Source organism: Dermacentor andersoni, unplaced genomic scaffold (assembly GCF_023375885.2).
Source record: "Dermacentor andersoni unplaced genomic scaffold, qqDerAnde1_hic_scaffold ctg00000039.1, whole genome shotgun sequence".
Classification (NCBI taxonomy): domain Eukaryota; kingdom Metazoa; phylum Arthropoda; class Arachnida; order Ixodida; family Ixodidae; genus Dermacentor; species Dermacentor andersoni.
This window is the reverse complement of record NW_027314752.1, coordinates 20,540,577-20,612,665: the sequence shown is the minus strand read 5'-3', so window position 1 is coordinate 20,612,665 and position 72,089 is coordinate 20,540,577.

The window sequence follows — 72,089 nt, the reverse complement described above, 5'->3', positions numbered from 1 at the left end:
GATGCAGTATGTTGGGTAGCCTGTATAGCCTATTCCAAAACGAACACTCCGAGGTCCCTAAATTCAATATATGCTCAATTTCTCTTCAATGAATGCACCACTGCGTTTCTCTTATGGCCAAATTTGAGTTGTCATATCACACGTCCTAAGAATAAACTTTTGTAGATGTTCAGGGCAGAGGTGTTGCTCAAATTGCGTTAAAGGAAATGCCGTGTAGCAAATTGGCTAGATGCAGTATGTTGGGAACCCTGCATAACCTATTGCAATGCGAAACCTGCGAGCTCCTTAATTTAAAATTATGCTCAATTTCTTTTCAATGAAAGCGCCACTGCGTTTCTCTTACGGCAAAATTTGAGTTGTCATATCGCACGTCCTAACAATAAACTTGTGTAGATGCTCAGGGCAGAGGTGTTGCTCAAATTAGGTTAAAGGAAATGCCGTCTAGCAAGTTGATTGGATGCAGTATAATAGATAGCCTGTTTAACCTATACTAAAGCGAACCCTTCGAGATTCCTAATTTAAAGTTATCCTCAATTTCTCCTCAATGAAAGCGCCACTGTGTTTCTCTTACGGCAAAATTTGTGTTGTCATATCGCACGTCTTAACAATAAATTTTAGTAGATGCTCAGGGCAGACGTGTTGCTCAAATTACGTTAAAGGAAATGCCGTGTAGAAATTGGCTAGATGCAGTACATAGGGTAGCCTGTATAACCTATTCAAAAGCGAACCCTCCGAGCTCCTTATATTAAATTGGGCTCAATTTCTCTTCAACGAAAGCGCCACTGCGTGTCTCTTAGGGCGAAATTTGAGTTGTCATATCGCACGTCATAACAATAAACTGCTGTAGATGCTCAGGGCAGAGGGGTTGCTTTGAATACGTTAAAGCAAATGCCGTCTAGCAAATTGGCAAGATGCAGTATGTTGGGTAGCCTGTATAACACATTCCAAAGCGAACCCTCCGAGGTTCCTTATTTAAATATTTTCTCAATTTCTCTTCAATGAAAGCGCCACTGCGTTTCTCTTACGGCAAAATTTGAGTTGTCATATCGCACGACTTAACAATAAACTGGTGTAGATGCTCCGGGCAGAGGGGTTGCTTTAAATACGTTAAAGGAAATGCCGTCTAGCAAATTGGCAAGATGCAGTATGTTGGGTAGCCTGTATAGCCTATACCAAAGCGAACCCTCCGAGCACCTTATTGAAATATATGCTCAACTTCTTTTCAATGAAAGCGCCACTGCGTGTCTCTTACGGCGAAATTTGAGTTGTAATATCGCACGCCTTAACGATAAACTTGTGTAGATGCTCAGGCCAGAGGTGTTGCTCAAATTACGTTCAAGGAAATGCCGTCTAGCAAATTGGCTAGATGCAGTATATTGAATAGCCTGTATAACCTATGCCAAAGCGAACCCTCCGAGCTCCCTATTTAAATTATGCTCAATTTCTCTTCAATGAAAGCACCACAGCTTTTCTCTTGCGGGAAAATTTAAATCGTCATATTGCAAGTCTTAACAATAAGCTTGTGTAGATGCTCTGGGCAGAGGTGTTCCTCAAATTACGGTAAAGGAAATGCCGTCTAGATAACTGGCTAGATGCAGTATGTTGGGTACCCTGTGTAACCTATCCCAAAGTGAACCCTTCGAGGCCCCTAATTTAATGTTATGCTCAATTTCTCTTCAATAAAAGCGCTGCTGCGTTTCTGTTACGCGAAAATTTGAGTTGTCATATCGAACGTCTTAACAATAAACTTGTGTAGATGCTCAGGGCAGAGGTGTTGCTCGAATTAGGTTAAAGGAAATGCCGTCTAGCAATTTGACTAGATGCAGTATATTAGGTAGCCTGTTTAACCTATACTAAAGCGAACCCTTCGAGCTCCTAATTTAAAGTTATGCTCAATTTCCATTCAGTGAAAGCGCCACTGGTTTCTCTTATGGCAAAATTTGAGTTGTGATATCGCACGTCTTAGCAATTAACTTGTCTAGATGCTCAGGGCAGAGATGTTGCTCAAATTACGTTCAAGGAAATGCCGTCTAGCAAATTGACTAGATGCAGTATATTAAATAGCCCGTATAACCTATTCCAAAGCGAACCCTCCGAGCTCTTAATTTAAATTATGCTCATTTTCTCTTCAATGAAAGCGCCTCAGCTTTTCTCTTACGGAAAAATTTGAGTTGTCATATCGGAACTGTTAACAATAAACTTGTGTAGATGCTCAAGGCAGAGGTGTTTCACAAATTATCTGAAAGGAAATGCCGTCTAGCAAATTCGTAGATCCAGTATATTGGGTAGCCTGCATAACCAGTTCCAAAGTGAACTCTCCGAGCTCCGTAATTTAAAAAGATGCTCAATCTCTCTTCAATGAAAGCACCACTGCGTTTCTCTTACGGCTAAATTTGAGTTGTCATATCGCACGTCTTAACAATAAACTTGTGTAGATGCTCAAGGCAGAGGTGTTTCTGAAATTATCTGAAAGGAAATGCCGTCTAGCAAATTCGTAGATCCAGTATATTGGGTAGCCTGCATAACCGATTCCTAGGCGAACCCTCCGAGCTCCCTAATTTAAAGTTATGCTCAATTTCTCTTCAATGAAAGCGCCACGGCGTTTCTCTTATGGCAAAATTTGAGTTGTCATATCGCACGTCATAACAATAACTTGTGTAGATGCTCAGGGCGGAGGTGTTGTTCAAATTACGTTCAAGGAAATGCCGTCTAGCAAATAGGCTAGATGCAGCATATTGGGTAGCTGGTATATCCTATTCCAAAGCGAACCCTCCAAGGTCCCTAATTTAAGATTATGCTATATTTCTCTTCAATGAAAGCGCCACTCCGTTTCTCTAACGGCAAAATTTGAGTTGTCATATCGCACGTCTTAACAATCACTTGTGTAGATGCTCAGGGCAGAGGTGTTGCTTTAAATACGTTAAAGGAAATGCCGTCTAGCAAATTGGCAAGATGCTGTATGTTGGGTTGCATGCACAACCTATTCCAAAGCGAAACCTACGAGCTCCTTAATATAAAATTATTCTCTATTTCTCTTCAATCCACTGCGTTTTTCTTACGGCAAAATTTGAGTTGTCATATCGCACGTCTTAACAATAAACTTGTGTAGATGCTCAGGGCAGAGGTGTTGCTCAAATTACGTTAAAAGAAATGCCGTCTAGCAAATTCACTAGATGCAGTATATTAGGTAGCCTGTTTACCCTATACTAAAGCGAAACCTTCAAGCTGCAGAATATAAAGTTATGGTCAATTTCTCTTCAATGAAAGCGCCAGTGTGTTTCTCTTACGGCAAAATTTGTGTTGTCATATCACACGTCTTAACAATAAATTTTAGTAGATTCTCATCGTAGACGTGTTGCTGAAATTACGTTAAAGCAAATGTCGTCTAGACCTTGGCTAGATGCAGTATATTGGGTAGCCTGTAAAACCTATTCCAAAGCGAACCCTCCGAGCTCCTTATATTATATTGGGCTCAATTTCTCTTCAATGAAAGCGCCACTGCGTTTCACTTACGGCCAAATTTGAGTTGTCATTTCGCAGGTCTTAACAATAAACATGTGTAGATGCTCAGGGCAGAGGTGTTACTGAAATTACGTTCAAGGAAATGCCGTTTAGCAAATTGGCTAGATGCAGTATATTGGTTTGCCTGTATAACCTATTCCAAAGGGAAACCTCCGAGGTCCCTAATTTAAATATATGCACAATTTCTCTTCAATGAAAGCGCCACTGCGTTTCTCTTACGGCAAAATTTGAGTTGTCATATCGCACGTCTTAACAATAAACTTGTGTGGATGCTCAGGGTAGAGGTGTTGCTCAAATCACATTCAAAGAAATGCCGTCTAGCAATTTGGCTAGATGCAGTATATTGTGTAGCCTGTATAACCTATCCCAAAACGAACCCTCCGAGGTCCCCAATTTGAAATTATGCTCAATGATGTTTCAATGAAAGCGCCACTGCGTTTCTCTTACGGCAAAATTTGAGTTGTCATATCGCACGTCTTAACAATAAACTGGTGTAGATGCTCAGGGCAGAGGGGTAGCTTTAAATACGTTAAAGGAAATGCCGTCTAGCAAATTGGCTAGATGCAGTATATTGGGTAGCCTGTATAACCACTTCCAAAGCGAACCCTCCGAGGTCCCTAAATTAAATATATGCTCAATTTCTCTTCAATGAAAGCGCCACTGTGTTTCTCTTACGGCAAAATTTGTGTTGTCATATCACACGTCTTAACAATAAATTTGAGTAGATGCTCAGGGCAGACGTGTTGCTGAAATTACGTTAAAGGAAATGCCGACTAGACATTGGCTAGATGCAGTATATTTGGTAGCCTGTATAACCTATTCCAAAGCGAACCCTCCGAGCTCCTTATATTATATTGGGCTCAATTTCTCTTCAATGAAAGCGCCAAGGCGTTTCACTTACGGCCAAATTTGAGTTGTCATATCGCACGTCTTAACAATAAACTTGTCTAGATGCTCAGATCAGAGGTGTTACTAAAATTACGTTAAAGGAAATGCCGTCTAGCAATTTCGCTAGATGCAGTATATTGGGTAGCCAGTATAACCTATCCCAAAGCGAACCCTCCGAGGTCCCTAATTTAAATATATGCTCAAATTCTCTTCAAAGAAAGCACCACTGCGTTTCTCTTACGGCAATATTTGAGTTGTAATATCGCACGTCTTAACTATAGACTAGTATAGATGCTCAGGGCCGAGGTGTTGCTCAAATTACGTTAAAGAAATGCCGTCTAGCAAATTGGCAAGATGCAGTATGTTGGGTTGCATGCATAACCTATTCAAAAGCGAACTCTCCGAGCTCCTTATATTAAATTGGGCTCAATTTCTCTTCAATGAAAGCGCCACTGCGTTTCTCTTAAGGCAAAATTTGAGTTGTCATATCCCACGTCTTAACAATATACTTGTGTAGATGTTCAGGGCAGAGGTGTTGCTCAAATTACGTTCAAGGAAATGCCGTCTAGCATATTGGCGAGATGCAGTGTACTGAGTAGCCTCTATAACCTATTCCAAAGCGAACCCTCCGAGGTCCGTAATTTAAATATATGCTCAATTTCTCTTCAAAGAAAGCACCACTGCGTTTCTCTTACGGCAAAATTTGAGTTGTCATATCGCACGTCTTAACTATAGACTTGTGTAGATGCTCAGGGCAGAGGTGTTGCTCAAATTACGTTAAAGGAAATGCCGTCTAGCAAATTGGCAAGATGCAGTATGTTGGGTTGCATGCATAACCTATTCCAAAGCGAACCCTCCGAGCACCTTAGTTTAAAATTATGCTCAACTTCTATTCAATGATAGCACCACTGCAATTCTCTTACGGCAAAATTTGAGTTGTAATATCGCACGTCTTAACAATAAACTTGTGTAGATGCCCAGGCAGAGGTGTTGCTCAAGTTGCGTTAAAAGAAATGCCGTCTAGCAAATTGGCTAGATGCAGTATAATGCCTAGCCTGCATAACCTATTGCAAAGCGAACCTTCTGAGCTCCCTAATTTAAAATTATGCTCAAGTTCTCTACGATGAAAGCGCCACGGCGTTTCTCTTAGGGCTAAATTTGAGTTGTCATATCGCACGTCTTAACAATTAACTTGTCTAGATTTTCAGGGCAGAGGTGTTGCTCATAATACGTTAATGGAAAAGACGTCTAGCAAATTGGCTAGACGCAGTATATTAAGTAGCCTGTTTACCCTATACTAAAGCGAACCGTTCGAGCTCTTAATTTAAAGATATGCCCAATTTCTCTTCAATGCTCAGGGCAGAGGTGTTGCTGAAATTACGTTCAAAGAAATGCCGTCTAGCAATTTGGCTAGATGCAGTATATAGGGTTGCTGGTATATCCTGTTCCAAAGCGAACCCTCCGAGGTCCCTAATTTAAGATTATGCTATATTTCTCTTCAATGAAAGCGCCACTGCGTTTCTCTAACGGCAAAATTTGAGTTCTCATATCGCACGTCTTAACAATCACTTGTGTAGATGCTCAGGGCAGAGGTGTTGCTTTAAATACGTTAAAGGAAATGCCGTCTAGCAAATTGGCAAGATGCTGTACGTTGGGTTGCATGCATAATCTATTCCAAAGCGAAACCTACGAGCTCCCTAATATAAAATTATTGTCTATTTCTCTTCAATCCACTGCGTTTTTCTTACGGCAAAATTTGAGTTGTCATATCGCACGTCTTAACAATAACTGGACAATTCGCTCACCGATCACTGCGTTCAGCAGAACTTGCGTGCGTGATTGGCCAGTCGAACAACCCTCTAAGAACATCTTTTTTTTAGTACAGTTCACAGTGTAGAATCCTCACCCGAAATACACAATATACAACAACAAAGGGGTGAGGGTCATGCCAGCTGTACACATAGCAAGTTCCGAGCAGCGGCTCATGAGCACAGCCGGCGCAACAAGCACTGATCAACAAAATACATTCACAAAACCCAAAAGCCTGGGGACGTCGGGACCATGTTTTCAGTGCTCGAACACGTGCGCGACGCGACCGGATTACAAGACACCGCAGGCCATGCGGTGCCATAAACGAGCGATTGTTTGCAAGTCAAACTGTCACAGAGGAGCATGGGATAATTGTCCACCCGCCACGGTCGGCCTTGTGTCCGGGCCGTGAGCCGAAGAAGACGTTCCCACGGCGCCTCGGCACCGAGGCAAAACCGCAGGCTCTTTTGCGGCTCAAAGAATCCCTACGCCGGTCAGCGCGCGATGCAAAGCCATAAAAAGTAATGAGGCTGGCGCGCCTGCTTGCGGCCGCGCGATCTCCGTTGCCCGCGGCCAGACCCGAGCCAAGCACTCTTCAAGGGCACCCATCAGTGCACCGCGGAAGTCAGACGCGCCCGCCCGTTACGGCGTTTGACGCCCAGTCGGGGAGACCCCAGCTGGGAAGGAGTTCACCCCCGCCAGCCGGCCGCGCGCAAGGAAAACGCCTGCGGGGATTCCCAGGAAGCGCAATGCGACGGGCGTCCGAAGCTCCCTTTGTACTTTTATGCACGACCGCTACTGTGGCGCTGGTGGTCCTCTCTGCTCCCCGAACTGTGCGGCAGCCGTGGGCGCCGACAGCGTGGTTACTCTGCTTGCTTGCAAGGCCCCGCTCTGTGTCAACCGTTGACAGCCATTACTCAGAGTGTGCAAACAATCTCGTCGAGACGCATGCCCCCTGCCCAGATGGCCCGCGCCGTCCTTTTGGGTTTGTTTTGGCGCCGCTCGTAGCGGGGCTTACACCCCCCACCCAAGACGAGACAACAACTCGCTTACAGTTTTGTCGAAGCAGAAACCAAAACAAAAACAGGCTGCGTGTAAACTTATACATACGCCGCATCTGGACATGACAAATAAAATTACCAGCCAAGCTTAGGCAGCGCGTTTTAACGATGGTCCGAGTTCGCATACGTAGTAAATGCGTGAGCCGCGCCTTGCTCATGACAGTAAGCAACGAAGAAGAATGTACAGCGCTGGCTCGCTTACTGAAACAACACAACTAAATGCCAGCGCTTTATGATGGGCGCTGTATGTGGCACATTCCGTAGAGAGTGTTAACACATGGATAAATTTCACCGTAATATAGGTACAACCAAGACGCATACAAAGCAAATACACAAACGAAACAAATGGTAAGGCTTCCCTGATGCAACAGGGCTCGCTTCATGAAACTCAAATATGCAGTATCGTACAAATATGAGCCGGAAGGACACTATCAGCCTCTATTTTGGGAGGAAAACATTCAAACATACATCATTGAGCTTAGACGACAGCACTCGCCAAAACAAACACACTAAAAGAACAAGGTACACACAGAAATGCGGAAGCATGAGTTCATCGTCCAAGGTTGTCTGTGTGCTTACCGCAGTCATATCACATCACACCACACTTGTTCCCTCGCCTCCACTGTCCGTCACTGCGGGTTCCCTATCTTTTACGTCATTTTCCCAGCAATGGTTTGTCAGACGCGAAAGTGCGTCGGCATTAGTATGTATGATTCCCCTTCTGTGTCGCACCACTATATCATAGGGCTGCATCGCTAAAGCCCAGCGTGTCAATTTTGCTTTCTGAGGCGTAGACTGAGTGATGTACGTCACAGGATTATGGTCGGATACCAATATTTTCATGCCCAAGACCCACATGTCGAACTTTTTGATAGCCGAAATGACGCCAAACGCCTCGCGTTCAATCGTAGACCACAGCATCTGCGTGGGCGTGAAGCGGTGGCTGGCAAAAGCAATGTGGCACTCTTTGCCATTGTCGGTCATCTGAGCTAGACATGCGCCCCCAGCAATTGCAGAGGAATCGGTGAATAGCCAAAACGGCTTGGTTGAGTCTGGAGTCGCTAGCTCGACGGCACTGCACAGAGCACTCTCGAGACCTTCAAATGCCTCGCTGGCCTCAGGAGACGACGGAATGCGATTGGGGTGGCAACGCTTTGGCGCGGCTCCTTCCATCAGTTCTATGCGGTGTTCGCTCACTCGCGCTATCCCCCTTTCGGTGGTAAACAAGGCGGCATGTGTCCCGAATACCTCGTTCACTAACGCTCCCTCCGGTTGTTCGAAGTGTGATATACTCTCTGCGGGCGGGAGGGCCCTACTGCCGAGAACCCTGCTGATCGTCGCGTCACTTTTTTGTTCCTCCCCTAACATCCCGGCATCACCCCTTACTTTATCGGAGCCACTGTGGGATTCTTCCTCTGCACTTTCCTCGTTCGTATGCAGCGCATCGCCCCTGCTCGCACCGGTAACCGGCTGTTCGGGACTAACCCGTTCCCTATCTAGTCCTACGGCTGTCATCAGCTCTGCGCTGCTGCTCGGCGGGAGTTTGTTAGGGGACAGCTCGCAAGCCTCGTCCCGACCCTTCTGGAGCAGGCTCCAATCTTCCGCTGAGAGCAGGCAGTCCGCGCTCACGCTCAGCCTATCAGTGAGTGCGCACAACACTGGTGTCGCCTCCTTCACTTTCGAAAACGCGGGTTGGCCTTGTTTTAGCGTCAGCGGTAGCGCTACGAGTTTGGCTTCGACCCGTTCACCAAATGCTGCACGGAGGTTTACGCTACCGTGCGACTGAGCAAATTCCAGTGGTACAGCGCTTTCGCGAACTACAGTTATTTCTGCGCCCGTATCCACTATTGCCTTCATTGTTCGGCCCCTACAATTGAGAGCTACACACAACAAGCGGTCACCCGCGGACGGTTTCTCTAGCGAGACCCGAGCGGCGAGCCTCTCTGGCTGTTCCTGTTGGGCGGCCGTCTGGGCCAGCCTTTCACGGATGTGCGGACAATTTGGCCTAATGTGCCCGGCCGACCCACACTCAAAGCAAATTGTTGGCCTCTGCAGTCCTTCGGGTGGATACGGGGATTTTGGTTTTGTCCTCTGTCCCTGGTGCGAAACCAAACCACTGCTGCTGCGGTTCTCAGCTGTAATTTCTGGGCGCTTACTGCTGGCGCCTCGAGGTTGCCCCTTGGGTATGTCTACGCGGCCGTGACCGTCCTCAAAAGTTTGCAAAAGTCTAGCAATTTCCGAGGCCTTGTACCACCCTGCACCCTCTCGCAGCCTGACGTACCTGAGCGCCTCTTCCGACAACACTGTCTTCAGCTGGTCAGCCACCAAGAGTTCAAGCAGCTCCGCAAAATCTGACACGTCCCTAGATGCCACATAAAAATTTAAGTAGCTGGCAAGACGAGTCGTGAAACTCTTCCACGTCTCGGTCTTCCGCTTCCGTACCCCAAAGAACCTTTTTTGATATTCAAGTGGAGACAACCGCAGCTCATCAAGGACGACTTCTTTTAAAGCTTCATAATCACGGTGTTGTGCAGGAGTCAAACGCGTTGACAGGTACTCAATGCGCTCCGCTAGGAGCGGAAAAACTATCTGACCCCAACAGCTTGGCGGCACCTCGAAGGCCTCCAAGGTGTGCTCTACAGATTCGAACCATATGGGGACCTCGGCGTCTGTGGGAAATTTGGGGAAAGCGCCAACTAATAATTTTGAATATTTCCGCCATTCCGTGTTTCTGTCGTTCTCAAGTGCTCTGCCATTGCCGTCCCGACCGCTCGACGGTGACGCTATACGTACCCTGGCGAGCTCCAGTTCAAGGGCAAGACTTTGGCGACGTTCCTGCGCCATCTTTAGTCTAAAGTCCATCACCCGCTCAGACAGAAAGGGCTCGCTTTCACCATCGCTGCTACCCCTCTCCCTCTGACCATCCTCATCGTCCCTGTTGTTCTGCATCATGATTAGCTTCAAAGCCCCGCAGTGACTGAACAGTACGAGGAAAGGAAACTCACGTTTCAGACGAGGATCACTGGTGGACGAGGGTGGAGGTTTTCCTGCGTCGCTCTCGCTCGGGCTGCTTCCTTGCTGGGGTTCAGTCGGCGCCTCGACGTCTTACTCGCTGAGGTGTGTCGCCTAGCGATGTCTCGCTGTTGGGCTTCCTCCTCCAAGGCTTGAGCCAATTGCAGACACCGGAGGTGCTGCTTGCTCTTGGGATGCCACTCTGGCAGATGTACCGCTGTCTTGATAGCGTTTAGCTTGTCTTCCGAACCTATCCTGTCGGCTGCGCCAGTAAGAGTTCGATGCCAAACGATCGATCGATTGGTTCGTTGAAATTCACCCCCACCGTCGGCGTCCGAGACGCACCGTCAGAGACGGTCTGCACAGGTGGCTCAATGGGTGACTTAGGCTCGAAGGACAAGTACGCTGAAGTAACAAACGCACAAAAACTTGTATTTACAGATAAGATTACAAAGGTCGGTTACAAGATTGCATAGTTTCAACAGTACATCGGTTACAAATAGTTACACTGGTTTGGACCACATAGGGCGACCCTATTTCGGCAGAGCCGATGGTGCTTAACACCGAAGCCAGGTCCAGAACTGCCCATCGGAGTGCTGCGGCCGCGTTTTGTAGACGCAACGCTCCGCCCACAATCTTTGCTGGCGAATTACCGCCGGGTTGCGTCTCAACTGGACAATTCGCTCACCGATCACTGCGTTCAGCAGAACTTGCGTGCGTGATTGGCCAGTCGAACAACCCTCTAAGAACATCTTTTTTTTAGTACAGTTCACAGTGTAGAATCCTCACCCGAAATACACAATATACAACAACAAAGGGGTGAGGGTCATGCCAGCTGTACACATAGCAAGTTCCGAGCAGCGGCTCATGAGCACAGCCGGCGCAACAAGCACTGATCAACAAAATACATTCACAAAACCCAAAAGCCTGGGGACGTCGGGACCATGTTTTCAGTGCTCGAACACGTGCGCGACGCGACCGGATTACAAGACACCGCAGGCCATGCGGTGCCATAAACGAGCGATTGTTTGCAAGTCAAACTGTCACAGAGGAGCATGGGATAATTGTCCACCCGCCACGGTCGGCCTTGTGTCCGGGCCGTGAGCCGAAGAAGACGTTCCCACGGCGCCTCGGCACCGAGGCAAAACCGCAGGCTCTTTTGCGGCTCAAAGAATCCCTACGCCGGTCAGCGCGCGATGCAAAGCCATAAAAAGTAATGAGGCTGGCGCGCCTGCTTGCGGCCGCGCGATCTCCGTTGCCCGCGGCCAGACCCGAGCCAAGCACTCTTCAAGGGCACCCATCAGTGCACCGCGGAAGTCAGACGCGCCCGCCCGTTACGGCGTTTGACGCCCAGTCGGGGAGACCCCAGCTGGGAAGGAGTTCACCCCCGCCAGCCGGCCGCGCGCAAGGAAAACGCCTGCGGGGATTCCCAGGAAGCGCAATGCGACGGGCGTCCGAAGCTCCCTTTGTACTTTTATGCACGACCGCTACTGTGGCGCTGGTGGTCCTCTCTGCTCCCCGAACTGTGCGGCAGCCGTGGGCGCCGACAGCGTGGTTACTCTGCTTGCTTGCAAGGCCCCGCTCTGTGTCAACCGTTGACAGCCATTACTCAAGTGTGCAAACCATCTCGTCGAGACGCATGCCCCCTGCCCAGATGGCCCGCGCCGTCCTTTTGGGTTTGTTTTGGCGCCGCTCGTAGCGGGGCTTACACTGTACGTTGGGTTGCATGCATAATCTATTCCAAAGCGAAACCTACGAGCTCCCTAATATAAAATTATTGTCTATTTCTCTTCAATCCACTGCGTTTTTCTTACGGCAAAATTTGAGTTGTCATATCGCACGTCTTAACAATAAACTTGTGTAGATGCTCAGGGCAGAGGTGTTGCTCAAATTACGTTAAAGGAAATGCCGTCTAGCAAATTCACTAGATGCAGTATATTAGGTAGCCTGTTTACCCTATGCAAAAGCGAAACCTTCAAGCTCCAGAATTTAAAGTTATCGTCAATTTCTCTTCAATGAAAGCGCCACTGTGTTTCTCTTACGGCAAAATTTGTGTTGTCATATCACACGTCTTAACAATAAATTTTAGTAGATTCTCAGGGCAGACGTGTTGCTCAAATTACGTTAAACCAAATGCCGTCTAGACCTTGGCTAGATGCAGTATATTGGGTAGCCTGTAAAACCTATTCCAAAGCGAACCCTCCGAGCTCCTTATATTATATTGGGCTCAATTTCTCTTCAATGAAAGCGCCACTGCGTTTCACTTACGGCCAAAATTGAGTTGTCGTTTCGCAGGTCTTAACAATAAACTTGTGTAGATGCTCAGGGCAGAGGTGTTACTGAAATTACGTTCAAGGAAATGCCGTTTAGCAAATTGGCTAGATGCAGTATATTGGGTAGCCTGTATAACCAATTCCAAAGCGAACCCTCCGAGGTCCCTAATTTAAATATATGCTGAATTTCTCTTCAATGAAAGCGCCACTGCGTTTCTCTTACGGCAAAGTCTGAGTTGTCATATCGCACGTCTTAACAATAAACTTGTCTAGATGCTCAGGGCAGAGGGGCTTATTTGAATACGTTAAAGGAAATGCCTCTAGCAAATTGGCAAGATGCAGTATGTTGGGTAGCCTGTATAACCTATTCCAAAGGGATACCCCCGAGGTCCCTAATCTAAAGTTATGCTCAATTTCTCTTCAATGAAACCGCCACTGCGTTTCTCTTATGGCAAAATTTGAGTTGTCATATCGCACGTCCTAACAATAACTTGTGTAGATGCTCAGGGCAGAGGTGTTGTTCAAATTACGTTCAAGGAAATGCCATCTAGCAAATTGGCTAGATGCAGTATATAGGGTTGCTGGTATATCCTGTTCCAAAGCGAACCCTCCGAGGTCCCTAATTTAAGATTATGCTATATTTCTCTTCAATGAAAGCGCCACTGCGTTTCTCTAACGGCAAAATTTGAGTTCTCATATCGCACGTCTTAACAATCACTTGTGTAGATGCTCAGGGCAGAGGTGTTGCTTTAATTACGTTAAAGGAAATGCCGTCTAGCAAATTGGCAAGATGCTGTACGTTGGGTTGCATGCATAATCTATTCCAAAGCGAAACCTACGAGCTCCCTAATATAAAATTATTGTCTTTTTCTCTTCAATCCACTGCGTTTTTCTTACGGCAAAATTTGAGTTGTCATATCGCACGTCTTAACAATAAACTTGTGTAGATGCTCAGGGCAGAGGTGTTGCTCAAATTACGTTAAAGGAAATGCCGTCTAGCAAATTCACTAGATGCAGTATATTAGGTAGCCTGTTTACCCTATACAAAAGCGAAACCTTCAAGCTCCAGAATTTAAAGTTATGGTCAATTTCTCTTCAATGAAATCGCCACTGTGTTTCTCTTACGGCAAAATTTGTGTTGTCATATCACACGACTTAACAATAAATTTTAGTAGATTCTCAGGGCAGACGTGTTGCTCAAATTACGTTAAAGCAAATGCCGTCTAGACCTTGGCTAGATGCAGTATATTGGGTAGCCTGTAAAACCTATTCCAAAGCGAACCCTCCGAGCTCCTTATATTATATTGGGCTCCATTTCTCTTCAATGAAAGCGCCACTGCGTTTCACTTACGGCCAAATTTGAGTTGTCATTTCGCAGGTCTTAACAATAAACTTGTGTAGATGCTCAGGGCAGAGGTGTTACTGAAATTACGTTCAAGGAAATGCTGTTTAGCAAATTGGCTAGATGCAGTATATTGGGTAGCCTGTATAACCAATTCCAAAGCGAACCCTCCGAGGTCCCTAATTTAAATATATGCTGAATTTCTCTTCAATGAATGCACCACTGCGTTTCTCTTACGGCAAAATGTGAGTTGTCATATCGCACATCTTAACAATAAACTTGTGTAGATGCTCAGGGCAGAGGTTTTGCTGAAATTACGTTAAAGCAAATGCCGTCTAGCAGTTTGGCTAGATGCAGTAAATTGGGTAGCCTGTAAAACCTATTTCAAAGCGAACCCTCCGAGCTCCTTATAATATATTGGGCTCCATTTCTCTTCAATGAAAGCGCCACTGCGTTTCACTTACGGCCAAATTTGAGTTGTCATTTCGCAGGTCTTAACAATAAACTTGTGTAGATGCTCAGGGCAGAGGTGTTACTAAAATTACGTTCAAGGAAATGCCGTTTAGCAAATTGGCTAGATGCAGTATATTGGGTAGCCTGTATAACCTATTCCAAAGCGAACCCTCCGAGGTCCCTAATTTAAATATATGCTGAATTTCTCTTCAATGAAAGCACTACTGCGTTTCTCGTACGGCCAAATTTGAGTTGTAATATCGCACGTCTTAACAATAAACTTGTGTAGATGCTCAGGGCAGAGGTGTTGCTCAAATTACGTTCAAGGAAATGCCGTCTTGCAAATTGGCTAGATGCAGTATATTGGGTAGCTGGTATATCCTATTCCAAGGCGAACCCTCTGAGGTCCTTAATTTAAGATTATGCTATATTTCTCTTCAATGAAAGCGCCACTCCGTTTCTCTAACGGCAAAATTTGAGTTGTCATATCGCACGTCTTAACAATAAACTTGTGTAGATGCTCAGGGCAGAGGTGTTGCTCAAATTACGTTAAAGGAAATGCCGTCTAGCAAATTCACTAGATGCAGTATATTAGGTAGCCTGTTTACCCTATACTAAAGCGAAACCTTCAAGCTCCAGAATATAAAGTTATGGTCAATTTCTCTTCAATGAAATCGCCAGTGTGTTTCTCTTACGGCAAAATTTGTGTTGTCATATCACGCGTCTTAACAATAAATTTTAGTAGATTCTCAGGGCAGACGTGTTGCTGAAATTACGTTAAAGCAAATGCCACCTAGACCTTGGCTAGATGCAGTATATTGGGTAGCCTGTAAAACCTATTCCAAAGCGAACCCTCCGAGCTCCTTATATTATATTGGGCTCAATTTCTCTTCAATGAAAGCGCCACTGCGTTTCACTTACGGCCAAAATTGAGTTGTCGTTTCGCAGGTCTTAACAATAAACTTGTGTAGATGCTCAGGGCAGAGGTGTTACTGAAATTACGTTCAAGGAAATGCCGTTTAGCAAATTGGCTAGATGCAGTATATTGGGTAGCCTGTATAACCAATTCCAAAGCGAACCCTCCGAGGTCCCTAATTTAAATATATGCTGAATTTCTCTTCAATGAATGCACCACTGCGTTTCTCTTACGGCAAAATGTGAGTTGTCATATCGCACATCTTAACAATAAACTTGTGTAGATGCTCAGGGAAGAGGTGTTGCTCAAATTACGTTAAAGGAAATGCCGTCTAGCAGTTTGGCTAGATGCAGTATATTGGGTGGCCAGTATAACTTATTCCAAGGCGAACCCTCCGAGGTCCCTAATTTAAATATATGCTGAATTTCTCTTCAATGAAAGCGCCACTGCGTTTCTCTTACGGCAAAGTCTGAGTTGTCATATCGCACGTCTTAACAATAAACTTGTCTAGGTGCTCAGGGCAGAGGGGTTTATTTGAATACGTTAAAGGAAATGCCGTCTAGCAAATTGGCAAGATGCAGTATGTTGGGTAGCCTGTATAACCTATTCCAAAGCGATATCCCCGAGGTCCCTAATCTAATGTTATGCTCAATTTCTCTTCAATGAAACCACCACTGCGTTTCTCTTATGGCAAAATTTGAGTTGTCATATCGCACGTCCTAACAATAACTTGTGTAGATGCTCAGGGCAGAGGTGTTGTTCAAATTACGTTAAAGGAAATGCCGTCTAGCAAATTGGCTAGATGCAGTATATTGGGTTGCTGGTATATCCTGTTCCAAAGCGAACCCTCCGAGGTCCCTAATTTAAGATTATGCTATATTTCTCTTCAATGAAAGCGCCACTGCGTTTCTCTAACGGCAAAATTTGAGTTCTCATATCGCACGTCTTAACAATCACTTGTGTAGATGCTCAGGGCAGAGGTGTTGTTTTAAATACGTTAAAGGAAATGCCGTCTAGCTAATTGGCAAGATGCTGTATGTTGGGTTGCATGCATAACCTATTCCAAAGCGAAACCTACGAGCTCCCTAATATAAAATTATTGTCTATTTCTCTTCAATCCACTGCGTTTTTCTTACGGCACAATTTGAGTTGTCATATCGCACGTCTTAACAATAAACTTGTGTAGATGCTCAGGGCAGAGGTGTTGCTCAAATTACGTTAAAGGAAATGCCGTCTAGCAAATTCACTAGATGCAGTATATTAGGTAGCCTGTTTACCCTATACTAAAGCGAAACCTTCAAGCTCCAGAATTTAAAGTTATGGTCAATTTCTCTTCAATGAAAGCGCCACTGTGTTTCTCTTACGGCAAAATTGTGTTGTCATATCACACGTCTTAACAATAAATTTTAGTAGATTCTCAGGGCAGACGTGTTGCTCAAATTACGTTAAAGCAAATGCCGTCTAGACCTTGGCTAGATGCAGTATATTGGGTAGCTGGTAAAACCTATTCCAAAGCGAACCCTCCGAGCTCCTTATATTATATTGGGCTCCATTTCTCTTCAATGAAAGCGCCAGTGCGTTTCACTTACGGCCAAATTTGAGTTGTCATATCGCACGTCTTAAGAATAAACTTCTGTAGATGCTCAGGGCAGAGGGGTTGCTTTATATACGTTAAAGGAAATGCCGTCTAGCAAATTGGCTAGATGCAGTATGTTGGGTAGCCTGTATAACCTATTCCAAAGCGAACCCTCCTAGGTCCCTTATTTAAAATTATGCTCAATTTCTCTTCAATGAAAGCGCCACTGCGTTTCTCTTACAGCAAAATTTGAGGTGTCATATCGCACGTCTTAACAATAAACTTGTGTAGATACTCTGGGAAGAGGGGTTGCTTTAAATACGTCAAAGGAAATGCCGTCTAGCAAATTGGCAAGATGCAGTATGTTGGGTAGCCTGTATAACCTATTCCAAAGCGAACCCTCCTAGGTCCCTTATTTAAAATTACGCTCAATTTCTCTTCAATGAAAGCGCCACTGCGTTTCTCTTACAGCAAAATTTGAGTTGTCATATCGCACGTCTTAACAATAAACTTCTGTAGATGCTCAGGGCAGAGGGGTTGCTTTAAATACGTCAAAGGAAATGCCGTCTAGCAAATTGGCAAGATGCAGTATGTTGGGTAGCCTGTATAACCTATTCCAAAGCGAACCCACCGAGGTCCCTAAATTAAATATATGCTCAATTTCTCTTCAATGAAAGCACTACTGCGTTTCTCGTACGGCCAAATTTGAGTTGTAATATCGCACGTCTTAACAATAAACTTGCGTAGATGCTCAGGGCAGAGGTGTTGCTCAAATTACGTTCAAGGTAATGCCGTCTTGCAAATTGGCTAGATGCAGTATATGGGGTAGCCTGTATACCCTATTCCAAAGCGAACCCTCCGAGGTCTCTAATTTAATAATATGCTCCATTTCTCTTCAATGAAAGCACCACTGCGTTTCCCTTACGGAAAAATTTGAGATGTGATATCGCACGTCTTAACGATTAACTTGTCTAGATGCTCAGGGCAAAGCTGTTGCTCAAATTACGTTCAAGGAAATGCCGTCTAGCAAATTGGCTAGAGGCAGTATATTGCGTAGCCTGTATAACCTATTCCAAAGCGAATCCTCCGAGGTCCCTAATTTATATATATGCTCAATTTCTCTTCAATGAAAGCACCACTGCGTTTCTCTTACGGCAAAATGTGAGTTGTCATATCGCACATCTTAACAATAAACTTGTGTAGATGCTCAGGGCAGAGGTGTTGCTCAAATTACGTTAAAGGAAATGCCGTCTAGCAGTTTGGCTAGATGCAGTATATTGGGTAGCCTGTAAAACCTATTCCAAAGAGAACCCTCCGAGCTCCTTATATTATATTGGGCTCAATTTCTCTTCAATGAAAGCGCCACTGCGTTTCCCTTACGGCCAAATTTGAGTTGTCATTTCGCAGGTCTTAACAATAAACTTGTGTAGATGCTCAGGGCAGAGGTGTTACTGAAATTACGTTCAAGGAAATGCGGTTTAGCAAATTGGCTAGATGCAGTATATTGGGTAGACTGTATAACCAATTCCAAAGCGAACCCTCCGAGGTCCCTAATTTAAATATATGCTGAATTTCTCTTCAATGAATGCACCACTGCGTTTCTCTTACGGCAAAATGTGAGTTGTCATATCGCACATCTTAACAATAAACTTGTGTAGATGCTCAGGGCAGAGGTGTTGCTCAAATTACGTTAAAGGAAATGCCGTCTAGCAGTTTGGCTAGATGCAGTATATTGGGTGGCCAGTATAACTTATTCCAAAGCGAACCCTCCGAGGTCCCTAATTTAAACATATGCTGAATTTCTCTTCAATGAAAGCGCCACTGCGTTTCTCTAACCGCAAATTTCGGGTTCTCATATCGCACGTCTTAACAATCACTTGTGTAGATGCTCAGGGCAGAGGTGTTGTTTTAAATACGTTAAAGGAAATGCCGTCTAGCTAATTGGCAAGATGCTGTATGTTGGGTTGCATGCATAACCTATTCCAAAGCGAAACCTACGAGCTCCCTAATATAAAATTATTGTCTATTTCTCTTCAATCCACTGCGTTTTTCTTACGGCAAAATTTGAGTTGTCATATCGCACGTCTTAACAATAAACTTGTGTCGATGCTCAGGGCAGAGGTGTTGCTCAAATTACGTTAAAGGAAATGCCGTCTAGCAAATTCACTAGATGCAGTATATTAGGTAGCCTGTTTACCCTATACTAAAGCGAAACCTTCAAGCTCCAGAATTTAAAGTTATGGTCAATTTCTCTTCAATGAAAGCGCCACTGTGTTTCTCTTACGGCAAAATTTGTGTTGTCATATCACACGTCTTAACAATAAATTTTAGTAGATCCTCAGGGCAGACGTGTTGCTCAAATTACGTTAAAGCAAATGCCGTCTGGACCTTGGCTAGATGCAGTATATTGGGTAGCTGGTAAAACCTATTCCAAAGCGAACCCTCCGAGCTCCTTATATTATATTGGGCTCCATTTCTCTTCAATGAAAGCGCCAGTGCGTTTCACTTACGGCCAAATTTGAGTTGTCATATCGCACGTCTTAACAATAAACTTCTGTAGATGCTCAGGGCAGAGGGGTTGCTTTATATACGTTAAAGGAAATGCCGTCTAGCAAATTGGCTAGATGCAGTATGTTGGGTAGCCTGTATAACCTATTCCAAAGCGAACCCTCCGAGGTCCCTAAATAAAATATATGCTCAATTTCTCTTGAATGAAAGCACTACTGCGTTTCTCGTACGGCCAAATTTGAGTTGTAATATCGCACGTCTTAGCAATAAACTTGCGTAGATGCTCAGGGCAGAGGTGTTGCTCAAATTACGTTCAAGGAAATGCCGTCTTGCAAATTGGCTAGATGCTGTATATGGGGTAGCCTGTATAAGCTATTCCAAAGCGAACCCTCCGAGGTCTCTAATTTAATAATATGCTCAATTTCTCTTCAATGAAAGCACCACTGTGTTTCCCTTACGGAAAAATTTCAGATGTCATATCCCACGTCTTAAAAATAAACTTGTGTAGATGCTCAGGGCACAGGTGTTGCTCAAATTACGTTAAAGGAAATGCCGTCTAGCAAATTGGCTAGATGCAGTAATTTGGGTAGCCTGTATAACCTATTCCAAAGCGAACCCTCCTAGGTCCCTTATTTAAAATTACGCTCAATTTCTCTTCAATGAAAGCACTACTGCGTTTCTCGTACGGCCAAATTTGAGTTGTAATATCGCACGTCTTAACAATAAACTTGCGTAGATGCTCAGGGCAGAGGTGTTGCTCAAATTACGTTCAAGGTAATGCCGTCTTGCAAATTGGCTAGATGCAGTATATGGGGTAGCCTGTATAACCTATTCCAAAGCGAACCCTCCGAGGTCTCTAATTTAATAATATGCTCCATTTCTCTTCAATGAAAGCACCACTGCGTTTCCCTTACGGAAAAATTTGAGATGTGATATCGCACGTCTTAACGATTAACTTGTCTAGATGCTCAGGGCAAAGCTGTTGCTCAAATTACGTTCAAGGAAATGCCGTCTAGCAAATTGGCTAGAGGCAGTATATTGCGTAGCCTGTATAACCTATTCCAAAGCGAATCCTCCGAGGTCCCTAATTTATATATATGCTCAATTTCTCTTCAATGAAAGCACCACTGCGTTTCTCTTACGGCAAAATGTGAGTTGTCATATCGCACATCTTAACAATAAACTTGTGTAGATGCTCAGGGCAGAGGCGTTGCTCAAATTACGTTAAAGGAAATGCCGTCTAGCAGTTTGGCTAGATGCAGTGTATTGGGTGGCTTGTATAACTTATTCCAAAGCGAACCCTCCGAGGTCCCTAATTTAATTATATGCTGAATTTCTCTTCAATGAAAGCGCCACTGCGTTTCTCTTACGGCAAAGTCTGAGTTGTCATATCGCACGTCTTAACAATAAACTTGTCTAAATGCTCAGGGCAGAGGGGTTTCTTTGAATACGTTAAAGGAAATGCCGTCAAGCAAATTGGCAAGATGCAGTATGTTGGGTAGCCTGTATAACCTATTCCAAAGCGATACCCCCGAGGTCCCTAATCTAAAGTTATGCTCAATTTCTCTTCAATGAAAGCGCCACTGCGTTTCTCTTATGGCCAAATTTGAGTTGTCATATCGCACGTCCTAACAATAACTTGTGTAGATGCTCAGGGCAGAGGTGTTGTTCAAATAACGTTCAAGGAAATGCCGTCTAGCAAATTGGCTAGATGCAGTATATTGGGTAGCTGGTATATCCTATTCCAAAGCGAACCCTCCGAGGTCCCTAATTTAAGATTATGCTATATTTCTCTTCAATGAATGCGCCACTGCGTTTCTCTAACGGCAAAATTTGAGTTCTCATATCGCACGTCTTAACAATCACTTGTGTAGATGCTCAGGGCAGAGGTGTTGCTTTAAATACGTTAAAGGAAATGCCGTCTAGCAAATTGGCAAGATGCTGTATGTTGGGTTGCATGCATAACCTATTCCAAAGCGAAACCTACGAGCTCCCTAATATAAAATTATTGTCTATTTCTCTTCAATCCACTGCGTTTTTCTTACGGCAAAATTTGAGTTGTCATATCGCACATCTTAACAATAAACTTGTGTAGGTGCTCAGGGCAGAGTTGTTGCTCAAATTACGTTAAAAGAAATGCCGTCTAGCAAATTCACTAGATGCAGTATATTAGGTAGCCTGTTTACCCTATACTAAAGCGAAACCTTCAAGCTCCAAAATTTAAAGTTATGGTCAATTTCTCTTCAATGAAAGCGCCACTGTATTTCTCTTACGGCAAAATTTGTGTTGTCATATCACACGTCTTAACAATAAATTTTACTAGATTCTTAGGGCAGACGTGTTGCTCAAATTACGTTAAAGCAAATGCCATCTAGACCTTGGCTACATGCAGTATATTGGGTAGCCTGTAAAACCTATTCCAAAGCGAACCCTCCGAGCTCCTTATATTATATTGGGCTCCATTTCTCTTCAATGAAAGCGCCACTGCGTTTCACTTACGGCCAAATTTGAGTTGTCATTTCGCAGGTCTTAACAATAAACTTGTGTAGATGCTCAGGGCAGAGGTGTTACTGAAATTACGTTCAAGGAAATGCCGTTTAGCAAATTGGCTAGATGCAGCATATTGGGTAGCCTGTATAACCTATTCCAAAGCGAACCCTCCTAGCTCCCTTATTTAAAATTATGCTCAATTTCTCTTCAATGAAAGCGTCACTGCGTTTCTCTTACAGCAAAATTTGAGTTGTCATATCGCACGTCTTAACAATAAACTTGTGTAGATGCTCTGGGAAGAGGGGCTGCTTTAAATACGTTAAAGGAAATGCCATTTAGCAAATTGGCAAGATGCAGTATATTGGGTTGCATGCCTAACCTATTCCAGAGCGAACCCTGCGAGCACCTTAATTTAAAATTATGCTCAACTTCTCTTCAATGAAAGCGGCAATGCGTTTCTCCTACGGGAAAATTTGAGTTGTCATATGGCACGTCTTAACAATAAGTTTGTGTAGATGCTCGGGGCAGAGGTGTTGCTCAAATTACGTTAAAGGAAATGCCGTCTAGCATATTGACTTGATGCAGTATATTAGGTAGCCTGTTTACCCTATACTAAACCGAACCCTTCGAGTTCCTAATTTAAAGTTATGCTCGATTTCTCTTCAATGAATGCGCCACTGCGTTTCTCTTACGGCAAAATTTGAGTTGTCATATCGCACGTCTTAACAACAAAATTGTGTAGATGCCCAGGGCAGAGGTGTTGCTCAAGTTACGTTAAAAGAAATGCTCTCTAGCAAATTGGCTAGATGCAGTATGTTGGGTAGCCTGCACAACCTATTCCAAAGCGAACCCTCCGAGCTCCTTAATTTAAAATTATACTCAATTTCTCTACGAAGAAAGCGCCACTGCGTTTCTCTTAAGGCAGCTGAAATTTTGCTCTAATAATGGTAAATAAATGCGGCCCAGCAATTCGGTTAGATGCAATATATTATGTAGCATGTGTAACGTATTCCACAGCGACGCCTCATAGCTGCGTGATTTGAAATTCTGAGCATTTTCTCTTCAAAGGAAGCGCCTCTGCGTTTCTCTCACGACAACCTTTCAGGTGTCATGTCGCACGTCTGAATCAATAACCTTCCTTAGATCATCAGGGCGGATGTTTTGCTCTAATAATGGTAAAGAAAATGCGGGCCAGCAAATCGGTTAGATGCAACACATTAAATAGCATGTGTAATGAGTTTTTGAGCGACGCCTGATTGCTGCGTGATTTAAAATTCTGAACATTTTTTTCTTCAAAGAAAGCGCCACTGCGTTTCTCTCAAGACAAACTTTCAGGTGTCATGTCGCACGTCTGAATTAATAACCTTCCTTAGATCATCAGGGCGGATGTTTTCCTCTAATATCGTTAAAGAAAATCCGGGCTAGCAAATTCGTTAAATGCAATAGATCATGTAGTATGTGAAACGTATTCCACAGCGACGCGTCATAGCTGCGTGATTTAGAATTGTGAACATTTTCACTTCAAAGGAAGCGAAACTGCGTTTCTCTCAAGACAACCTTTCAGGTGTCATGTCGCACGTCTTAATCAATAACATCCCTTTGCTCATCAAGGCGAAAGTTTTCCTCTAATATCGTTAAAGAAAATCCGGGCCAGTAAATTGGTTAGCTGCTGTATAATATGCAGTATGTGTAACGTATTCCACAGCGACGCGTCATAGCTGCGGGATTTAGAATTGTGAACATTTTCTCTTCAAAGGAAGCGAAACTGCGTTTCTCTCAAGACAACATTTCAGGTGTCTTGTCGCACGTCTTAATCAATAACCTTCCTTTCTTCATCAAGGCGGACGTTTTCCTCTAATATCGTTAAAGAAAATCCGGGCCAGCAAATTGGTTAGATGCAATATATTAGGTAGCATGTGTAACGTATTCCACAGCGACGCCTCATAGCTGCGTGATTCAAAATTCTGAATATTTTTTCTTCAGAGGAAGCGAAACTGCGTTTCATTCAAGGTAACCATTCAGGTGTCATATCGCACGTCTTAATCAATAACCTTCCTTTGTTCATCAAGGCAGAAGTTTTCCTCTAATACCGTTAAAGAAAATCCGGGCCAGCAAATTCGTTAAATGCAATATTTCATGTATTATGTGAAACGTATTCCACAGCGACGCCTCATAGTTCTGTGATTTAAAATTCAGAACATTTTCTCTTCAAAGGCAGTGCCACTGCGTTTCTCTCAAGAAAACCTTTCAGGTGTCATGTCGCACGTCTTAATCAATAACCCTCCTTTGTTCATCAAGGCGGAAGTTTTCCTCTAATATCGTCAAAGAAAATCCGGGCCAGCAAATTGGTTAGATGCAATATTTCATGTATTATGTGAAACGTATTCCACAGCGACGCCTCATAGTTCTGTGATTTAAAATTCAGAACATTTTCTCTTCAAAGGCAGTGCCACTGCGTTTCTCTCAAGAGAACCTTTCAGGTGTCATATCGCACGTCTTAATCAATAACCTTCCTTTGTTCATCAAGGCAGAAGTTTTCCTCTAATACCGTTAAAGAAAATCCGGGCCAGCAAATTCGTTAAATGCAATATTTCATGTATTATGGGAAACGTATTCCACAGCGACACCTCATAGTTCTGTGATTTAAAATTCAGAACATTTTCTCTTCAAAGGCAGTGCCACTGCGTTTCTCTCAAGAGAACCTTTCAGGTGTCATATCGCACGTCTTAATCAATAACCTTCCTTTGTTCATCAAGGCAGAAGTTTTCCTCTAATACCGTTAAAGAAAATCCGGGCCAGCAAATTCGTTAAATGCAATATTTCATGTATTATGTGAAGCGTATTCCACAGCGATACCTCATAGCGGCGTGATCCAAAATTGTGAACATTTTCTCTTCAAAGGAAGCGAAACTGCGTTTCTCTCAAGACAACCTTTCAGGTGTCATGTCCCACGTCTTAATCAATAACCTTCCTTTGTTCATCAAGGCGGAAGTTTTCCTCTGATATCGCGAAAGAAAATCCGGGCCAGCAAATTCGTTAAATGCACTATATCATGCAGTATGTGAAACGTATACCACAGCGACTCCTCATAGCTGCGTGATTTAAAATTCAGAACATTTCCTCCTTAAAGGAAGCGCCACTGCGTTTCTCACAAGATAACCATTCATGTGTCCTATCGCACGTCTTAATAACATTGCTTTGCTCATTAAGGCGAAAGTTTTCCTCTAATATCGTTAAAGAAAATCCTGGCCAGTAAATTGGTTAGCTGCTATATAATATGCAGTATGTGTAACGTATTCCACAGCGACGCGTCATAGCTGCGTGATTTAGAATTGTGAACATTTTCTCTTCAAAGGAAGCGAAACTGCGTTTCTCTCAAGACAACCTTTCAGGTGTCATGTCGCACGTCTTAATCAATAACCTTCCTTTGTTAATCAAGGCGGACGTTTTCCTCTAATATCTTTAAAGAAAATCCGGCTCAGCAAACTGGTTAGATGCAATATAATATGTAGCATGTGTAACGTATTCCATAGCGACGCCTCATAGCTGCATGATTTAAAATTTAGAACATTTTCTCTTCAAAGGAAGCGCCATTGCGTTTCTCTCAAGAAAACCTTTCAGGTGTCATGTCGCACGTCTTAATCAATAACCTTCCTTTGTTCATAAAGGCGGAAGTTTTTCTCTAATATCGTTAAAGAAAATCAGGGCTAGCAATTTCGTTAAATGCAATAGATCATGTAGTATGTGAAACGTATTACACAGCGACGCGTCATAGCTGCGTGATTTAGAATTGTGAACATTTTTCTTCAAAGGAAGCGAAACTGCGTTTCTCTCAAGACAACCTTTCAGGTGTCATGTCGCACGTCTTAATCAATAACTTTGTTCATCAAGGCGGAAGTTTTCCTCTAATACCGTTAAAGAAAATACGGGTCAGCAAACTGGTTAAAAGCAATATATTAGGTAGCATGTGTAACGTATTCCCTAGCGATGCCTCATAGCTGCGTGATTTAAAATTCAGAACATTTTCTCTTCAAAGGAAGCGCCACCACGATTCTCTCAAGACTACGTTTCAGGTGTCACGTCACACGTCCTAATCAATAACCTTCCTTTGTTCATCAAGGCGGAAGTTTTCCTCTAATATCTTTAAAGTAAACTCGGGCCAGCAAAGTGGTTAGATGAAATATATTATGTTGCAAGTGTAACGTATTCCACAGCGACGCCTCAAAGCTGCGTGATTAAAAATTCTGAACATTTTCTCTTCAAAGGAAGCGCCACTGCGTTTCCCTCAAGACAACCTTTCAGGTGTCATGTCGCAGGTACTAATCAATAACCTTCCTTTGTTCTTAAAGGCGGACGTTTTACTCTAATATCGCGAAAAAAAATCCGGGCTAGCAAATTCGTTAAATGCACTATATCATGCAGTATGCGAAACGTATACCACAGCGACGCCTCATAGCTGCGTGATTTAAAATTCAGAACATTTGCTCCTTAAAGGAAGCGCCACTGCGTTTCTCTCAAGACAACCTTTCAGGTGTCAAGTCGCACGTCTTAATCAATAACCTTCCTTTGTTCATCAAGGCGAAAGTTTTCCTCTAATACCGGTAAAGAAAATCCGGGTCAGTGAACCGGTTAGATGCAATATATTATGTATCATGTGTAAGGTATTCCACAGCGACGCCTCATAGCTGCGTGATTTAAAATTCAGAACAATTTCCCTTCATAGGAAGCGCCATTGCGTTTATCTCAAGACAACCTTTCAGGTGTCATGTCGCACGTCTTAATCAATCACCTTCCTTTGTTCTTCAAGGTGGTCGTTTTTCTCCAATATCGTTAAAGAAATTTCGGGGCAGCGAATTGGTTAGATGCAAAATATTATGTTGCATGTGTAACGTATTCCACAGCGACGCCTCATAGCTGTGTGATTTAAAATTCAGAATATTTTCTCTTTAAAGGAAGCGCCATTGCGTTTATCTCAAGACAACCTTTCAGGTGTCGTGTCGCACGTCTTAATCAATAACCTTCCTTTGTTCATCAAGGCGGAAATTTTCCTTTAATATCGCGAAAGAAAATCCGGGCCAGCCAATTCGTTAAATGCAATATTTCATGTAGTATGTGAAACGTATTCCACAGCGACGCCTCATAGCTGCGTTATTTTAAATTCTGAAAATTTTCTCTTCAAAGGAAGCGAAACTGCGTTTCTGTCAAGACAACCTTTCTGTTGTCATGTCGCACGTCTTAATCAATAACCTTCCTTTGTTCATCAAGGCGGAAATTTTCCTGCAATATCGGTAAAGAAAATCCGGGCCAGCAAATTGGTTAGATGCAATATATTAGGTAGCATGTGTAACGTATTCCATAGCGACGCCTCATAGTTCTGTGATTTAAAATTCAGAACATTTTCTCTTCAAAGGAAGCACCACTGCGTTTCTCTCAAGACAACCTTTCAGGTGTCATGCCGCACGTCTTAATCAATAACCTTCCTTCGTTCATCAAGGCGGAAATTTTCCTCTAATATCTTTAAAGTAAACCTGGGTCAGCAAACTGCTTATATGCAATATATTAGGTAGCATGTGTAACGAATTCCACAGCGACGCCTCAGAGATGCGTGATCCAAAATCCTGAACATTTTCTCTTCAAAGGAAGCGCCACTCCGTTTACCTCAAGATAACGTTTCAGGTGTCGTGTCGCACGTCTTAATCAATAACCTTCCTTTGTTCATCAAGGCGGAAGTTTTCCTCTAATATCTTTAAAGAAACTTCGGAGCAGCAAATTGGTTAGATGAAATAAATTATGTTGCAAGTGTAACGTATTCCACAGCGACGCCTCATAGCTGCGTGATTTAAAATTCAGAACAATTTCCCTTCAAAGGAAGCGCCATTGCGTTTATCTCAAGACAACCTTTCAGGTGTCATGTCGCACGTCTTAATCAATCACCTTCCTTTGTTCTTCAAGGTGGTCGTTTTTCTCCAATATCGTTAAAACAACTTCGGGGCAGCAAATTGGTTAGATGCAAAATATTATGTTGCATGTGTAACGTATTCCACAGCGATGCCTCATAGCTGCGTGATTTAAAATTCAGAATATTTTCTCTTCAAAGGCAGCGCCATTGCGTTTATCTCAAGACAACCTTTCAGGTGTCGTGTCGCACGTCTTAATCAATAACCTTCCTTTGTTCATCAAGGCGGGAAATTTCCTTTATTATCGCAAATGAAAATCCGGGTCAGCAAACTGCTTAGATGCAATATAATAGGTAGCATGTGTAACGTTTTCCATAGCGACGCCTCATATTTCTGTGATTTAAAATTCCGAACTTTTTCTCTTAAAAGGAAGCGCCACTGCGTTTCTCCCAAGACAACCTTTCAGGTGTCATGTCGCATGTTCTAATCAATAACCTTCCTTCGTCCATCAAGGCGGAAGTTTTCCACTAATATCATTAAAGTAAACCCGGGCCAGCAAATTGGTTAGATGCAATATATTAGGTAGTATGTGAAACGTATTCCACAGCGACGCTTCATAGCTGCGTGATTTAAAATTCTGAACATTTTCTCTTCAAAGGAAGCGAAACTGCGTTTCTCTCAAGACAACCTTTCAGGTGTCATGCCGCACGTCTTAATCAATAACCTTCCTTTGTTCATGAAGGCGGAAGTTTTCCTGTAATATCGTTAACGAAAACCTGGGCCAGCAAATTGGTTAGCTGCAATTTAATATGTAGTATGTGTAACGTATTCCACAGCGACGCCTCATAGCTGCGTGATTTAAAATTCAGAACAATTCTCTTCAACGGAAGTGCCACTGCGTTTCTCTCAAGACAAGCTTTCAGGTGTCATGTCGCACGTCTTAATCAATAACCTTCCTTTGTTCATCAAGGCGGAAGTTTTCCTCAAATGTTGCGAAAGAAAATCCGGGCAAGCAAATTCGTTAAATGCTATATTTCATGTAGTATGTGAAAGGTATTCCACAGCGACGCCTCATAGCTGCGTGATTTAAAATTCTGAACATTTTCTCTTCAAAGGAAGCGAAACTGCGTTTCTCTCAAGACAACCTTTCAGGTGTCATGTGGCACGTCTTAATCAATAACCTTCCTTCGTTCATCAAGGCGGAAATTTTCCTCTAATATCTTTAAACTAAACCCGGGCCAGCAAATTGGTTATATGCAATATATTAGGTAGCATGTGTAACGTATTCCATAGCGACGCCTCATTGTTCTGTGATTTAAAATTCAGAACATTGTCTCTTTAAAGGAAGCGCCATTGCGTTTCTCTCAAGACAACCTTTCAGGTGTCATGTCCCACGTCTTAATCAATAACCTTCCTTTGTTAATAAAGGCGGAAATTTTCCTCTAATATCGTTAAAGAAATCCGGGTCAGCAAACTGGTTAGATGCAATATATTAGGTAGCATGTGTAACGCATTCCACAGCGACTCCTCATAGCTCCGTGATTTAAAATTCAGAACATTTTCTCTTCAAAGGAAGCGCCACTGCGATTCTCTCAAGACAACGTTTCAGGTGTCATATCGCACGTCTTAATAACCTTCCTTTGTTTATTAAGGCAGAAGTTTTCCTCTAATATCTCTAAAGTAAACCCGGGCCAGCAAATTGGTTAGATGCAATATATTATGTAGCATGTGTAACGCATTCCACAGCGACGCCTCATAGCTGCGTGATTAAAAATTCTGAACATTTTCTCTTCAAAGGAAGCGCCACTGCGTTTCTCTCAAGACAACCTTTCAGGTGTCATGTCGCACGTAGTAATCAATAACCTTTCTTTGTTCATCAGGGCGGACGTTTTCCTCTAATATTTTTAAAGTAAATTCGGGCCAACAAATTGGTTAGATGCGATATATAAGGTAGCATGTGTAACGTATTCCATAGCGACGCCTCATAGCTGCGTGATTTAAAATTCAGAACATTTTCTCTTCAAAGGAAGCACCACTGCATTTCTCTCAAGACAACCTTTCAGGTGTCATGTCCCACGTCTTAATCAATAACCTTCCTTCGTTCATCAAGGCGGAAATTTTCCTCTAATGTTGCGAAAGAAAATCCGGGCAAGCAAATTCGGTAAATGTATTATCTCATGTAGTATGTGTAACGCATTCCACAGCGACGCCTCTTAGCTGCGTGATTTAAAATTCTGAACATTTTCTCTTCAAAGGAAGCCAAACTGCGTTTCTCTCAAGACAACGTTTCAGGCGTCATGTCGCACGTGTTAATCAATAACCTTCCTTTGTTTATCAAGGCAGAAGTTTTCCTCTGATATCTTTAAAGTAAATCCGGGCCAGCAAATTGGTTAGATGCGATACATAAGGTAGCATGTGTAACGTATTCCAGAGCGACGCCTCATAGTTCTGTGATTAAAAATTCAGGACATTTTCTCTTAAAGGGAAGCCCCACTGCGTTTCTCTCAAGACAACCTTTCAGGTGTCATGTCGCACAACTTAATCAATAACCTTCCTTTGTTTATGAAGGCGGAAGTTTTCCTCTAATATCGTTAACGAAAACCTGGGCCAGCAAATTGGTTAGCTGCAATTTAATATGTAGTATGTGTAACGTATTCCACAGCGACGCCTCAGAGCTGCGTGATTTAAAATTCAGAACAATTCTCTTCAAAGGGAGCGCCACTGCGATTCTCTCAAGACAACCTTTCAGGTGTCATGTGGCACGTCTTAATCAATAACATTCTTTTGTTCATCAAGGCGGAAATTTTCCTCTATTGTCTTTACTGAAAATCCGGGTCAGCAAACTGGTTAGATGCAATTTATTAGGTAGCATGTGTAACGCATTCCACAGCGACGCCTCATAGCTGCGTGATTTAAAATTCTGAACATTTTCTCTTCAAAGGAAGCGCCACTGCGATTCTCTCAAGACAACGTTTCAGGTGTCATGTCGCACGTCTTAATCAATAACCCTCCTTTGTTTATCAAGGCGGAAGTTTTATCTAATGTTGCGAAAGAAAATCCGGGCAACCAAATTCGTTAAATGCAATATTTCATGTAGTATGTGAAACGTATTCCACAGCAACGCCTCAAAGCTGCGTGATTTAAAATTCTGAACATTTTCTCTTGAAAGGAAGGGAAACTGCGTTTCTCTCAAGACAACCTTTCAGGTGTTATGTCGCACGACTTAATCACTAACCTTCCTTTGTTCATGAAGGCGGAAGTTTTGCTGTAATATCGTTAACAAAAACCTGGGCCAGCAAATTGGTTAGCTGCAATTTATTATGTAGTATGTGTAACGTATTCCACAGCCACGCTTCATAGCTGCGTGATTTAAAATTCAGAACAATTCTCTTCAACGGAAGTGCCACTGCGTTTCTCTCAAGACAACCTTTAAGGTGTCATGTCGCACGTCTTATTCAATAACCTTCCTTTGTTCATCAAGGCGGAAGTTTTCCTCTAATGTTGCGAAAGAAAATCCGGGTCAGCAAATTGGTAAGATGCTATATATTAGGTAGCATGTGTAACGTATTCCATAGCGACGCCTCATAGCTGCGTGATTTAAAATTCAGAACATTTTCTCTTCAAAGGAAGCACCACTGCATTTCTCTCAAGACAACCTTTCAGGTGTCATGTCCCACGTCTTAATCAATAACCTTCCTTCGTTCATCAAGGCGGAAATTTTCCTCTAATGTTGCGAAAGAAAATCCGGGCAAGCAAATTCGGTAAATGTATTATCTCATGTAGTATGTGTAACGCATTCCACAGCGACGCCTCTTAGCTGCGTGATTTAAAATTCTGAACATTTTCTCTTCAAAGGAAGCCAAACTGCGTTTCTCTCAAGACAACCTTTCAGGTGTCATGCCGCACGTCTTAATCAATAACCTTCCTTCGTTCATCAAGGCGGAAATTTTCCTCTTATATCGTTAAAAAAAATCCGGATCAGCAAACTGGTTAGATGCAATATATTAGGTAGCATGTGTAACGCATTCCACAGCGACGCCTCATAGCTCCGTGATTTAAAATTCAGAACATTTTCTCTTCAAAGGAAACGCCACAGCGATTCTCTCAAGACAACGTTTCAGGCGTCATGTCGCACGTGTTAATCAATAACCTTCCTTTGTTTATCAAGGCAGAAATTTTCCTCTGATATCTTTAAAGTAAATCCGGGCCAGCAAATTGGTTAGATGCGATACATAAGGTAGCATGTGTAACGTATTCCAGAGCGACGCCTCATAGTTCTGTGATTTAAAATTCAGAACATTTTCTCTTAAAGGGAAGCCCCACTGCGTTTCTCTCAAGACAACCTTTCAGGTGTCATGTCGCACGACTTAATCAATAACCTTCCTTTGTTTATGAAGGCGGAAGTTTTCCTGTAATATCGTTAACGAAAACCTGGGCCAGCAAATTGGTTAGCTGCAATTTAATATGTAGTATGTGTAACGTATTCCACAGCGACGCCTCATAGCTGCACGATTTAAAATTCAGAACAATTCTCTTCAAAGGGAGCGCCACTGCGATTCTCTCAAACAACCATTCAGGTGTCATGTGGCACGTCTTAATCAATAACCTTCCTTTGTTCATCAAGGCGGAAATTTTCCTCTATTGTCTTTACTGAAAATCCGGGTCAGCAAACTGGTTAGATGCAATTTATAAGCTAGCATGTGTAACGCATTCCACAGCGACGCCTCATAGCTGCGTGATTTAAAATTCAGAACATTTTCTCTTCAAAGGAAGCGCCACTGCGAATTTCTCAAGACAACGTTTCAGGTGTCATGTCGCACGTCTTAATCAATAACCTTCCTTTGTTTATCAAGGCGGAAGTTTTATCTAATGTTGCGAAAGAAAATCCGGGCAACCAAATTCGTTAAATGCAATATTTCATGTAGTATGTGAAACGTACTACAGCGACGCCTCATAGTTGCGTGATTTTTTATTCTGAACATTTTCTCTTCAAAGGAAGCCAAACTGCGTTTCTCTCAAGACAACCTTTCAGGTGTCATGCCGCAAGTCTTAATCAATAACCTTCCTTCGTTCATCAAGGCGGAAATTTTCCTCTATTGTCTTTACTGAAAATCCGGGCCAGCAAATTGGTTAGATGCGATATATTAGGTAGCATGTGTAACATATTCCACAGCGACGCCTCATAGCTGCGTGATTTAAAATTCAGAACAATTCTCTTCAACGGAAGTGCAACTGCGTTTCTCTCAAGACAACCTTTCAGGTGTCATGTCGCACGTCTTAATCAATAACCTTCCTTTGTTCATCAAGGCGGAAGTTTTCCTCTAATGTTGCGCAAGAAAATCCGGGCAAGAAAATTCGTTAAATGCTATATTTCATGTAGTATGTGAAACGTATTCCACAGCAACGCCTCAAAGCTGCGTGATTTAAAATTCTGAACATTTTCTCTTCAAAGGAAGCGAAACTGCGTTTCTCTCAAGACAACCTTTCAGGTGTCATGTCGCACGTCTTAATCAATAACCTTCCTCTGTTTGTCAAGGCAGAATTTTTCCTCTAATATCTTTAAAGTAAACCCGGGCCAGCAAATTGGTAAGATGCAATATATTAGGTAGCATGTGTAACGTATTCCATAGCGACGCCTCACAGTTCTGTGATTTAAAATTCAGAACATTTTCTCTGCAAAGGAAGCGCCACTGCGTTTCTCTCAAGACAACCTTTCAGGTGTCATGTCCCACGTCTTAATCAATAACCTTCCTTGGTTCATCAAGGCAGAAATTTTCCTCTAATATCGCTAAAGAAAATCCGGGTCAGCAAACTGGTTAGATGCTATATATTAGGTAGCATGTGTAACGCATTCCACAGCGACGCGTCATAGCTGCGTGATTAAAAATTCTGAACATTTTCTCTTCAAAGGAAGCGAAACTGCGATTCGCTCAAGACAACGTTTCAGGTGTCATGTCACACGTCCTAATCAAACACCTTCCTTTGTTTATCAAGGCGGAAGTTTTCCTCTAATATCTTTAAAGTAAACCCGGGCCAGCAAATTGGTTAGATGCAATATATTAGGTAGCATGTGTAACGTATTCCATAGCGACGCCTCATAGTTCTGGGATTTAAAATTCAGAACATTTTCTCTTCAAAGGAAGCGCCACAGCGTTTCTCTCAAGACAACCTTTCAGGTGTCATGTCGCACGTCTTAATCAATAACCTTCCTTTGTTCATCAAGGCGGAAATTTTCCTCTAATATCGCTAAAGAAAATCCGGGTCAGCAAACCGGTTAGATGCAATATATTAGGTAGCATGTGTAACGTATTCCATAACGACGCCTCATAGTTCTGTGATTTAAAATTCATAACATTTTCTCTTCAAAGGAAGCGCCACTGCGAATTTCTCAAGACAACGTTTCAGGTGTCATGTCACACGTCTTAATCAATAACCTTCCTTTGTTCATCAAGGCGGAAATTTTCCCCTAATATCGCTAAAGAAAATCTGGGCCAGCAAATTGGTTAGAAGCAATATATTAGGTAGCATGTGTAACGTATTCCATAGCGACGCCTCATAGTTCTGTGATTTAAAATTCAGAATATTTTCTCTTCAAAGGAAGCACCACTGCGTTTCTCTCAAGACAACATTTCAGGTGTCATGTCCCACGTCTTAATCAATAACCTTCCTTCGTTCATCAAGGCGGAAATTTTCCTCTAATGTTGCGAAAGAAAATCCGGGCAAGCAAATTCGGTAAATGCAATATTTCATGTAGTATGTGAAACGTATTCCACAGCGACGTCTCAAAGCTGCGTGATTTAGCATTCTGAACATTTTCTCTTCAAAGGAAGCGAAACTGCGTTTCTCTCAAGACAACCTTTCAGGTGTCATGTGGCACGTCTTAATGAATAACCTTCCTTTGTTCATCAAGGCGGAAATTTTCCTCTAATGTCTTTAAAGAAAATCCGGGTCAGCAAACTGGTTAGATGCAACATATTAGGTAGCATGTGTAACGCATTCCACAGCGACGCCTCATAGCAGCGTGATTTAAAATTCTGAACATTTTCTCTTCAAAGGAAGCGCCACTGCGATTCTCTCAAGACAACGTTTCAGGTGTCATGTCGCACGTCTTAATCAATAACCTTCCTGTGTTTATCAAGGCGGAAGTTTTCCTCTAATATCGTTAAAGAAAATCCGGGTCAGCAAACTGGTTAGATGCAATATATTAGGTAGCATGTGTAACGCATTCCACAGCGACGCCTCAGAGATGCGTGATTAAATATTCTGAAAATTTTCTCTTCAAAGAAAGCGCCACTGCGTTTCCTGAAGACAACCTTTCAGGTGTCATGTCGCACGTACTAATCAATAACCTTCCTTTGTTCATCAGGGCGGACGTTTTCCTCTTATATCTCTAAAGTAAATCCGGGCCAGCAAATTGGTTAGATGCGATATATTAGGTAGCATGTGTAACGTATTCCACAGCGACGCCTCATAGCTGCTTGATTTAAAAATCAGAACAATTCTCTTCAACGGAAGTGCAACTGCGTTTCTCTCAAGACAACCTTTCAGGTGTCATGTCGCACGTCTTAATCAATAACCTTCCTTTGTTCATCAAGGCGGAAGTTTTCCTCTAATGTTGCGAAAGAAAATCCGGGCAAGCAAATTCATTAAATGCTATATTTCATGTAGTATGTGAAACGCATTCTACAGCGACGCCTCATAGCTCCGTGATTTAAAATTCAGAACATTTTCTCTTCAAAGGAAGCGCCACTGCGATTCTCTCAAGACAACCTTTCAGGTGTCATGTCCCACGTCTTAATCAATAACGATCCTTTGTTCATCAAGGCAGAAATTTTCCTCTAATATCGCTAAAGAAAATCCGGGTCAGCAAACTGGTTAGATGCAATATATTAGGTAGCATGTGTAACGCATTCCACAGCGACGCCTCATAGCTGCGTGAATAAAAATTCTGAACATTTTCTCTTCAAAGGAAGCGCCACTGCTATTCTCTCAAGACAACGTTTCAGGTGTCATGTCACACGTCTTAATCAATAACCTTCCTTTGTTTATCAAGGCGGAAGTTTTCCTCTAATATCTTTAAAGTACACCCGGGTCAGCAAATTGGTTAGATGCAATATATTAGGTAGCATGTGTAACGTATTCCATAGCGACGCCTTATAGTTCTGGGATTTCAAATTCAGAACATTTTCTCTTCAAAGGAAGCGCCACAGCGTTTCTCTCAAGACAACCTTTCAGGTGTCATGTCCCACGTCTTAATCAATAACCTTCCTTTGTTCATCAAGGCGGAAATCTTCCTCTAATATCGCTAAAGAAAATCCGGGTCAGCAAACTGGTTAGGTGCAATATATTAGGTAGCATGTGTAACGTATTCCATAGCGACGCCTCATAGTTCTGTAATTTAAAATTCAGAACATTTTCTCTTCAAAGGAAGCGCCACTGCGATTTTCTCAAGACAACGTTTCAGGTGTCATGTCACACGTCTTAATCAATAACCTTCCTTTGTTCATCAAGGCGGAAATCTTCCTCTAATATCGCTAAAGAAAATCCGGGTCAGCAAACTGGTTAGATGCAATATATTAGGTAGCGTGTGTAACGCATTCCACAGCGACGCCTCATAGCTGCGTGATTTAAAATTCAGAACATTTTCTCTTCAAAGGATGCGACACTGCGCTTCTCTCAAGACAACCTTTCAGGTGTCATGTCCCACGTCTTAATCAATAACCTTCCTTCGTTCATCAAGGCGGAAATTTTCCTCTAATGTTGCGAAAGAAAATCCGGGCAAGCAAATTCGGTAAATGCAATATTTCATGTAGTATGTGAAACGTATTTCACAGCGACGCCTCATAGCTGCGTGATTTAAAATTCGGAACATTTTCTCTTCAAAGGTAGCGAAACTGCGTTTCACTCAAGAAAACCTTTCAGGTGTCATGTGGCACGTCTTAATGAATAACCTTCCTTTGTTCATCTAGGCGGAAATTTTCCTCTAATGTCTTTAAAGAAAATCCGGGTCAGCAAACTGGTTAGATGCAATATATTAGGTAGCATGTGTAACGCATTCCACAGCAACGCCTCATAGCTGCGTGATTTAAAATTCAGAACATTTTCTCTTCAAAGGAAGTGCCACTGCGATTCTCTCAAGACAACCTTTCACGTGTCATGTCGCACGTCTTAATCAATAACCTTCCTTTGTTCATCAAGGTGGAATTTTTCCTCTATTATCGTTAAAGAAAATCCGGGCCAGCAAATTGGTTAGATGCAATACATTATGTAGCATGTGTAACGTATTCCACAGCAACGCCTCATAGCTGCGTGACTTAAAATTCAGAACATTTTCTCTTCAAAGGAAGCGCCACTGCGTTTCTCTCAAGGCCACCTTTCAGGTGTCATGTCGCAAGTCATAATCAATAAGCTTCCTTTGTTCTTCAAGTTGGACGTTTTCCTCTAATATCGTGAAAGAAACTTCGGGGCAGCATATTGGTTAGATGAAATATAACATGTTGCATTTGTAACATATTCCACAGCGACGCGTCATAGCTGCGTGATTAAAAATTCTGAACATTTTCTCTTCAAAGGAAGTGCGACTGCGTTTCCCTCAAGACAACCTTTCAGATGTCATGTCGCACGTACTAATCAATAACCTTCCTTTGTTCTTCAAGGCAGAAATTTTCCTCTAATATCACTAAAGAAAATCCGGGTCAGCAAACTGGTTAGAAGCAATATATTATGTATCATCTGTAACCCATTCCACAGCGACGCCTCATAGCTGCGTGATTTAAAATTCGGAACATTTTCTCTTCAAAGGTAGCGAAACTGCGTTTCACTCAAGACAACCTTTCAGGTGTCATGTCGCACGTCTTAATCAATAACCTTCCTTTGTTCTTCAAGCCGGAAGTTTTCCTCTAATATCGTTAAAGAAAATCCGGGCCAGCAAATTGGTTAGATGCAATATATTAGGTAGCATGTGTAACGTATTCCACAGCGACGCCTCATAGCTCAGTGATTGAAAATTCAGAACATTTTCTCTTCAAAGGAAGCGCCATTGCGTTTATCTCAAGACAACCTTTCAGGTGTCATGTCACACGTCTTAATCAATAACGTTCCTTTGTTCTTCAAGGCGGACGTTTTCATCGAATATCGTTAAAGAAAATCCGGGCCAGCAAATTCGTTAAAACCAATATATCATATAGTATGTGAAACGTATTCCACAGCGACGCCTCATAGCTGCGTGATTTAAAATTCAGAACATTTTCTCTTCAAAGGAAGCGCCATTGCGTTTATCTCAAGACAACCTTTCAGGTGTCATGTCGCACGTCTTAATCAATAACCTTCCTTTGTTCGTCAAGGCGGACGTTTTCATCGAATATCGTTAAAGAAAATCCGGGCCAGCAAATTCGTTAAAACCAATATATCATATAGTATGTGAAACGTATTCCACAGCGACGCCTCACAGCTGCGTGATCCAAAATTCTGAACATTTTATTTTCAAAGGAAGCGAAACTGCTTTTCTCTCAAGACAACCTTTCAGGTGTCATGTCGCACGTCTTAATCAGTAACCTTCCTTTGTTCTTCAAGGCGGACGTTTTCATCGAATATCGTTAAAGAAAATGCGGGCCAGCAAATTCGTTAAATCCAAATTATCATATAGTATGTGAAACGTATTCCACAGCGACGCCTCATAGCTGCGTGATTTAAAATTCAGAACGTTTTCTCTTCAAAGGAAGCGCCATTGCGTTTATCTCGACAACCTTTCAGGTGTGATGTCGCACGTCTTAATCAATAACCTTCCTTTCTTCATCAAGGCGGAAATTTTCCTCTAACTTTGAGAAAGAAAATCCGGGCAAGCAAATTGGTTAGCTGCAATATAATATGTAGTATGTGAAACGTATTCCACAGCGACGTCTCATAGCTGCGTGATTTAAAATTCAGAACATTTTCTCTGCAAAGGAAGCGAAACTGCGTTTCTCTCAAGACAACCTTTCAGGTGTCATGTCGCACGTCTTAATCAATAACCTTCCTTTGTTCATCAAGGCGGAAATTTTCCTCTATCTTTGAGAAAGAAAATCCGGGCAAGCGAATTCGGTAAATGCAATATTTCAATTAGTATGTGAAACGTATTCCACAGTGGCGCCTCATAGCTGTGTGATTTAAAATTCTGAACCTTTTCTCGTCAAAGGAAGCGAAACTGCTTTTCTCTCAAGACAACCTTTCAGGTGTCATGTCCCACGTCTTAATCAATAACCTTCCTTTGTACTTCAAGGCGGACGTTTTCATCGAATATCGTTAAAGAAAATCCGGGCCAGCAAATTCGTTAAATCCAATATATCATATAGTATGTGAAACGTATTCCACAGCGACGCCTCATAGCTGCGTGATTTAAAATTCAGAACATTTTCTCTTCAAAGGAAGCGCCATTGCGTTTATCTCGACAACATTTCAGGTGTCATGTCGCACGCCTTAAAGAATAACCTTCCTTTGTTCGTCAATGCGGACGTTTTCATCGAATATCGTTAAAGAAAATCCGGGCCAGCAAATTCGGTAAATTCAATATATCATGTAGTATATGAAAGGTATTCCACAGCGACGCCTCATAGCTGCCTGATGCAAAATTCAGAACATTTTCTCTGCAAAGGAAGCGAAACTGCGTTTCTCTCAAGACAACCTTTCAGGTGTCATGTCGCACGTCTTAATCAATAACCTTCCTTTGTTCACCAAGGCGGAAATTTTCCTCTAACTTTGCGAAAGAAATCCGGGCAAGCAAATTCGGTAAATGCAATATTTCAAGTAGTATGTGAAACGTATTCCACAGCGACGCCTCATAGCTGTGTGATTTAACATTCTGAACCTATTCTCTTCGAAGGAAGCGCTACTGCGATTCTCTCAAACAACGATTCAGGTGTCATGTCGCACGTCTTAATCAATAACCTTCCTTTGTTCATCAAGGTGGAAGTTTTCGTCTAATATCATTAAAGTAAATCCGGGCCAGTTAATTGGTTAGATGCAATATATTAGGTAGCATGTGTAACGTATTCCAAAGCCACGCCTCATAGTTTCTTATTTAAAATTCAGAACATTTTCTCTTCGAAGGAAGTGCCACTGCGTTTCTCTCAAGACAAGCTTTCAGGTGTCTTGTCCCGCGTCTCAATGAGTAACCTTCCTTTGTTAATCAAGGCGAAAGTTTTTCTCTAATTTATTTAAAGAAAATCCGGGTCAGCAAACTGGTTAGATGCAAAATATTATGTTGCATGTGTAACGTATTCCACAGCGACGCCTCATAGCTGCGTGATTTAAAATTCAGAACATTTTCTCTTCAAAGGAAGCGCCATTGCGTTTCTCACAAGACAACCTTTCAGGTGTCATGTCGCACGTCTTAATCAATAACCTTCCTTTGTTCATCAAGGCGGAAGTTTTCCTCTAATATTGTTAAAGAAAATCCAGGCCAGCAAATTGGTTAGATGCAATACATTATGTAGCATGTGTAACGTATTCCACAGCAACGCCTCATAGCTGCGTGATTTAAAATTCAGAACATTTTCTCTTCAAAGGAAGTGCCACTGCGATTCTCTCAAGACAACCTTTCAGGTGTCATGTCGCACGTCTTAATCAATAACCTTCCTTTGTTCATCAAGGTGGAATTTTTCCTCTATTATCGTTAAAGAAAATCCGGGCCAGCAAATTGGTTAGATGCAATACATTATGTAGCATGTGTAACGTATTCCACAGCGACGCCTCATAGCTGCGTGAATAAAAATTCTGAACATTTTCTCTTCAAAGGAAGCGCCATCGCGTTTATTACAAGACATCCTTTCAGGTGTCATGTCGCACGTCTCAATCAATAAACTTCCTTTGTTCATCAAGGCGGAAATGTTCCTCTAATATCACTAAAAAAAATCCGGGTCAGCGAATTGGTTAGATGCAATATATTATGTAGCATGTGTAACGTATTCCACAGCGACGACTGATAGTTCTGTGATTTAAAATTCATAACATTTTCTCTTCAAAGGAAGCGCCACTGCGTTTCTCTCAAGACAACCTTTCAGGTGTCATGTCGCACGTCTTAATCAATAACATTCCTTTGTTCATCAAGGCGGAAGTTTTTCTCTAATATCATTAAAGAAAGTCCGGGTCAGCAAACTGGTTAGACGCAATATATTATGTAGCATGTGTAACGTATTCCTAAGCGACGCCTCATAGCTGCGTGATATAAAATTCTGAACATTTTCTCTTTAAAGGAAGCGCCACTGCGTTTCTCTCAATACAACCTTTCAGGTGTCATGTCGCACGTCTTAATCAATAACCTTCCTTTGTTCTTGAAGGTGGACGTTTGCCTCTAATATCGTTAAAGAAACTTCGGGTCAGCAAACTGGTTAGATGCAATATATTATGTAGCATGTGTAACGTATTCCATAGCGACGCCTCATAGTTCTGTGATTTAAAATTTAGAACATTTTCTCTTCAAAGTAAGCGCCACTGCGTTTCTCTCAAGGCAACCTTTCAGGTGTCATGTCGCACGTTCTAATCAATAACCTTCCTTAGTTCATCAGGGCGGACGTTTTCCTGTAATATCGTTAAAGAAACTTAGGGCCACCAAATTGGTTGAATGCAATATATTATGTAGTATGTGTGACGTGTTCCATAGCGACGCCTCATAGCTGCGTGATTAAAAATTCTGAACATTTTCTCTTCGAAGGAAGCGAAACTGCGTTTCTCTCAAGACAACCTTTCAGGTGTCATGTCGCACGTCTTAATCAATAACCTTCCTTTGTTCATCAAGGTGGAATTTTTCCTCTATTATCGTTAAAGAAAATCCGGGCCAGCAAATTGGTTAGATGCAATACATTATGTAGCATGTGTAACGTTTTCCACAGCGACGCCTCATAGCTGCGTGATTTAAAGTTCAGAACAATTCTCTTCAACGAAAGTGTCACTGCGTTTCTCTCAAGACAACCTTTAAGGTGTCATGTCGCACGTCTTAATCAATAACCTTCCTTTGTTCTTCAAGGTGGACGTTTTCCTCTAATATCGTTAAAGAAACTTCGAAGCCGCAAATTGGTTAGATGAAATATATTATGTTGCATGTGTAACGCATTCCACAGCGACGCCTCATAGCTGCGTGATTAAACATTCTGAACATTTTCTCTTCAAAGGAAGCGCCACTGCGTTTCCCTCAAGACAACCTTTCAGGTGTCATGTCGCACGGCTTAATCAATAACCTTCCTTTGTTCTTCAAGGCGGACGTTTTTCTCTAATATCGTTAAAGAAAATCCGGGCCAGCAAAATCGTTCAATGCAATATTTCATGTAGTATGTGAAACGTATTCCACAGCGATGCCTCATAGCTGCGTGATTTAAAATTCTGAACATTTTCTCTTCAAAGGAAGCGAAACTGCGTTTCTCTCAAGACAACCTTTCAGGTGTCATGTCGCACGTATTAATCAATAACATTCCTTTGTTCATCAAGGCGGACGTCTTCCTCTAATATCGTTAAAGAAAATCCGGCTCAACAAACTAGTTAGATGCCTCTAATATGTAACATGTGTAACGTATTCCAAAGCAACGCCTTATAGCTGCGTGATTTAAAATTCAGAACATTTTCTCTTCAAGGAAAGCGCCATTGCGTTTCTCTCAAGACAACCTTTCAGGTGTCATGTCGCACGCCCTAATCAATAACCTTCCTTTGTTCATCAAGGCAGACGTTTTCCTCTAATATCGTTAAAGAAAATCCGGGCCAGCAAATTCGTTAAATGCAATAGATCATGTAGAATGTGAAACGTATTCCACAGCGACGCGTCATAGCTGCGTGATTTAAAATTCTGAACATTTTCTCTTCAAAGGAAGCGAAACTGCGTTTCTCTCAAGACAACCTTTCAAGTGTGATCTCGCACGTCTTAATCAATAACCTTCCTTTGTTCATCAAGGGGGAAGGTTTCCTGTAATATCGTTAAAAAAATCTGGGCCAGCAAATCGGTTAGCTGCAATATAACATGTAGTATGTGTAACGTATTCCACAGCGAAGCCTTATAGCTGCGTGATTTAAAATTCTGAACATTTTGTCTTCAAAGGAAGCGAAACTGCGTTTCTCTCAAGACAACCTTTCAGGTGTGATGTCGCACGTCTTAATCAATAACCTTCCTTTGTTCATCAAGGCGGAAGTTTTCCTCGAATATCGTTAAAGAAAATCCGGGCCAGTAAATTGGTTAGCTGCTATATGATATGTAGTATGTGTAACGTATTCCACAGCGGCGCCTCATAGCTGCGTGATTTAAAATTTTCAACATTTTCTCTTCAAAGGATGCGATACTGCGTTTCTCTCAAGACAACCTTTCAGGTGTCATGTCGCACGTCTTAATCAATAACATTCCTTTGTTCATCAAGGCGGAAGTTTTCCTGTAATATCGCGAAACAAAATCCGGGCCAGCAAATTGGTTCAATGCAATATATCATGTAGTACTTGAAACGTATTCCACAGCGGCGCCTCATAGCTGCGTGATTTAAAATTCTGAACATTTTCTCTTCAAAGGAAGCGCCCTTGCGTTTATCTCAAGACAACATTTCAGGTGTCATGTCGCACGTCTTAATCAATAACCTCCCTTTGTTCTTCAAGGCAGACGTTTTTCTCTAATATCGTTAAAGAAAATCCGGGCCAGCAAATTCGTTAAATGCAATATATCATGCAGTATGTGAAACGTATTCCACAGCGACGCCTCATAGCTGCGTGATTCAAAATTCTGAACATTTTCTCTTCAAAGGAAGCGAAACTGCGTTTCTCTCAAGACAACCTTTCAGGTGTCATGTCGCACGTGTTAATCAATAACCTTCCTTTGTACATCAAGGCGGAGTTTTCCTCTAATGTCCCGAAAGAAAATCCGGGCAAGCAGATTTGTTAAATGCAATATATCATGTAGTATGTGAAACGTATTCCACAGCGACGCCTCATAGCTGCATGATACAAAATTCAGAACATTTTCTCTTCAAAGGAAGCGAAACTGCGTTTCTCTCAAGAGAACCTTTAAGGTGTCATGTCGCACGTGTTAATCAATAACCTTCCTTTGTACATCAAGGCGGAATTTTCCTTTATTATCGCGAAAGAAAATCCGGGCCAGCCAATTCGTTAAATGCAATATTTCATGTAGTATGTGAAACGTATTCCACAGCGACGCCTCATAGCTGCGTGATTTTAAATTCTGAAAATTTTCTCTTCAAAGGAAGCGAAACTGCGTTTCTGTCAAGACAACCTTTCAGTTGTCATGTCGCACGTCTTAATCAATAACCTTCCTTTGTTCATCAAGGCGGACGTTTTCCTATAACACCGTTAAAGAAAATCCGGGCCAGCAAATTCGTTAAATGCAATATATCATGTAGTATGTGAAACGTATTCCACAGCGACACCTCATAGCTGCGTGATTCAAAATTCTGAACATTTTCTCTTCAAAGGATGCGACTCTGCGTTTCTCTCAAGACAACATTCCAGGTGTGATGTCACACGTCTTAATCAATAACCATCCTTTGTTCATCAAGGCGGAAGTTTTCCTGTAATATCAATAAAGAAAATTGGGGCCAGCAAATTCGGTAAATGCAATATATCATGTAGTAAGTGAAACGTATTCCACAGCGACCCGTCATAGCTGCGTGATTTAAAATTCTGAACATTTTCTCTTCAAAGTGTGGGTCACTGCGTTTCTCTCAAGACAACCTTTCAGGTGTCATGACGCACGTCTTAATCAATAACCTTCCTTTGTTCTTCAAGGCGGACGTTTTCCTCTAATATCGTTACAGAAAATCCGGGCCAGCAAATTCGTTAAATGCAATATATCATGCAGTATGTGACACGTATTCCACAGCGCCGCCTCATAGCCGCTTGATCCAAAATTCTGAGCATTTTCTCTTAAAGGAAGCAAAACTGCGTTTCTCACAAGACAACCTTTCACGTGTCATGTCGCACGTCCTAATCAATAACCTTCCTTTGTTCATCAAGGCGGAAGATATCCTTTATATTGCGAAAAAAAATTCGGGCAAGCAAATTCGTGAAATGCAATATATCATGTGGTATGTGAAACGTATTCCACAGCGACGCCTCATAGCTGCGTGATTGAAAATTCTAAACATTTTCTCTTCAAAGGAAGCGCCACTGCGTTTCTCTCAAGACACATTTTCAGGTATCATGTCGTACGTCTTAATCAATACCTTTCTTAGTTCATCAAGGCGGAAGTTCCCTCTAATATCGTTAAAGAAAATCCGGCTCAGCAAACTGGTTAGATGCCTATAATACGTAGCATGTGTAACGTATTCCACAGCGACGCCTTATAGCTGCGTGATTTAAAATTCAGAACATTTTTTCTTCAAAGGAAGCGAAACTGCGTTTCTCTCAAGACAACCTTTCAGGTGTCATGTCGCACGTCTTAATCAATAACCTTCCTTTGTTCATCAAGGCGGAAGTTTTCCTGTAATATCACGAAACAAAATCGGGGCCTGCAAATTGGTTCAATGCAATATATCATGTAGTATGTGAAACGTATTCCACAGCGACGCCTCATAGCTGTGTGATTTAAATTTCTGAACATTTTCTCTTCAAAGGAAGCGAAACTGCGTTTCTCTCAAGACAACCTTTCAGGTGTCATGTCGCACGTCTTAATCAATAACCTTCCTTTGTTCATCAAGGTGGAAGATTTCCTCTAATGTCGCGGAAGAAAATCCGGGCAAGCAAATTCGTTAAATGCAATATACCATGTAGTATGTGAAACGCATTCCAGAGCGACGCCTCATAGCTGCGTGATTTAAAATACAGAACGTTTTCTCTTCAAAGGAAGCGAAACTGCGTTTCTCTCAAGACAACCTTTCAGGTGTCATGTCGCACGTCTTAATCAATAACCTTCCTTTGTTCATCAAGGCGGAAGTTTTCCTGTAATATCACGAAACAAAATCGGGGCCTGCAAATTGGTTCAATGCAATATATCATGTAGTATGTGAAACGTATTCCACAGCGACGCCTCATAGCTGTGTGATTTAAATTTCTGAACATTTTCTCTTCAAAGGAAGCGCCCTTGCGTTTATCTCAAGACAACCTTTCATGTGTCATGTCGCACGTTTTATTCAATAACCTTCCTTTGTTCTTCAAGGCGGACGTTTTTCTCTAATATCGTTAAAGAAAATCCGGGCCAGCAAATTCGTTAAATGCGCTATATCATGCAGTATGTGAAACGTATTCCACAGCGACGCCTCATAGCTGCGTGATTCAAAGTTCTGAACATTTTCTCTTCAAGGGAAGCGAAACTGCGTTTCTCTCAAGACAACCTTTCAGGTGTTATGTCGCACGTCTTAATCAATAACCTTCCTTTGTTCATCAAGGCGGAAGTCTTCCTCTAATGTCCCGAAAGAAAATCCGGGCCAGCCAATTCGTTAAATGCAATATATCTTGCAGTATGTGAAACGTATTCCACAGCGACGCCTCATAGCTGCGTGATTCAAAATTCTGAACATTTTCTCTTCAAAGGAAGCGAAACTGCGTTTCTCTCAAGACAACCTTTCAGGTGTCATGTCGCACGTCCTAATCAATAACCTTCCTTTGTTCATCAAGGCGGAAGTTTTCCTCTAATGTCCCGAAAGAAAATCCGGGCCAGCCAATTCGTTAAATACAATATATGATGTAGTATGTGAAACGTATTCCACAGCGACGCCTCATAGCTGTGTGATTCAAAATTCTGAACATTTTCTCTTCAAAGGAAGCGAAACTGCGTTTCTCTCAAGACAACCTTTCACGTGTGATGTCGCACGTCTTAATCAATAACCTTCCTTTGTTCATCAAGGCGGAAGTTTTCCTCGAATATCGTTAAAGAAAATCCGGGCCAGTAAATTGGTTAGCTGCTATATAATATGTAGTATGTGTAACGTATTCCACAGCGGCGCCTCATAGCTGCGTGATTTAAAATTTTGAACATTTTCTCTTCAAAGGATGCGATACTGCGTTTCTCTCAAGACAACCTTTCAGGTGTCATGTCGCACGTCTTAATCAACAACATTCCTTTGTTCATCAAGGCGGACGTTTTCCTCTAATATCGTTAAAGAAAATCAGGGCCAGCAAATTCGTTAAATGCAATATATCATGAAGTATGTGAAAAGTATTCCACAGCGACGCCTCATAGGTGCGTGATTCAAAATTCTGAACATTTTCTCTTCAAAGGAAGCGAAACTGCGTTTCTCTCAAGACAACCTTTCAGGTGTCATGTCGCACGTCCTAATCAATAACCTTCCTTTGTTCATCAAGGCGGAAGTTTTCCTCTAATGTCCCGAAAGAAAATCCGGGCCAGCCAATTCGTTAAATGCAATATATGATGCAGTATGCGAAACGTATTCCACAGCGACGCCTCATAGCTGCGTGATTCAAAATTCTGAACATTTTCTCTTCAAATGAAGCGAAACTGCGTTTCTCTCAAGACAACCTTTCAGGTGTCATGTCGCACGTCCTAATCAATAACCTTCCTTTGTTCATCAAGGCGGAAGTTTTCCTCTAATGTCCCGAAAGAAAATCCGGGCCAGCCAATTCGTTAAATGCAATATTTCATGTAGTATGTGAAACGTATTCCACAGCGACGCCTTATAGCTGCGTGATTCAAAATTCTGAACATTTTCTCTTCAAAGGAAGCGAAACTGTGTTTCTCTCAAGACAACCTTTCACGTGTGATGTCGCACGTCTTAATCAATAACCTTCCTTTGTTCATCAAGGCGGACGTTTTCCTCTAATGTCCCGAAAGAAAATCCGGGCGAGCCAATTCGTTAAATGCAATATATCATGCAGTATGTGAAACGTATTCCACTGTGACGCCTCATAGCTGCGTGATTCCAAATTGTGAACATTTTCTCTTCAAAGGATGCGAAACTGCGTTTCTCTCTAGACAACCTTTCAGGTGTCATGTCGCACGTCTTAATCAATAACCTTCCTTTGTTCATCAAGGCTGAAGTTTTCCTCTAATGTCCCGAAAGAAAATCCGGGCCAGCCAATTCGTTAAATGCAATATATCATGCAGTATGTGAAACGTATTCCACAGCGACGCCTCATAGCTGCGTGATTTAAAATTCAGAACATTTTCTCTTCAAAGGAAGCGAAACTGCGTTTCTCTCAAGACAACGTTTCAGGTGTCACGTCGCACGTCTTAATCTATAACCTTTCTTTGTTCATCAAGGCGGAAGTTTTCCTCTAATGTCCCGAAAGAAAATCCGGGCCAGCCAATTCGTTAAATGCAATATATGATGCAGTATGTGAAACGTATTCCACAGCGACGCCTAATAGCTGCGTGATTCAAAATTCTGAACATTTTCTCTTCAAAGGAAGCGAAACTGCTTTTCTCTCAAGACAACCTTTCAGGTGTCATGTCGCACGTCTTAGTCAATAACCTTACTTTGTTCATCAAGGCGGAAGTTTTCCTCTAATGTCCCGAAAGAAAATCCGGGCCAGCCAATTCGTTAAATGCAATATATGATGCAGTATGTGAAACGTATTCCACAGCGACGCCTCATAGCTGCGTGATTCAAAATTCTGAACATTTTCTCTTCAAAGGAAGCGAAACTGCGTTTCTCTCAAGACAACCTTTCAGGTGTCATGTCGCACGTCCTAATCAATAACTTTCCTTTGTTCATCAAGGCGGAAGTTTTCCTCTAATGTCCCGAAAGAAAATCCGGGCCAGCCAATTCGTTAAATGCAATATATGATGCAGTATGTGAAACGTATTCCACAGCGACGCCTCATAGCTGCGTGATTCAAAATTCTGAACATTTTCTCTTCAAAGGAAGCGAAACTGCGTTCCTCTCAAGACAACCTTTCAGGTGTCATGTCGCACGTCCTAATCAATAACCTTCCTTTGTTCATCAAGGCGGAAGTTTTCCTCTAATGTCCCGAAAGAAAATCCGGGCCAGTCAATTCGTTAAATGCAATATTTCATGTAGTATGTGAAACGTATTCCACAGCGACGCCTTATAGCTGCGTGATTCAAAATTCTGAACATTTTCTCTTCAAAGGAAGCGAAACTGCGTTTCTCTCAAGACAACCTTTCAGGTGTCATGTCGCACGTCTTAATCAATAACCTTCCTTTGTTCATCAAGGCGGAAGTTTTCCTCTAATATCGTTAAAGAAAATCAGGGCCAGCAAATTCGTTAAATGCAATATATCATGTAGTATGTGAAAAGTATTCCACAGCGACGCCTCATAGGTGCGTGATTCAAAATTCTGAACATTTTCTCTTCAAAGGAAGCGAAACTGCGTTTCTTTCAAGAGAATCTTTCAGGTGTCATGTCGCACGTCCTAATCAATAACATTCCTTTGTTCATCAAGGCGGAAGTTTTCCTCTAATATCGCGAAACAAAATCCGGGCCAGCAAATTGGTTCAATGCAATATATCATGTAGTACTTGAAACGTATTCCACAGCGATGCCTCATAGCTGCGTGATTTAAAATTCTGAACATTTTCTCTTCAAAGGATGCGACATTGCGTTTCTCTCAATACAACCTTTCAGGTGTCATGTCGCACGTCTTAATCAATAACCTTCCTTTGTTCATCAAGGCGGAAGTTTTCCTCTAATGTCCCGAAAAAAAATCCGGGCGAGCCAATTCGTTAAATGCAATATATCATGCAGTATGTGAAACGTATTCCACTGTGACGCCTCATAGCTGCGTGATTCCAAATTGTGAACATTTTCTCTTCAAAGGATGCGAAACTGCGTTTCTCTCAAGACAACCTTTCAGGTGTCATGTCGCACGTCTTAATCAATAACCTTCCTTTGTTCATCAAGGCTGAAGTTTTCCTCTAATGTCCCGAAAGAAAATCCGGGCCAGCCAATTCGTTAAACGCAATATATCATGCAGTATGTGAAACGTATTCCACAGCGACACCTCATAGCTGCGTGATTCAAAATTCAGAACATTTTCTCTTCAAAGGATGCGACACTGCGTTTCTCTCAAGACAACCTTTCAGGTGTCATGCCGCACGTCTTAATCAATAACCTTCCTTTGTTCATCAAGGCGGAAGTTTTCCTCTAACGTTGGAAAAAAAATCCGGGCCAGCCAATTCGTTAAATGCAATATATCATGCAGTATGTGAAACGTATTCCACAGCGACGCCTCATAGCTGCGTGATTCAAAAATCTCAACATTATCTCTTTAAATGATTGAAACTGCGTTTCTCTCAAGACAACCTTTCAGGTGTCATGTCGCACGTCTTAATCAATAACCTTCCTTTGTTCTTCAAGCCGAAAGTTTTCCTCTAATATCGTTAAAGAAAATCCGGGCCAGCAAATTGGTTAGATGCAATATATTAGGTAGCATGTGTAACGTATTCCACAGCGACGCCTCATAGCTCTGTGATTGAAAATTCACAACATTTTATCTTCAAAGGAAGCGCCACTGCGTTTCTCTCAAGACAACCTTTCAGGTGTCATGTCGCACGTCTTAATCAATACCCTCCCTTTGTTCTTCAAGGCGGAAGTTTTCCTCTAATTTCGTTAAAGTAAATCCGGGCCAGCAAATTCGTTAAATGCAATAGATCATGTAGTATGTGAAACGTATTCCACAGCGACGCGTCATAGCTGTGTGATTTAAAATTCTGAACATTTTCTCTTCAAAGGAAGCGAAACTACGTTTCTCTCAAGACAACCTTTCAGGTGTGATGTCACACGTCTTAATCAATAACCTTCCCTTGTTCATCAAGGCGGAAGTTTTCCTGTAATATCTTTAAAGAAAATCTGGGCCAGCAAATTGGTTAGCTGCAATATAATATGTAGTATGTGTAACGTATTCCACTGCGACGCCTCATAGCTACGTGATTTAAAATTCAGAACATTTTCTCATCAAAGTATAAGACACTGCGTTTCTCTCAAGACAACCTTTCAGGTGTCATGTCACACGTCTTAATCAATACCCTCCTTTGTTCGTCAAGGCGGACGTTTTCATCGAATATCGTTAAAGAAAATCCGCGCCCGCAAATTCGTTAAATCCAATATATTATGTAGTATATTAAAAGTATTCCACAGCGACGCCTCATAGCTGCGTGATCCAAAATTCAGAACATTTTCTCTGCAAAGGAAGCGAAACTGCGTTTCTCTCAAGACAACCTTTCAGGTGTCATGTCGCACGTCTTAATCAATAACCTTCCTTTGTTCATCAAGGCGGAAATTTTCCTCTAACTTTGCGAAAGAAAATCCGGGCAAGCAAATTCGGTAAATGCAATATTTCAAGTAGTATGTGAAACGTATTCCACAGCGGCGCCTCATAGCTGTGTGATTTAAAATTCTGAACCTTTTCTCTTCAAAGGAAGCGAAACTGCTTTTCTCTCAAGAGAACCTATCAGGTGTCATGTCGCACGTCTTAATCAATAACCTTCCTTTGTTCTTCAAGGCGGACGTTTTCATCGTATATCGTTAAAGAAAATCCGGGCCAGCAAATTCGTTATATCCAATATATCATATAGTATGTGAAACGTATTCTACAGCGACGCCTCATAGCTGCGTGATTTAAAATTCAGAACATTTTCTCTTCAAAGGAAGCGCCATTGCGTTTATCTCGACAAACTTTCAGGTGTCATGTCGCACGTTTTATTCAATAACCTTCCTTTGTTCTTCAAGGCGGACGTTTTTCTCTAATATCGTTAAAGAAAATCCGGGCCAGCAAATTTGTTAAATGCAATATATCATGCAGTATGTGAAACGTATTCCACAGCGACGCCTCATAGCTGCGTGATTCAAAGTTCTGAACATTTTCTCTTCAAGGGAAGCGAAACTGCGTTTCTCTCAAGACAACCTTTCAGGTGTCATGTCGCACGTCTTAATCAATAACCTTCCTTTGTTCATCGAGGCGGAAATTTTCCTCTAACTTTGCGAAAGAAAATCCGGGCAAGCAAATTCGGTAAATGCAATATTTCAAGTAGTATGTGAAACGTATTCCACAGCGACGCCTCCTAGCTGTGTGATTTAAAATTCTGAACCTTTTCTCTTCAATGGAAGCGAAACTGCTTTTCTCTCAAGACAACCTTTCAGGTGTCACGTCGCACGTCTTAATCAATAACCTTCCTTTGTTCATCAAGGCGGAAATTTTCCTCTAATATCTTTAAAGAAAATCCGGCTCAGGAAACTGGTTAGGTGCAATATATTAGGTAGCATGGGTAACGCATTCCACTGCGACGCCTCATAGCACCGTGATTTAAAATTCAGAAGATTTTCTCTTCGAAGGAAGTGCCACTGCGTTTCTCTCAAGACAAGCTTTCAGGTGTCTTGTCCCGCGTCTCAATGAATAACCTTCCTTTGTTCATCAAGGCGAAAGATTTTCTCTAATATCGTTAAGGAAAATCTGGGCCAGCAAATTGGTTAGCTGCAATATAATATGTAGTATGTGAAACGTATTTCACATCGACGCCTTATAGCTGCGTGATTTAAAATTCTGAACATTTTCTCTTCAAAGGAAGCGAAACTGCGTTTCTCTCAAGACAACCTTTCAGGTGTCATGTCGCACGTCGTAATCAATAACCTTCCTTTGTTCATCCAGGCGGAAGTTTTCCTCTAATATCGTTAAGGAAAATCTGGGCCAGCAAATTGGTTAGCTGCAATATAATATGTAGTATGTGAAACGTATTTCACATCGACGCCTTATAGCTGCGTGATTTAAAATTCTGAACATTTTCTCTTCAAAGGAAGCGAAACTGCGTTTCTCTCAAGACAACCTTTCAGGTGCCATGTCGCACGTCTTAATCAATAACATTCCTTTGTTCATCAAGGCGGAAGTTTTCCTCTAATATCGTTAAAGAAAATCCAGGCCAGCAAATTGGTTAGATGCAATACATTATGTAGCATGTGTAACGTATTCCACAGCAACGCCTCATAGCTGCGCGATTTAAAATTCAGAACATTTTCTCTTCAAAGGAAGTGCCACTGCGATTCTCTCAAGACAACCTTTCAGGTGTCATGTCGCACGTCTTAATCAATAACCTTCCTTTGTTCTTCAAGGTGGACGTTTTCCTCTAATATCGTGAAAGAAACTTCGTGGCAGCATATTGGTTAGATGAAATATAACATGTTGCATTTGTAACATATTCCACAGCGACGGGTCATGGCTGCGTGATTAAAAATTCTGAACATTTTCTCTTCAAAGGAAGTGCGACTGCGTTTCCCTCAAGACAACCTTTCAGGTGTCATGTCGCACGTACTAATCAACAACCTTCCTTTGTTCTTCAAGGCAGAAATTTTTCTCTAATATCACTAAAGAAAATCCGGGTCAGCGAATTGGTTAGATGCAATATATTATGTAGCATGTGTAACGTATTCCGCAGCAACGCCTCATAGCTGCGTGATTTAAAATTTAGAAGATTTTCTCTTCAAAGTAAGCGCCACTGCGTTTCTCTCAAGCAACCTTTCAGGTGTCATGTCCCACGTCTCAATCAATAACCTTCCTTTGTTCATCAAGGCTGAAGTTTTCCTCTAATGTCCCGAAAGAAAATCCGGGCCAGCCAATTCGTTAAACGCAATATATCATGCAGTATGTGAAACGTATTCCACAGCGACACCTCATAGCTGCGTGATTCAAAATTCAGAACATTTTCTCTTCAAAGGATGCGACACTGCGTTTCTCTCAAGACAACCTTTCAGGTGTCATGCCGCACGTCTTAATCAATAACCTTCCTTTGTTCATCAAGGCGGAAGTTTTCCTCTAACGTTGGAAAAAAAATCCGGGCCAGCCAATTCGTTAAATGCAATATATCATGCAGTATGTGAAACGTATTCCACAGCGACGCCTCATAGCTGCGTGATTCAAAAATCTCAACATTATCTCTTTAAATGATTGAAACTGCGTTTCTCTCAAGACAACCTTTCAGGTGTCATGTCGCACGTCTTAATCAATAACCTTCCTTTGTTCTTCAAGCCGAAAGTTTTCCTCTAATATCGTTAAAGAAAATCCGGGCCAGCAAATTGGTTAGATGCAATATATTAGGTAGCATGTGTAACGTATTCCACAGCGACGCCTCATAGCTCTGTGATTGAAAATTCACAACATTTTATCTTCAAAGGAAGCGCCACTGCGTTTCTCTCAAGACAACCTTTCAGGTGTCATGTCGCACGTCTTAATCAATACCCTCCCTTTGTTCTTCAAGGCGGAAGTTTTCCTCTAATTTCGTTAAAGTAAATCCGGGCCAGCAAATTCGTTAAATGCAATAGATCATGTAGTATGTGAAACGTATTCCACAGCGACGCGTCATAGCTGTGTGATTTAAAATTCTGAACATTTTCTCTTCAAAGGAAGCGAAACTACGTTTCTCTCAAGACAACCTTTCAGGTGTGATGTCACACGTCTTAATCAATAACCTTCCCTTGTTCATCAAGGCGGAAGTTTTCCTGTAATATCTTTAAAGAAAATCTGGGCCAGCAAATTGGTTAGCTGCAATATAATATGTAGTATGTGTAACGTATTCCACTGCGACGCCTCATAGCTACGTGATTTAAAATTCAGAACATTTTCTCATCAAAGTATAAGACACTGCGTTTCTCTCAAGACAACCTTTCAGGTGTCATGTCACACGTCTTAATCAATACCCTCCTTTGTTCGTCAAGGCGGACGTTTTCATCGAATATCGTTAAAGAAAATCCGCGCCCGCAAATTCGTTAAATCCAATATATTATGTAGTATATTAAAAGTATTCCACAGCGACGCCTCATAGCTGCGTGATCCAAAATTCAGAACATTTTCTCTGCAAAGGAAGCGAAACTGCGTTTCTCTCAAGACAACCTTTCAGGTGTCATGTCGCACGTCTTAATCAATAACCTTCCTTTGTTCATCAAGGCGGAAATTTTCCTCTAACTTTGCGAAAGAAAATCCGGGCAAGCAAATTCGGTAAATGCAATATTTCAAGTAGTATGTGAAACGTATTCCACAGCGGCGCCTCATAGCTGTGTGATTTAAAATTCTGAACCTTTTCTCTTCAAAGGAAGCGAAACTGCTTTTCTCTCAAGAGAACCTATCAGGTGTCATGTCGCACGTCTTAATCAATAACCTTCCTTTGTTCTTCAAGGCGGACGTTTTCATCGTATATCGTTAAAGAAAATCCGGGCCAGCAAATTCGTTATATCCAATATATCATATAGTATGTGAAACGTATTCTACAGCGACGCCTCATAGCTGCGTGATTTAAAATTCAGAACATTTTCTCTTCAAAGGAAGCGCCATTGCGTTTATCTCGACAAACTTTCAGGTGTCATGTCGCACGTTTTATTCAATAACCTTCCTTTGTTCTTCAAGGCGGACGTTTTTCTCTAATATCGTTAAAGAAAATCCGGGCCAGCAAATTTGTTAAATGCAATATATCATGCAGTATGTGAAACGTATTCCACAGCGACGCCTCATAGCTGCGTGATTCAAAGTTCTGAACATTTTCTCTTCAAGGGAAGCGAAACTGCGTTTCTCTCAAGACAACCTTTCAGGTGTCATGTCGCACGTCTTAATCAATAACCTTCCTTTGTTCATCGAGGCGGAAATTTTCCTCTAACTTTGCGAAAGAAAATCCGGGCAAGCAAATTCGGTAAATGCAATATTTCAAGTAGTATGTGAAACGTATTCCACAGCGACGCCTCCTAGCTGTGTGATTTAAAATCCTGAACCTTTTCTCTTCAATGGAAGCGAAACTGCTTTTCTCTCAAGACAACCTTTCAGGTGTCACGTCGCACGTCTTAATCAATAACCTTCCTTTGTTCATCAAGGCGGAAATTTTCCTCTAATATCTTTAAAGAAAATCCGGCTCAGGAAACTGGTTAGGTGCAATATATTAGGTAGCATGGGTAACGCATTCCACTGCGACGCCTCATAGCACCGTGATTTAAAATTCAGAAGATTTTCTCTTCGAAGGAAGTGCCACTGCGTTTCTCTCAAGACAAGCTTTCAGGTGTCTTGTCCCGCGTCTCAATGAATAACCTTCCTTTGTTCATCAAGGCGAAAGATTTTCTCTAATATCGTTAAGGAAAATCTGGGCCAGCAAATTGGTTAGCTGCAATATAATATGTAGTATGTGAAACGTATTTCACATCGACGCCTTATAGCTGCGTGATTTAAAATTCTGAACATTTTCTCTTCAAAGGAAGCGAAACTGCGTTTCTCTCAAGACAACCTTTCAGGTGTCATGTCGCACGTCGTAATCAATAACCTTCCTTTGTTCATCCAGGCGGAAGTTTTCCTCTAATATCGTTAAGGAAAATCTGGGCCAGCAAATTGGTTAGCTGCAATATAATATGTAGTATGTGAAACGTATTTCACATCGACGCCTTATAGCTCTGTGATTGAAAATTCACAACATTTTATCTTCAAAGGAAGCGCCACTGCGTTTCTCTCAAGACAACCTTTCAGGTGTCATGTCGCACGTCTTAATCAATACCCTCCCTTTGTTCTTCAAGGCGGAAGTTTTCCTCTAATTTCGTTAAAGTAAATCCGGGCCAGCAAATTCGTTAAATGCAATAGATCATGTAGTATGTGAAACGTATTCCACAGCGACGCGTCATAGCTGTGTGATTTAAAATTCTGAACATTTTCTCTTCAAAGGAAGCGAAACTACGTTTCTCTCAAGACAACCTTTCAGGTGTGATGTCACACGTCTTAATCAATAACCTTCCCTTGTTCATCAAGGCGGAAGTTTTCCTGTAATATCTTTAAAGAAAATCTGGGCCAGCAAATTGGTTAGCTGCAATATAATATGTAGTATGTGTAACGTATTCCACTGCGACGCCTCATAGCTACGTGATTTAAAATTCAGAACATTTTCTCATCAAAGTATAAGACACTGCGTTTCTCTCAAGACAACCTTTCAGGTGTCATGTCACACGTCTTAATCAATACCCTCCTTTGTTCGTCAAGGCGGACGTTTTCATCGAATATCGTTAAAGAAAATCCGCGCCCGCAAATTCGTTAAATCCAATATATTATGTAGTATATTAAAAGTATTCCACAGCGACGCCTCATAGCTGCGTGATCCAAAATTCAGAACATTTTCTCTGCAAAGGAAGCGAAACTGCGTTTCTCTCAAGACAACCTTTCAGGTGTCATGTCGCACGTCTTAATCAATAACCTTCCTTTGTTCATCAAGGCGGAAATTTTCCTCTAACTTTGCGAAAGAAAATCCGGGCAAGCAAATTCGGTAAATGCAATATTTCAAGTAGTATGTGAAACGTATTCCACAGCGGCGCCTCATAGCTGTGTGATTTAAAATTCTGAACCTTTTCTCTTCAAAGGAAGCGAAACTGCTTTTCTCTCAAGAGAACCTATCAGGTGTCATGTCGCACGTCTTAATCAATAACCTTCCTTTGTTCTTCAAGGCGGACGTTTTCATCGTATATCGTTAAAGAAAATCCGGGCCAGCAAATTCGTTATATCCAATATATCATATAGTATGTGAAACGTATTCTACAGCGACGCCTCATAGCTGCGTGATTTAAAATTCAGAACATTTTCTCTTCAAAGGAAGCGCCATTGCGTTTATCTCGACAAACTTTCAGGTGTCATGTCGCACGTTTTATTCAATAACCTTCCTTTGTTCTTCAAGGCGGACGTTTTTCTCTAATATCGTTAAAGAAAATCCGGGCCAGCAAATTTGTTAAATGCAATATATCATGCAGTATGTGAAACGTATTCCACAGCGACGCCTCATAGCTGCGTGATTCAAAGTTCTGAACATTTTCTCTTCAAGGGAAGCGAAACTGCGTTTCTCTCAAGACAACCTTTCAGGTGTCATGTCGCACGTCTTAATCAATAACCTTCCTTTGTTCATCGAGGCGGAAATTTTCCTCTAACTTTGCGAAAGAAAATCCGGGCAAGCAAATTCGGTAAATGCAATATTTCAAGTAGTATGTGAAACGTATTCCACAGCGACGCCTCCTAGCTGTGTGATTTAAAATTCTGAACCTTTTCTCTTCAATGGAAGCGAAACTGCTTTTCTCTCAAGACAACCTTTCAGGTGTCACGTCGCACGTCTTAATCAATAACCTTCCTTTGTTCATCAAGGCGGAAATTTTCCTCTAATATCTTTAAAGAAAATCCGGCTCAGGAAACTGGTTAGGTGCAATATATTAGGTAGCATGGGTAACGCATTCCACTGCGACGCCTCATAGCACCGTGATTTAAAATTCAGAAGATTTTCTCTTCGAAGGAAGTGCCACTGCGTTTCTCTCAAGACAAGCTTTCAGGTGTCTTGTCCCGCGTCTCAATGAATAACCTTCCTTTGTTCATCAAGGCGAAAGATTTTCTCTAATATCGTTAAGGAAAATCTGGGCCAGCAAATTGGTTAGCTGCAATATAATATGTAGTATGTGAAACGTATTTCACATCGACGCCTTATAGCTGCGTGATTTAAAATTCTGAACATTTTCTCTTCAAAGGAAGCGAAACTGCGTTTCTCTCAAGACAACCTTTCAGGTGTCATGTCGCACGTCGTAATCAATAACCTTCCTTTGTTCATCCAGGCGGAAGTTTTCCTCTAATATCGTTAAGGAAAATCTGGGCCAGCAAATTGGTTAGCTGCAATATAATATGTAGTATGTGAAACGTATTTCACATCGACGCCTTATAGCTGCGTGATTTAAAATTCTGAACATTTTCTCTTCAAAGGAAGCGAAACTGCGTTTCTCTCAAGACAACCTTTCAGGTGCCATGTCGCACGTCTTAATCAATAACATTCCTTTGTTCATCAAGGCGGAAGTTTTCCTCTAATATCGTTAAAGAAAATCCAGGCCAGCAAATTGGTTAGATGCAATACATTATGTAGCATGTGTAACGTATTCCACAGCAACGCCTCATAGCTGCGCGATTTAAAATTCAGAACATTTTCTCTTCAAAGGAAGTGCCACTGCGATTCTCTCAAGACAACCTTTCAGGTGTCATGTCGCACGTCTTAATCAATAACCTTCCTTTGTTCTTCAAGGTGGACGTTTTCCTCTAATATCGTGAAAGAAACTTCGTGGCAGCATATTGGTTAGATGAAATATAACATGTTGCATTTGTAACATATTCCACAGCGACGGGTCATGGCTGCGTGATTAAAAATTCTGAACATTTTCTCTTCAAAGGAAGTGCGACTGCGTTTCCCTCAAGACAACCTTTCAGGTGTCATGTCGCACGTACTAATCAACAACCTTCCTTTGTTCTTCAAGGCAGAAATTTTTCTCTAATATCACTAAAGAAAATCCGGGTCAGCGAATTGGTTAGATGCAATATATTATGTAGCATGTGTAACGTATTCCGCAGCAACGCCTCATAGCTGCGTGATTTAAAATTTAGAAGATTTTCTCTTCAAAGTAAGCGCCACTGCGTTTCTCTCAAGCAACCTTTCAGGTGTCATGTCCCACGTCTCAATCAATAAACTTCCTTTGCTCATCAAGGCGGAAATGTTCCTCTAATATCACTAAAGAAAATCCGGGTCAGCGAATTGGTTAGATGCAATATATTATGTAGCATGTGTAACGTATTCCGCAGCAACGCCTCATAGTTTCTTATTTAAAATTCAGAACATTTTCTCTTCGAAGGAAGTGCCACTGCGTTTCTCTCAAGACAAGCTTTCAGGTGTCTTGTCCCGCGTCTCAATGAATAACCTTCCTTTGTTCATCAAGGCGAAAGTTTTTCTCTAATATAATTAAAGAAAATCCGGGTCAGCAAACTGGTTAGATGCAAAATATTATGTTGCATGTGTAACGTATTCCTGAGCGACGCCTCATAGCTGCGTGATTTAAAATTCAGAACATTTTCTCTTCAAAGGAAGCGCCATTGCGTTTCTCTCATGACAACCTTTCAGGTGTCATGTCGCACGTCTTAATCAATAACCTTCCTTCGTTCTTCAAGCCGGAAGTTTTCCTCTAATAGTGTTAAAGAAAATCCGGGCCAGCAAATTGGTTAGATGCAATATATTAGGTAGCATGTGAAACGTATTCCACAGCGACGCCTCATAGCTGCGTTATTTAAAATTCAGAACATTTACTCTTCAAAGGAAGCGCCATTGCGTTTATCTCAAGACAACCTTTCAGGTGTCATGTCGCACGTCTTAATCAATAACCTTCTTTTGTTCATCAAGGTGGAAGTTTTCGTCTAATATCTTTAAAGTAAATCCGGGCCAGGTAATTGGTTAGATGCAATATATTAGGTAGCATGTGTAACGTATTCCATAGCCACGCCTCATAGTTTCTTATTTAAAATTCAGAACATTTTCTCTTCGAAGGAAGTGCCACTGCGTTTCTCTCAAGACAAGCTTTCAGGTGTCTTGTCCCGCGTCTCAATGAATAACCTTCCTTTGTTCATCAAGGCGAAAGTTTTTCTGTAATATAATTAAAGAAAATCCGGGTCAGCAAACTGGTTAGATGCAAAATATTATGTTGCATGTGTAACGTATTCCAGAGCGACGCCTCATAGCTGCGTGATTTAAAATTCAGAACATTTTCTCTTCAAAGGAAGCGCCATTGCGTTTCTCTCAAGACAACCTTTCAGGTGTCATGTCGCACGTCTTAATCAATAACTTTCCTTTGTTCATCAAGCCGGATTTTTTCCTCTAATATCGCGAAAGAAAATCCGGGCCAGCAAATTTGTTAAACGCAATATCATGTAGTGTGTGAAACGTATTCCACAGCGACGCCTCATAGCAGCGTGATTTAAAATTCTGAACATTTTCTCTTCAATGGAAGCGAAACTGCATTTCTCTAGAGACAATCTTTCAGGTGTCATGTCGCACGTCTTAATCAATAACCTTCCTTTGTTCATCAATGCGGACGTTTTCATCGAATATCGTTAAAGAAAATCCGGGCGAGCAAATTCGTTAAATCCAAGATATCATGTAGTATATGAAAGGTATTCCACAGCGACGCCTCATAGCTGCGTGATCCAAAATTCAGAACATTTTCTCTGCAAAGGAAGCGAAACTGCGTTTCTCTCAAGAGAACCTATCAGGTGTCATGTCGCACGTCTTAATCAATAACCTTCCTTTGTTCTTCAAGGCGGACGTTTTCATCGTATATCGTTAAAGAAAATCCGGGCCAGCAAATTCGTTATATCCAATATATCATATAGTATGTGAAACGTATGCTACAGCGACGCCTCATAGCTGCGTGATTTAAAATTCAGAACATTTTCTCTTCAAAGGAAGCGACATTGCGTTTATCTCGACAAACTTTCAGGTGTTATGTCGCACGCCTTAATCAATAACCTTCCTTTGTTCGTCAATGCGGACGTTTTCAACGAATCTCGTCAAAGAAAATCCGGGCCAGCAAATTCGTTAAATCCAATATATCATGTAGTATATGAAAGGTATTCCATAGCGACGCCTCATAGCTGCGTGATCCAAAATTCAGAACATTTTCAATGCAAAGGCAGCGAAACTGCGTTTCTCTCAAGACAACCTTTCAGGTGTCATGTCGCACGTCTTAATCAATAACCTTCCTTTGTTCATCGAGGCGGAAATTTTCCTCTAACTTTGCGAAAGAAAATCCGGGCAAGCAAATTCGGTAAATGCAATATTTCAAGTAGTATGTGAAACGTATTCCACAGCGACGCCTCCTAGCTGTGTGATTTAAAATTCTGAACCTTTTCTCTTCAATGGAAGCGAAACTGCTTTTCTCTCAAGACAACCTTTCAGGTGTCATGTCGCACGTCTTAATCAATAACCTTCCTTTGTTCATCAAGGCGGAAATTTTCCTCTAATATCTTTAAAGAAAATCCGGCTCAGGAAACTGGTTAGGTGCAATATATTAGGTAGCATGGGTAACGCATTCCACTGCGACGCCTCATAGCACCGTGATTTAAAATTCAGAAGATTTTCTCTTCAAAGGAAGTGCCACTGCGTTTCTCTCAAGACAAGCTTTCAGGTGTCTTGTCCCGCGTCTCAATGAATAACCTTCCTTTGTTCATCAAGGCGAAAGTTTTTCTCTAATATAATTAAAGAAAATCCAGGTCAGCAAACTGGTTAGATGCAAAATATTATGTTGCATGTGTAACGTATTCCACAGCGACGCCTCATAGCTGCGTGATTTACAATTCAGAACATTTTCTCTTCAAAGGAAGCGCCATTGCGTTTCTCTCAAGACAACCTTTCAGGTGTCATGTCGCACGTCGTAATCAATAACCTTCCTTTGTTCATCAAGGCGGAAGTTTTCCTCTAATATCGTTAAGGAAAATCTGGGCCAGCAAATTGGTTAGCTGCAATATAATATGTAGTATGTGAAACGTATTTCACATCGACGCCTTATAGCTGCGTGATTTAAAATTCTGAACATTTTCTCTTCAAAGGAAGCGAAACTTTGTTTCTCTCAAGACAACCTTTCAGGTGCCATGTCGCACGTCTTAATCAATAACATTCCTTTGTTCATCAAGGCGGAAGTTTTCCTCTAATATCGTTAAAGAAAATCCAGGCCAGCAAATTGGTTAGATGCAATACATTATGTAGCATGTGTAACGTATTCCACAGCAACGCCTCATAGCTCTGTGATTGAAAATACAGAACATTTTCTCTTCAAAGGAAGCGCCATTGCGTTTATCTCAAGACAACCTTTCAGGTGTCATGTCGCACGTCTTAATCAATAACCTTCCTTTGTTCTTCAAGGCGGACGTTTTCATCGAATATCGTTAAAGAAAATCCGGGCCAGCAAATTCGTTAAAACCAATATACCATATAGTATGTGAAACGTATTCCACAGGGACGCCTCATAGCTGCGTTATTTAAAATTCAGAACATTTACTCTTCAAAGGAAGCGCCATTGCGTTTATCTCAAGACAACCTTTCAGGTGTCATGTCGCACGTCTTAATCAATACCCTTCCTTTGTTCATCAAGGTGGAAGTTTTCGTCTAATATCTTTAAAGTAAATCCGGGCCAGGTAATTGGTTAGATGCAATACATTATGTAGCATGTGTAACGTATTCCACAGCAACGCCTCATAGCTGCGTGACTTAAAATTTAGAAGATTTTCTCTTCAAAGTAAGCGCCACTGCGTTTCTCTCAAGCAACCTTTCAGGTGTCATGTCGCACGTCTTAATCAATAACCTTCCTTTGTTCTTCAAGCCGGAAGTTTTCCTCTAATATCGTTAAAGAAAATCCGGGCCAGCAAACTGGTTAGAAGCGATATATTATGTAGCATCTGTAACCCATTCCACAGCGACGCCTCATAGCTGCGTGATTTAAAATTCGGAACATTTTCTCTTCAAAGGTAGCGAAACTGCGTTTCTCTCAAGACAACCTTTCAGGTGTCATGTCGCACGTCTTAATCAATAACCTTCCTTTGTTCTTCAAGCCGGAAGTTTTCCTCTAATAGTGTTAAAGAAAATCCGGGCCAGCAAATTGGTTAAAACCAATGTACCATATAGTATGTGAAACGTATTCCACAGCGACGCCTCATAGCTGCGTGATTTAAAATTCAGAACATTTTCTCTTCAAAGGAAGCGCCATTGCGTTTATCTCAAGACAACCTTTCAGGTGTCATGTCCCACGTCTTTATCAATAACCTTCCTTTGTTCGTCAAGGCGGATGTTTTCATCGAATATCGTTAAAGAAAATCCGGGCCAGCAAACTGGTTAGAAGCGATATATTATGTAGCATCTGTAACCCATTCCACAGCGACGCCTCATAGCTCTGTGATTGAAAATTCAGAACATTTTCTCTTCAAAGGAAGCGCCATTGCGTTTATCTCAAGACAACCTTTCAGGTGTCATGTCGCACGTCTTAATCAATAACCTTCCTTTGTTCTTCAAGGCGGACGTTTTCATCGAATATCGTTAAAGAAAATCCGGGCCAGCAAATTCGTTAAAACCAATGTACCATATAGTATGTGAAACGTATTCCACAGCGACGCCTCATAGCTGCGTGATTTAAAATTCAGAACATTTTCTCTTCAAAGGAAGCGCCATTGCGTTTATCTCAAGACAACCTTTCAGGTGTCATGTCCCACGTCTTTATCAATAACCTTCCTTTGTTCGTCAAGGCGGATGTTTTCATCGAATATCGTTAAAGAAAATCCGGGCTAGCAAATTCGCTAAATCCAATATATCATATAGTATGTGAAACGTATTCCACAGCGACGCCTCACAGCTGCGTGATCCAAAATTCTGAACATTTTCTCTTCAAAGGAAGCGAAACTGCTTTTCTCTCAAGACAACCTTTCAGGTGTCATGTCGCACGTCTTAATCAATAACCTTCCTTTGTTCTTCAAGGCGGACGTTTTCATCGAATATCGTTAAAGAAAATGCGGGCCAGCAAATTCGTTAAATCCAATATATCATATAGTATGTGAAACGAATTCCACAGCGACGCCTCATAGCTGCGTGATTTAAAATTCAGAACATTTTCTCTTCAAAGGAAGCGCCATTGCGTTTATCTCGACAACCTTTCAGGTGTCATGTCGCACGTCTTAATCAATAACCTTCCTTTGTTCATCAAGGCGGGAATTTTCCTCTAACTTTGAGAAAGAAAATCCGGGCAAGCAAATTGGTTAGCTGCAATATAATATGTAGTATGTGAAACGTATTCCACAGCGACGTCTCATAGCTGCGTGATTTAAAATTCAGAACATTTTCTCTCCAAAGGAAGCGAAACTGCGTTTCTCTCAAGACAACCTTTCAGGTGTCATGTCGCACGTCTTAATCAATAGCCTTCCTTTGTTCATCAAGGCGGAAATTTTCCTCTAACTTTGAGAAAGAAAATCCGGGCAAGCAAATTCGGTAAATGCAATATTTCAATTAGTATGTGAAACGTATTCCACAGTGGCGCCTCATAGCTGTGTGATTTAAAATTCTGAACCTTTTCTCTTCAAAGGAAGCGAAACTGCTTTTCTCTCAAGACAACCTTTCAGGTGTCATGTCCCACGTCTTTATCAATAACCTTCCTTGGTTCTTCAAGGCGGACGTTTTCATCGAATATCGTTAAAGAAAATCCGGGCCAGCAAATTCGTTGAATCCAATATATCATATAGTATGTGAAACGTATTCCACAGCGACGCCTCATAGCTGCGTGATTTAAAATTCAGAACATTTTCTCTTCAAAGGAAGCGCCATTGCGTTTATCTCGACAACCTTTCAGGTGTCATGTCGCACGTCTTAATCAATAACCTTCCTTTGTTCACCAAGGCGGAAATTTTCCTCTAACTTTGCGAAAGAAAATCCGGGCAAGCAAATTCGGTAAATGCAATATTTCAAGTAGTATGTGAAACGTATTCCACGCGACGCCTCATAGCTGTGTGATTTAAAATTCTGAACCTTTTCTCTTCGAAGGACGCGCCACTGCGATTCTCTCAAACAACGATTCAGGTGTCATGTCGCACGTCTTAATCAATAACCTTCCTTTGTTCATCAAGGTGGAAGTTTTCGTCTAATATCATTAAAGTAAATCCGGGCCAGGAAATTGGTTAGATGCAATATATTAGGTAGCATGTGTAACGTATTCCAAAGCCACGCCTCATAGTTTCTTATTTAAAATTCAGAACATTTTCTCTTCGAAGGAAGTGCCACTGCGTTTCTCTCAAGACAAGCTTTCAGGTGTCTTGTCCCGCGTCTCAATCAATAACCTTCCTTTGTTAATCAAGGCGAAAGTTTTTCTCTAATATAATTAAAGAAAATCCGGGTCAGCAAACTGGTTAGATGCAAAATATTATGTTGCATGTGTAACGTATTCCACAGCGACGCCTCATAGCTGCGTGATTTAAAATTCAGAACATTTTCTCTTCAAAGGAAGCGCCATTGCGTTTCTCTCAAGACAACCTTTCAGGTGTCATGTCGCACGTCTTAATCAATAACCTTCCTTTGTTCATCAATGCGGACGTTTTCATCGAATATCGTTAAAGAAAATCCGGGCGAGCAAATTCGTTAAATCCAAGATATCATGTAGTATATGAAAGGTATTCCACAGCGACGCCTCATAGCTGCGTGATCCAAAATTCAGAACATTTTCTCTGCAAAGGAAGCGAAACTGCGTTTCTCTCAAGAGAACCTATCAGGTGTCATGTCGCACGTCTTAATCAATAACCTTCCTTTGTTCTTCAAGGCGGACGTTTTCATGGTATATCGTTAAAGAAAATCCGGGCCAGCAAATTCGTTATATCCAATATATCATATAGTATGTGAAACGTATGCTACAGCGACGCCTCATAGCTGCGTGATTTAAAATTCAGAACATTTTCTCTTCAAAGGAAGCGACATTGCGTTTATCTCGACAAACTTTCAGGTGTTATGTCGCACGCCTTAATCAATAACCTTCCTTTGTTCGTCAATGCGGACGTTTTCAACGAATCTCGTCAAAGAAAATCCGGGCAAGCAAATTCGTTAAATCCAATATATCATGTAGTATATGAAAGGTATTCCATAGCGACGCCTCATAGCTGCGTGATCCAAAATTCAGAACATTTTCAATGCAAAGGAAGCGAAACTGCGTTTCTCTCAAGACAACCTTTCAGGTGTCATGTCGCACGTCTTAATCAATAACCTTCCTTTGTTCATCGAGGCGGAAATTTTCCTCTAACTTTGCGAAAGAAAATCCGGGCAAGCAAATTCGGTAAATGCAATATTTCAAGTAGTATGTGAAACGTATTCCACAGCGACGCCTCCTAGCTGTGTGATTTAAAATTCTGAACCTTTTCTCTTCAATGGAAGCGAAACTGCTTTTCTCTCAAGACAACCTTTCAGGTGTCATGTCGCACGTCTTAATCAATTACCTTCCTTTGTTCATCAAGGCGGAAATTTTCCTCTAATATCTTTAAAGAAAATCCGGCTCAGGAAACTGGTTAGGTGCAATATATTAGGTAGCATGGGTAACGCATTCCACTGCGACGCCTCATAGCACCGTGATTTAAAATTCAGAAGATTTTCTCTTCAAAGGAAGTGCCACTGCGTTTCTCTCAAGACAAGCTTTCAGGTGTCTTGTCCCGCGTCTCAATGAATAACCTTCCTTTGTTCATCAAGGCGAAAGTTTTTCTCTAATATAATTAAAGAAAATCCAGGTCAGCAAACTGGTTAGATGCAAAATATTATGTTGCATGTGTAACGTATTCCACAGCGACGCCTCATAGCTGCGTGATTTAAAATTCAGAACATTTTCTCTTCAAAGGAAGCGCCATTGCGTTTCTCTCAAGACAACCTTTCAGGTGTCATGTCGCACGTCGCAATCAATAACCTTCCTTTGTTCATCAAGGCGGAAGTTTTCCTCTAATATCGTTAAGGAAAATCTGGGCCAGCAAATTGGTTAGCTGCAATATAATATGTAGTATGTGAAACGTATTTCACATCGACGCCTTATAGCTGCGTGATTTAAAATTCTGAACATTTTCTCTTCAAAGGAAGCGAAACTTTGTTTCTCTCAAGACAACCTTTCAGGTGCCATGTCGCACGTCTTAATCAATAACATTCCTTTGTTCATCAAGGCGGAAGTTTTCCTCTAATATCGTTAAAGAAAATCCAGGCCAGCAAATTGGTTAGATGCAATACATTATGTAGCATGTGTAACGTATTCCACAGCAACGCCTCATAGCTCTGTGATTGAAAATACAGAACATTTTCTCTTCAAAGGAAGCGCCATTGCGTTTATCTCAAGACAACCTTTCAGGTGTCATGTCGCACGTCTTAATCAATAACCTTCCTTTGTTCTTCAAGGCGGACGTTTTCATCGAATATCGTTAAAGAAAATCCGGGCCAGCAAATTCGTTAAAACCAATATACCATATAGTATGTGAAACGTATTCCACAGGGACGCCTCATAGCTGCGTTATTTAAAATTCAGAACATTTACTCTTCAAAGGAAGCGCCATTGCGTTTATCTCAAGACAACCTTTCAGGTGTCATGTCGCACGTCTTAATCAATAACCTTCCTTTGTTCTTCAAGCCGGAAGTTTTCCTCTAATAGTGTTAAAGAAAATCCGGGCCAGCAAATTGGTTAGATGCAATATATTAGGTAGCATGTGTAACGTATTCCACAGCGACGCCTCATAGCTCTGTGATTGAAAATTCAGAACATTTTTTCTTCAAAGGAAGCGCCATTGCGTTTATCTCAAGACAACCTTTCAGGTGTCATGTCGCACGTCTTAATCAATAACCTTCCTTTGTTCTTCAAGGCGGACGTTTTCATCGAATATCGTTAAAGAAAATCCGGGCCAGCAAATTCGTTAAAACCAATGTACCATATAGTATGTGAAACGTATTCCACAGCGACGCCTCATAGCTGCGTGATTTAAAATTCAGAACATTTTCTCTTCAAAGGAAGCGCCATTGCGTTTATCTCAAGACAACCTTTCAGGTGTCATGTCCCACGTCTTTATCAATAACCTTCCTTTGTTCGTCAAGGCGGATGTTTTCATCGAATATCGTTAAAGAAAATCCGGGCTAGCAAATTCGCTAAATCCAATATATCATATAGTATGTGAAACGTATTCCACAGCGACGCCTCACAGCTGCGTGATCCAAAATTCTGAACATTTTCTCTTCAAAGGAAGCGAAACTGCTTTTCTCTCAAGACAACCTTTCAGGTGTCATGTCGCACGTCTTAATCAATAACCTTCCTTTGTTCTTCAAGGCGGACGTTTTCATCGAATATCGTTAAAGAAAATGCGGGCCAGCAAATTCGTTAAATCCAATATATCATATAGTATGTGAAACGAATTCCACAGCGACGCCTCATAGCTGCGTGATTTAAAATTCAGAACATTTTCTCTTCAAAGGAAGCGCCATTGCGTTTATCTCGACAACCTTTCAGGTGTCATGTCGCACGTCTTAATCAATAACCTTCCTTTGTTCATCAAGGCGGGAATTTTCCTCTAACTTTGAGAAAGAAAATCCGGGCAAGCAAATTGGTTAGCTGCAATATAATATGTAGTATGTGAAACGTATTCCACAGCGACGTCTCATAGCTGCGTGATTTAAAATTCAGAACATTTTCTCTCCAAAGGAAGCGAAACTGCGTTTCTCTCAAGACAACCTTTCAGGTGTCATGTCGCACGTCTTAATCAATAGCCTTCCTTTGTTCATCAAGGCGGAAATTTTCCTCTAACTTTGAGAAAGAAAATCCGGGCAAGCAAATTCGGTAAATGCAATATTTCAATTAGTATGTGAAACGTATTCCACAGTGGCGCCTCATAGCTGTGTGATTTAAAATTCTGAACCTTTTCTCTTCAAAGGAAGCGAAACTGCTTTTCTCTCAAGACAACCTTTCAGGTGTCATGTCCCACGTCTTTATCAATAACCTTCCTTGGTTCTTCAAGGCGGACGTTTTCATCGAATATCGTTAAAGAAAATCCGGGCCAGCAAATTCGTTGAATCCAATATATCATATAGTATGTGAAACGTATTCCACAGCGACGCCTCATAGCTGCGTGATTTAAAATTCAGAACATTTTCTCTTCAAAGGAAGCGCCATTGCGTTTATCTCGACAACCTTTCAGGTGTCATGTCGCACGTCTTAATCAATAACCTTCCTTTGTTCACCAAGGCGGAAATTTTCCTCTAACTTTGCGAAAGAAAATCCGGGCAAGCAAATTCGGTAAATGCAATATTTCAAGTAGTATGTGAAACGTATTCCACGCGACGCCTCATAGCTGTGTGATTTAAAATTCTGAACCTTTTCTCTTCGAAGGACGCGCCACTGCGATTCTCTCAAACAACGATTCAGGTGTCATGTCGCACGTCTTAATCAATAACCTTCCTTTGTTCATCAAGGTGGAAGTTTTCGTCTAATATCATTAAAGTAAATCCGGGCCAGGAAATTGGTTAGATGCAATATATTAGGTAGCATGTGTAACGTATTCCAAAGCCACGCCTCATAGTTTCTTATTTAAAATTCAGAACATTTTCTCTTCGAAGGAAGTGCCACTGCGTTTCTCTCAAGACAAGCTTTCAGGTGTCTTGTCCCGCGTCTCAATCAATAACCTTCCTTTGTTAATCAAGGCGAAAGTTTTTCTCTAATATAATTAAAGAAAATCCGGGTCAGCAAACTGGTTAGATGCAAAATATTATGTTGCATGTGTAACGTATTCCACAGCGACGCCTCATAGCTGCGTGATTTAAAATTCAGAACATTTTCTCTTCAAAGGAAGCGCCATTGCGTTTCTCTCAAGACAACCTTTCAGGTGTCATGTCGCACGTCTTAATCAATAACCTTCCTTTGTTCTTCAAGCCGGAAGTTTTCCTCTAATAGTGTTAAAGAAAATCCGGGCCAGCAAATTGGTTAGATGCAATATATTAGGTAGCATGTGTCACGTATTCCACAGCAACGCCTCATAGCTCTGTGATTGAAAATTCAGAACATTTTGTCTTCAAAGGAAGCGCCATTGCGTTTATCTCAAGACAACCTTTCAGGTGTCATGTCGCACGTCTTAATCAATAACCTTCCTTTGTTCTTCAAGGCGGACGTTTTCATCGAATATCTTTAAAGAAAATCCGGGCCAGCAAATTCGTTAAAACCAATGTACCATATAGTATGTGAAACGTATTCCACAGCGACGCCTCATAGCTGCGTTATTTAAAATTCAGAACATTTACTCTTCAAAGGAAGCGCCATTGCGTTTATCTCAAGACAACCTTTCAGGTGTCATGTCGCACGTCTTAATCAATAACCTTCCTTTGTTCATCAAGGTGGAAGTTTTCGTCTAATATCTTTAAAGTAAATCCGGGCCAGGTAATTGGTTAGATGCAATATATTAGGTAGCATGTGTAACGTATTCCATAGCCACGCCTCATAGTTGTTTATTTAAAATTCAGAACATTTTCTCTTCGAAGGAAGTGCCACTGCGTTTCTCTCAAGACAAGCTTTCAGGTGTCTTGTCCCGCGTCTCAATGAATAACCTTCCTTTGTTCATCAAGGCGAAAGTTTTTCTCTAATATAATTAAAGAAAATCCGGGTCAGCAAACTGGTTAGATGCAAAATATTATGTTGCATGTGTAACGTATTCCACAGCGACGCCTCATAGCTGCGTGATTTAAAATTCAGAACATTTTCTCTTCAAAGGAAGCGCCATTGCGTTTCTCTCAAGACAACATTTCAGGTGTCATGTCGCACGTCTTAATCAATAACCTCCCTTTGTTCATCAAGGCGGAAGTTTTCCTCTAATATCGTTAAGGAAAATCTGGGCCAGCAAATTGGTTAGCTGCAATATAATATGTAGTATGTGAAACGTATTCCACAGCGACGCCTCATAGCTGCGTGATTTAAAATTCTGAACATTTTCTCTTCAAAGGAAGCGAAACTGCGTTTCTCTCAAGACAACCTTTCAGGTGCCATGTCGCACGTCTTAATCAATAACCTTCCTTTGTTCATCAAGGCGGAAGTTTTCCTCTAATATTGTTAAAGAAAATCCAGGCCAGCAAATTGGTTAGATGCAATACATTATGTAGCATGTGTAACGTATTCCACAGCAACGCCTCATAGCTGCGTGATTTAAAATTCAGAACATTTTCTCTTCAAAGGAAGTGCCACTGCGATTCTCTCAAGACAACCTTTCAGGTGTCATGTCACACGTCTTAATCAATAACCTTCCTTTGTTCATCAAGGCGGAAATGTTCCTCTAATATCTCTAAAGAAAATCCGGGTAAGCAAACTGGTTAGATGCAATATATTATGTAGCATGTGTAACGTATTCCACAGCAACGCCTCATAGCTGCGTAATTTAAAATTTAGAACATTTTCTTATCAAAGGAAGCGCCACTGCGATTCTCTCAAGACAACCTTTCAGGTGTCATGTCGCACGTCTTAATCAATAACCTTAATTTTTCATCAAGGCGGAAGTTTTCCTCTAATATCGTTAAAGAAAATCCGGGCCAGCAAATTGGTTAGCTGCAATTTAATATGTAGTATCAGTAACGTATTCAACAGCGATGCCTCATAGCTGCGTGATTTAAAATTCTGAACATTTATCTTTAAAGGAAGCGGCACTGCGTTTCTCTCAAGGCAACCTTTCGAAGTCATGTCGCACGTTCTAATCAATAACCTTCCTTTGTTCTTCAAGGTGATCGTTTTCCTCTAATATCGTTAAAGAAAATCCGGGCCAGCAAATTCGTTAAATGCAATATATCATGTAGTATGTGAAACGTATTCCACAGCGACGCCTCATAGCTGCGTGATTTAAAATTCATAACATTTTCTCTTTAAAGGAAGCGCTAATGCGTTTCTCTCAAGGCAACCTTTCAGGTGTCATGTCGCACGTTCTAATCAATAACCTTCCTTCGTACATCAGGGCGGACGTTTTCCTCTAATATCGTTAAAGAAACTTGGGGCCAGCAAATTCGTTAAATGCAATATATCATGTAGTATGTGAAACGTATACCACAGCGACGCCTCATAGCGGCGTGATCCAATATTGTGAACATTTTCTCTTCAAAGGAAGCGAAACTGCGTTTCTCT